Here is a 72,089-nt window from a genome sequence, read left to right on the forward strand (position 1 = left end):
GGATTTCAGCAAAGTAGTTTCATATGTTTTCAATTTATTCTTTTTCATTGTTTATATCCCCCTTTGTCACGTATTATGTGACTATTGGTGTTTTCTTCCATTTTTCTAAGTCTGTTAGTGGTTTATTTTGTTAATTTTTCTCAAAAGAAAAACAGATTTTGAGCCCTTAATTAGATCCATTGTTTTCAAATTCCTAGCTCATTTATTTTGTTTTTATATTTATTATTTCCATGTGTATGCTCCTTTATTTCATGTTCTTTTACTAGCTTTTTGATCTGGGGATTATATTAATATTCATTCTTTTATTTTTACTAATGCAGTAATGCATCACTTAATGGGGATATGTTCAGAGAAATGTGTCATCAGGTTATTTCAGCATTGTACAAACAATATAGAGTGTCCTTACACAAACCTAGATGGTATAGCCTACTACACACCTAGGCCATATGATATAACCTATTGCTCCTAAGCTATAAACCTGTGCAGCATGTATGTTACTTTAATTAATACTGTGAGCAACTGTAACACAATGATAAGTATTTGTGTATCTAAACATAGAAAAGGTAGAGTAAAAATACAGTATTATAATCTTACAGGACCATCATCGTATATGCAGTCTGTCATTGATTGAAACGTCATTATGCAGCTCATGACTGTATAAGCATTAAAGTTATAAATTTTCCACTGATCATTGCTTTAAATGTACTTCATAAATTCTGAGATATAATAATTTTTTAACTTTTTATTATGATATAATTTGATATAATTATAGATTCACATTCAGTTGTAAGAAATAATACAGAGATCCAGTATGTCCTTCATTTAGCTTCCCCCAATGCTAATAACTTGCACAACGATCTTACAATATCATAGCCAGGAAATTAACATTAACAAAATCTATCAATCTTGTTCAGATTTCACCAGTTTTGCATGCATTTCTTTGTGTGTGTGTGTGTGTGTGTGTGTGTGTGTGTGTGTGTATGTATTTGTGTGTGTGTTGGTTAATTTTATGTGTCAACTTGACTGGCCTGAGGGATGCCCAGGTAGCTGGTAAAACATTATTTCTGTATGTGTCTGTGAGGGTATTTCTGGTAGACATTATTAGAATTTGAATCAGTGGACTGAGTAAAGAAGATCCACCCTCACCATGGTGGGTGGGCATAATCCAACACATTAAGGGCCCAAACAGAACAAAAGGGTAGAGTAAGGGCAAATTCACTTTCTCTTCTTGACTGGTTCATCCATCTTCTCCTGCCCTCAGATGTCAGAACTCCAGGTTTACAAGCCTTCAGACTCCAGGACTTACACCTGCAACTCCCTTCCCCTGCTTCTCAGGCCCATAGCCTCAGACTGGAAGTCCAACTATCAGCTCCCTGGATCTCCATGCTTCAGACTCAGCCTGAATTACACCACCAGCTTTTCTAGTTTTCCAGTTTGCAAATGGCATATCATGAAAATACTCTATCCACATAAATCATGTGAGCCAATTCCCATAATAAATCTCCCCTTATATATGTATATATATCCCATTGGTTTTCCCTGGAGAACCCTGAGTCACGTGCGTGTACCTATGTAATTCTATGCAAGTTTATCACATGTATAGATTTGTGTGATTAACACCACAGTCAAGCAATTGAACAGTTCCGTGGTAAGGATCCCTTGTGTTATCGTTTTCTATTAATAGCCACAATGAACTAGCTTTCTCTCCCTTTCCATACTCGGGCAAGAAATAAATTTGTTCCCAATCTCTATAATTTTGTCATTTCAAGAACACCTACCCCTAACTCTCTGAAAAGGTTGGTGGGAGCTCAAGAAATAACTCCACTAAAAAAGGATGTTTATTTTTATACTTTAGTAATTTGAAGTGGTAGTGTTCTATTTTCTACTTATACTGAAGACTTGAGATTTGTGTGGTGTTCTTTGTTGTTCATGATTTGTATTATTTCGAAAATGTGTTGGGAGAATTGAATTTAACTGGCAACCATTACTTTGGCTACCCAGAGTCAATGTATGTATTGACACTTTAAAGAATGATAGTTGTGTTTTATCTATAAACTCAATTATGTGCAGAAAAGAATACAAACTTCTCAAGATTTCATTCAAAATCCTTCACAATATAGTTCCAATTTACTTCTGCAGAGTCATCAACCAACACTTAATCCCAGCCCCAAGTATATCTTCCATTTTAATAATCTATGCCACAATTTTTAATATTCCTTAATTTTATCTTGTATTTCTCATCTCTGTATGTTTACTGTGCTTTCTCCTCCCCACAAAAGGTCTTCCATTAACTTATTCACCAGCTAAAAATATTTGTCCATTGGGTTTCTGCCTTTCCTTTTAGTTTTAATTAAATTCTTACTCTATGATTATCTGGAGAAAAATCAAATCAGAAGTCATTTCCCACTCTTGAGATTGGTACCACTTAGTGGGATGACTAGAGGCAACATACAAGCAAGGGAATATTTTTCTCTCTTTCTTAAGATAATTTCTATGAAAGGAATAAATTCAACTAAATGAATCATCTGTGATTCATTAAAGTTGAACTCCCACTTAGCATTACGGTAAGGTATGGTAACCTTTTCCTTGGTAAACACTGTGATCATCAAGTTTCAATTCCTACAATGTTTCATAGTCTTCCAAAGAGGCATTTTAAAGTTGTAGGAAGTTTTAAATTTTAGAAGGCTTGTTTTTTGGGTTTTGTTCACAGCATGAATATTTTCTGTTGATTAACCACTACATGAGATATAATTAGGAGTTCAGGTGCCAAATTTAAATTTTAAAGAAACATATGCTTTTCTATTTATTTTTTTATTTCAGCATATTATGGGAGTACAAATGTTTAGGTTACATATATTGCCTTTGCCCCACCTGAGTCAGAGCTTCAAGCATGTCCATCCCCCAGACGGTGCGCACCACACCCATTAGGTGTGAATATATTCATCCCTTCCTCCCCGCTCCCATCTGCCTGACACCCAATGAATGTTACTACTATATATGCACTTAAGTGTTGATCAGTTAATATCAATTTGATGGTGAGTACATGTGGTGCTTGTTTTACATTCTTGTGATATTTCACTTAGTAGAATGGACTCCAGGTCTATCCAGGATAACACAAGAGGTGCTAGATCACCATTGATTTTTGTGGCTGAGTAGAACTCCATGGTATACATATACCACATTTTATTAATCCACTCACATATTGATGGGCACTTGGATTGTTTCCACATCTTTACAATTGTGAATTGTGCAGCTATAAACATTCAGGTGCAGATATCTTTTGTATAGAATGTCTTTTTTTCCTTTGGGTAGATACCCAGTAATGGGATTACTGGATCAAATGGTAGTTCTGCTTATAGCCCTTTGAGGTATCTCCATATTACTTTCCACAGAGGTTGTACTAGTTTTCAGTCCCACCAGGAGTGTATGAGTGTCCCTATCTCTCTGCATCCATGCCAACATTTATTGGTGTGGGACTTTTTGAAAAAGGCCATTCTCACTGGAGATAAGTGATATCTCATTGTGGTTTTGATTTACATTTCTCTGATGATTAAATATGTTGAGCATTTTTTCATATGTTTGTTGGCCTTTAGTCTATCTTCTTTTGAAAAGTTTCTGTTCATGTCCTTTGCCCACTTGTTGATGGAGTTGTTTGGTTTTTTTCTCAAAAATGTGAAGAAAATGGATAAATTCTTAGAAACACACAGCCTCCCTAGGCTCAGTCAGAAGAAATAGAATTCCTGAACAGACCAATATCAAGTACCAAAATTGAAGGAGCAATAAGAAACCTTCCTAAAAAGAAAAGTCTCAGACCAGGTGGTTTCACATCCAAATTTTATCAGACCTACAAAGAAGAACTAGTGCCATCCTGCAGAAATTATTCCGCAACATTGAGAAGGAAGGAATCCTCCCCAATGTATTTTATGAAGCCAACATCATCCTGATACCAAAACGAGGAAAGGATGCAACAACAACAACAAAAAAAAAAAACTACAGAGCAATATAGATGCAAAAATTCTCAACAAAATCCTAGCAAACCGAATTCAGGTGCTTATCAAAAAAAATAATCCATCACAACCAAGTGGGCTTCATCCAAGAGATGCAGGTATTGTTCAACATACACAAATCTATAAATGTAATTAACCACATAAATAGAAGCAAAAACAAAAACCATATGATCCTCTCAATAGATGCAGAAAAAGCATTCTACAAAATTCAGCACCTTTTTATGGTAAGAATGCTTAACAAAATAGGCATAGATGAAACTTACCTTAAAATGATAAAAGCCATATATGACAAACCCACAGCCAACATCATACGGAACATGGAAAAATTGAAAGCATTCTTGCTTAGAACTGTAACCAGACATGGTTGCCTCTATCACCACTTCTATTCAACTTAGCGCTGGAAGTCCTAGCCAGAGCAATCAGACAAGAGAAGAAAATCAAGGGCATCCAAATGGGGGCAGAAGAGGTCAAACTGTCACTCTTTACTGACACTATGATTTTATATCTCAAAAACCCCAAAGATTCTGCCATGAAGATATACTTTTTTTAATAAAGAATACACTTTAATATTTTCCAATTTATAATTGTAGGTGTTGACTTCCACCATCACTTATATTCATAAACTAGAGTGTTCTTTTGATTATATGTAAACATCTACAGCAGAATGAGAAGAAAATGAAACTTTGGGGAAGTCTAATTCACTGATAACCTATGAAGACTTTATTAAGAACTTCTGAAGCAACTACTACTAAATTTAGTTCCTAACCATTCTTACACTGTGGGGATTGGCCCAGTATAAGTAAACTAAATGTATGGATCTTTAAAGATCCAATTTGATAGTGAAACTTTGATGCTGATTTGGGCACATTTTGTTTACAGAGGAACTTCCTAAAATAATTCTTTTAAACTCCAAGGAATAGTAAAATGAAGTTAGAAATATTGAAACATTATTCTTAGACTTTATACAGGTAGATACCTCATTATTCACCATACTGCCCCTTAGAAAATTGACTTTTGGAGTCTTCCTCTTTATGTGCCCCTGACCTTCTAAGTGCTGCTCTCTCAAATGAATGATTTCACTGAAGGAGTGGAGGAAATATTTATAATCAATGGAATTTCCTTAATACATCTTAACAGGCCATTGCACAGATAGCTGGCCTTAATATCAAGATACCAAACACATCAAGTCATTTTTGAAATCAAATTTAATGCTCTTTAGCTGATGAAAATATAATGACTTGTTTTCTGGCTTCTTTTTCTTATATTTTTCTCTTGCTCTACTTTGCCCTCAGGCATGCACGACACAAATTACATTTTCATAGCCAAGTTGGAAGATATGTCTCTTTGGAAACAAAGCATATTTTTTTCTTCTTGGTAAAAAAAAAAAATCTGTACATTATTAAGAACATTTGGTAGCAATAATTAATAGGAAAAATTACAGGGATGCAGTCAAAACTCTAAGTAACTTTCCAAGATTATCTTTCCTGCTGCCTTTAGCTACCCTCAATAAAAATGCCTGCCTGCCTTCCTTCCTTCCTTCCTTCCTTCCTTCCTCTCTCTCTCTCTCTCTTTCTTTCTTTCTTTCTTTCTTTCTTTCTTTCTTTCTTTCTTTTTCCAACTGTAGTCTGACTTCTCGCTGGACAGATACTTGTATTAATTAGAAATTATGTTTAAAGTCTAATTCATCTGTCTGGCAAGAGAAAGATGGAAAAACGTTTTGTCAGGAGATTGTGCTCTTCAGTGGATAACATTGACTGCTAATATACCAAACATGTATTAATTTGTTCTGTCATAAATTTTCACCCAAGCTTTACATTTAATATACAGAATTTCCTTTCAATGAGATCTGATGAGCATCTAATTGGAGTAGGGATACCAAAAAAGATTTCTATATTTTTGATTGACTTTGTATTTTTTGAAGCAAATATTAAATGAATGATCAAGGAAATAAAACTTGGGTAGGTAACACTGATATTTGGATAATTCCAAGCTTAACCTTGTAACTTCAAATTTATTAAACAATTACTAAGATGACCTTAATAGAATTTAGATGAGTATCATAAACTTTTAGTTGGTCTCCCTGCTTCAGCTCTTGACTTTTCCATTCTTCACATGAAGTCAAAGGGATCATTAATCATAAGAATCAGTTTGTGTCATGCTGTGCTAAACATCATCCCATGGATTCTTATGTCAGACCCTACTGATTTTCCACCAATGCCTCCTTCTATTCTTCGCTGGGAATTAAACCACTACTCTGTTCACAAATGACTGGAATAAAAACTACATTTTCTACTTTCTCCTGCCCTAGGGGTAGCCATGCGACTAAGCTTTATTCAATGGAATGTAAGCAGAAATATCTTGGACACTTTCTGGGACACAACTTTATAGCTAGCAGCATTTTCTTTGCTTCTTTGTATTTTCTGGTGGTTAAAATGCAGAGTTGATGGCTGTAGCTCATTCAGCCAATTCAGTCCCTGAAGCAGAATTCACAGTCTGAGGATGATTGAACGACAAGAAAGAGGAGCACAGGTCCATATATACACACATACATATTTCATTAATTGCAGTTATGCCTAATTGTAACTTCACAAAATTGAGAATAAAATTCAAAGTCCTTTCCATGGCCTACGTGTTCCTGATTCAGTCCTTGGCTTTCTTTGTTGTTTTCTACTGTCTGTCCCCATTCACTTTATTCTAGCTGTATTCTTGCTGCTCCTTAGACATACCACACACATTATTACTTTAGGGTCTGTGTGCTTTCTGTCCCTCAGGCTGTAATGCTCTTTCCTCGGACATTTACATAACTTTAGTCTGATCTCTGCTTGGACCTTTTCCAGAAAAGCTGTCTAATCACTACTACATCTTAAATAAAATACCAGTTATTCTTTTTTGCCTGCGAAACTTTTAGTTTCAGTTAATATATTATATATTTCATTTGCCTTTTAATTTATCTGTCTTCTTTATTGGGAGGTAAGTTACATGAAGGTAGGCACTTCATTGTTACCACTGTATCTCCTAGACCAACACATATTTATTGACTGCATTAATATACAAATAACTGATTATACATGTTCTTACCCATACAATACTCTTACTCTATTTTTATAATATCATGAAGTATATATCCTATCTACTGTGTACAGGATAACAAGGATACAGTTAGGGTGGTATGTTGATATGACGCTGGTCATTTTTTTTTTTTTTTTTTTTGGATGGTCAATTTGTTAAAGGTCTCCTGCAGAATCTTCAAAGTGCCACTTGGTGAATTATGTTGTTGGTTTAATTTTTACATATAGGAAACAGGAAGAACCTTGCTGAGATTAGGCCCTAATTTAGGGAGGTTTTTTGTTTGGGTTTTTTTTTTTTTTTAATGGAAAGAGAATGAAAACGAAATGCAATGACTTTGTTGTACCATAGCCTGGACAATTTTTGACTGACCAAGGTATTATCTAAAATTATATAATTCAGAATTTTGAAAATATACTGAACTCACATTACTGTCAGATTGTTTGGATGTGAGTGTGTTATGGACAGGAGTAGAATTTTCCCTTAATTTATATTACCACTGTCAATTATACTAGACAGGTGTCAACCCTGGAGAAAAAAATGTGTCAAGAGCCTTAAGAGGTGCACCACAGACTGAGAAGTGTGAACAGCTTTCATTAGCTCTAAGAGTTTTGGATATTTGGCCTAGACTTTGGGGGAGACACTGGTAATTCTCCCTTGGAGGAGGCAACCTGGATGTAAACAGAAAGTGGACTTGGTAAAAACTTCATAGTATAGGGTTGTAATAGTGTAATAATTGTAAATTTTCTATGCTGTATTTTTCTTCCAATATAGTCAATCCTTCAGTAAAATCTTGATAATTCTTCTCTATGTCATGAAGAAGTAATGGAAAGAGACTATTCTACATCTTAAAATGATGCAGTCAGAAAGTAAAGGCCCCTTCCAAAATTCAAAGGGCTGGTCTCACACTGGGTATGGATGTGCCCAAAATAGTGGCAATTAACCCAGGCAATATAGCTGAGGTAGCATCATCATAGTATAAGAAGAAGGTTGGAGAGGCAAATCAGAGTGACCTGACACTTAAGAACCAGAACTCTGAAAAAATTTTAGAAATTGTTAAAGTTGAGAATTTGAGAAAGTGCTCATTATTGCACTAAAGCCTGTGGGAGGTCATTCCATTTTAAAGAAGCCTACCTAGATAAGATCTCTTTTATATATTCTTTTCTATTTCTAGACCAGAGATTATTCATGCAAAAATGAAGCATTTTTTACATTTTACTGAAAAATTGCTGCTTACCTTTTCCCCTACCACTACCCTGTAAATTCCTTAAAGGCAGGAACTGCTTCATTTAACCATGCATTCCCAGTGGCTAGCATACGACTGAGCAAAGTAAGCCCTCAAAATGTATTTGTAGAAGGCATAAGTCTTTTAAATAGCATTTACAATCATTCCCATGATTTAAATGAAATAACATAAAAAGCATGTGTATTAATAATAATTTAATCTTAAGTGGTGCTAAGGGCCTCATAAAAACAAAAACTAAAAATGAGCAAGGAAAATTTTATAGACCTTTATTGCAAAAACACTTGAGCATTGTCATAGAAGAGGAGGTTAAATGATGTGAAAAGAATGTTCTATGCAATTTAAATTCAACAATCTCTTACCCACATGTTGTAATTACGACTCTGTCTTTCAACATCATAAAACCAGGATTTGAGGTAGAGCCTGGTGAAGAAATATGAAGGAAAAAAAAATGGTCCTTTTCTCCTTCAACCGAACTGTGACCTAATTCCAAGAAATAAGCTAGCTCCAAATTATTCTCTCTCTAAATACCTTAACTTCCTTCCTCAAATGTAAGTTCTTGGGATTTCTAAGACTAAAACGGAGGAAAATGCTGGCTGATGCCCAACCCTCCCCTCACTAGACACTAGTTAGCAACAGTTCTGCCAAAAATAACTTACTAAACTCTACCACACTCTATTTTGTGTAGTGTAAAAGGAAAATTGTTAGAAAATAAGCATATAAGTTCTTATTTATGATCTTAGTGATTCAAAGTTTACAAAAGGAAAACATTCTGCCATAGCTCCCAGGAATTTACAGAAATTCAGCTGTATCATAGTTCATTTGTTTGGCATCATTTTTTCTTAAGTCAGGGCATCAGCTCCTGTCCTCTGGGCTGAGAAGTTTCCTGTCTAAGCTCAATCTTATGGATACTGGTCACTTTTTTGAAACATATTATTACATTTCTTGTAGTCCATTTCTTTTGTGTACACAATGGTAGTACATTACGTATTCATGGACTGGAAGAATTCATATTGTTAAAATGTCCATACCACCTAAAGTATTCTACAGATTCAATGCAATCCCTCTCAAATTTCTGATGACATTTTTACAAAAATGGAAAAAACAAACCTAAAATTCATATGGAACCACAAAAAACCCTTAAAACAGTGCAAGCAATCTCAAACAAGAATAAGAAAGCTGAGGCATCACAGTACCTGATTTCAAAATATACTACAAAACTACAGGAATCAAAACAGGATGCACTGGCATAAAAACCAGACATTTAGACCAATAGAACAGAATAGAGAACCCAGAAATAAAACCATGCATATACTATCAACTGATCTTCAACAAGAGTGCTAAGAATACAAAATGGGGAAAGAATAATCTCCTCCACAAATGACATTACGAAAACTGGACATCCACATAAAGAAGAATGAATTAGACCCTCATCTCACACCATAAACAAAAATCAGCTCTAAGTGGATTAAAAACTTAAAACGTAAGATCCAAAACTATAAACCTCCTAGAACACATAGGGGAAAAGCTTGACATTGTTCTTGTCAATGACACCCTGTATATGATACCAAAACCACAGATAATAACAATAAAAATAAAAAAAGTGAAATTACATTAAACAGCTTCTAAATAGCAAAGAAACCAATCAACAGAGTGAAAAGGCAACCTACAGAATGGGAGAAAAATTTGCAAATCATGTATCTAATAATGTGTTAATCTCCAAAAAAAAAAAAAAAACTAACAATAGGCAAAGGACTTGGATAGACCTTTCTCAAAAGAAGACATAGAAATAGTCAACAGGTATATGAAAAGGCATTCAATATTGATCATAAGGGAAACACAAATCACCTCATACCACATAGGATGGCTCTTATCAAAAATCAAAATGAAACAAATTGCTGAGAATTTGGAAAAAATGGAACTCTTAACAATGGAATATTATTCAGCTTTAAAAAAGCCAAATATCATACTGTATGTAAGAACATGGATAAGCCTGAAGGATATTATGCTAATTCAGATATCCAGTCGCAGAAAGATAAATACTGTATAATTATGATTCTATTTATATGAGGTATCTGACCTCACATAATAATCTCAGAAACAGAAATTGGAATGGTGGTTTCTAGGAGTCAGGGAGAGGGGGAAATGGGAGGCTGCTGTTCAAAAAGTATAAAGTTTCAGTTCTGTGAGATGAATTAGTCCTAGAGATCTGCTACACAATATTTTGTCTGTACTTAACAATCCTGTATTGTGCACTTAAAAATTTCTTAATAAGGTAGATCTCAAGTTAAGTGTTCCTACTACAATAAAAAATAAATATTAAAACTAAATAAATAAACCTTGGTTTCTCCTTAGATAAACATACTTATTTTTACAATGTTTTGAACTACCATTTTTATATTTAGGCTAAATGTTTTTGTTCGCCCCAATTCAGGAAGCTTTGGAGCACAACTAAAGTAGAATTAGAGTATAATTTAATCATTGAGGAATATCAGGAGGTTTTAAAATCATAAAAAAATTTTATTGCATGTAAGTTTAATGCTCTCTCCACTACCTGCCTTAGAAGGACAATCAGGCTGGCTCATGGTGTCATCAGGCAGGTGTCTGTCTCACTCATAAACATGTGCTGCTGAAGGCTATCTCTAGCCACAAACTGTCTCCTGTCACTGCAAATCATTGTGAACCCTGAATAATCACGCTTATCTCCTGCTCCACAGTGTAGCTAATATAATGGCGCCAGAACACCTATTCAAAGAAACAAATATAAGAGTAAATATAGTTATAATAGGGAGGTAACATGAATATAAATGTTTACTCCGGTGTTTTGTGTGTAGAGATATATTTGTTCAAGTGTGTAAGGTTTTAATTAAAATTTGATAATTTATTTCCAAAATAAAATAAACAGTTTTTCAGTATAAAATGGCTACTGTAACTATGGCTAGGTACAATGAGAGACTTACTATACTTAATATTCCCCTCCTATGTAGCTGCAATAACACAGAATAAAAATTCTTACCCTCAGAGGATTTTTATCAACTTTATACATAAATATTGTCAGTCATTCAATGAGGAGGAATTTTAAAACATGTATTATCACTTAAATAGAAATAAGAAAAATGGATTTTTTTTTCTTTTTTGGCAAGGACTATCTGCTAAAACATTATAATCTGAGCACATGGGCTTGTCATTGATCCTATACTTTTGTTTTTTTACCAACAGTTTTAGCTGATCTTTTAGGTTGATTTTCTATCTGAACTAACAATAAAAAAGTAAAAAATCACTACCATATTCTTTTATAATACTAATCATTTAATGCTTAGACTACTCAACTGATTCAAACTTTCTTAAACATTTTATTTTGAAAAAAACTACAGATTAATAGAATTTACAAAGATAGTACAGAAAGGTCCCATTTACCCTTAATTCAGTTTCTCCCAATGGTTACATCTTATGTATTAATAATTATAGCACAATATCAAAAGAAGGAAATTGACATTGGTGTAATGTGTGTAGTTCTTTTAACACACATGTAGAGTCACATAACCCAAGATACGAAACCAACTCATCATCACAACGATCTCCTCTCCAGTCACATCCATTCCTGCCTCCCCCCAGCATTCCTGACCCCTGACCCTTGACAACCATAAGTTTGTTCTCCATCTCGATAATGTTATCATTTCAATAATGTCATATAAATGGAGTCATATCTTTTTACACTTTGCATAAGGTCCTTGAAGTCCATCCAAATTGTTGCAAATTTCAATAGTTTTTTCCTTTTATTGCTGAGTTAATATTCCATGGTATGGATATATCACAGTTTGCTTAAACATTTTCAGACATTTTGTTTGCTTCCAGGTTTGAACTTTTATAACTAAAGATCCAATGAACAATCACACATACTTTTTTGTGTGGACATAAGCTTTCCTTCCTCTGAAATAAATGCCCAGGAGTAATGCTGTTTATATGGTAAGCATATGTTTATTATTTTAAGAAACTGCTAAACTTGTCACAGTTCTAGAGGCTGGAAAAAAACTGCTATATTACATTTCAAAGGGTCTGTACATTTCCACAAGCAATGTGACAAATATAAGTCCTGTGATTCCTTGCCAGTACTTAGTATTGTATTTTTCATTTTAGCTATTCTTATTTTTTATATCTCATTGAGATCTTAATTTGCATTTCTTAATGGCTAGTGATGCTGCTGAAAATCTTTGTGTGTATTTATTTGCTATTCATATATCCTCTTTGGGGAAATGTCTCTTCATGTCTTTTGCTTATTTTCTAATTGGATTCTTTATTTTGCTGTTACTGTTGACTTTCAGAGTTCTTCATATCTTCTAAATGAGTGCTTTGAGAGATATGTGGTTTGCAAATATTTTCTCCCAGTGCATGGTTTGTCTTTTCATCCTCTCAACAAGGTCCTTCACAAAGTAAAAGTTTTAAATATTGATGAAGTGCACTTTATCAATTTTATTTTTATGTGTTGTTCTTTTGATGTCATGCCTGTGCACTTTTTATCAAGCCTTATGTCTTACAGATTTTTCTTCTGAAAGATTTATAGGGTTTTTTAATTTTATCACTTTTTAAATTGTGACTTAAAAAACATAAAACTTACCATTTTAACTATTTTTAAGTGCACAGTTCAGAGTTTAAGTATACACACATTGTTGTGAAATGGATCCTCAGAACATTTTCATCTTGCAGAACTGAAATTCTATACTCATTAAACAATTCCTTTTGTCCCTCCCCCCAGTCCCTGGTAACTATCATTCTACTTTATATTTCCATGAATTTGACTACTTTAGATGCGTCATATAAGTGGAATCGTAATATTTTTTTTTGTGACTGACATTTCACTTAGCACAATGTCCTTCAGGTTCATCCACATTGTATCATGTGACAGGATTTCTTTCTTTTTAAAGGATGAATAATGTTCCATTGTATGAATATACCACATTTTGTTTATCTATTATTACTCTGAATACTTTTTTAGCCCTACCCTTGCCTTCTCCTTCTGGAACACCTATGACACAAATGTTACATCTTTTGTTGTAGTTCCACAGGCCCCTGAGAGTCTGACCATTTTTTTCAGTCTATATTATCTCCACTGTTCAAACTAGATAATCTTTGTTATTCTGTTTTTAATATCACTGATTTGTTCTTCCACCATTTCCATTCTGCTGTTATTCTTATTTATTCAGTTTTTCTAAAATTTCAGTTATTGTTTTTTTCAGTTTTAAAATTTCTACTTGGTACTTCCTTATACCTTCTAATTATTTTCTGATACTTTGTATTTATTTTCTGAGGCTTTCAATTTTTCATTTGTTGGTAACTATTCATTGAAGCACTTTGATGTAACATTTGTTTCACCTTGGGGTTGGCATCTGTTGGTTTTTCCCTCAAGTTGAGAATTCTATGATTCTTGGTATGATGTGATCTTTGTATTGAAACCTGATATTGTAGGTATTATGAGATTCTAGATCTTATATAAATCCTGTTTAGCAGACCTTCTCTGACACCACTTTGGTGCGAAACAAAAGGTACTTAACCTCATTAATGTCAGGTACGATTAGAAATCCAGGTTCCTCACTTTGCCTCCATTGACAGTCCGGGGAAGGAGAGGTACCCAGTTCCTCCAGAGCAAGAGTGGGAGTTTGGGCTTCCCACTGGGAATGGGAGGGCTCCTCATTAACCCCAGTTCAGGTAAGGGTCTTGGCTCCTGGCTCCCAGTTCCCCACTCAGTCTTTGATGCTGGAGGTGGAGGTACAGCCACAGTAGCAATATTTGGCTAAAGTCAGAATCTTTTACTGCTTGTTTTATAAGGCCTAATGCTGGTAGCTGTACTTACCATGAAGAAGAGAAGAAAATATATACATTCCATCTATCCAGATTTTGACCTCCCAACCATTGTTTTTTCATCCAGTCACGGCAAAATACAGTTACTTCCTTTCAATTGGCCTCACATTCTTTAGAACACAATGCCTCTTTATCAGCCATTAATAATTCTAACATATATTCATTTTGATTAAGATAAGAGGCAAATATAATACATAGTGAAATAATCCAGTTTCCTAATATTTTTTCTTTTTCCCTTGACTGCTAGAATCATTAAAATACCCTATTTGGAATATTGGTTCCTTTCTATATCATTAGACATTCTGACAGAATATAAACTTTGAAATATTTTGTAACCATTTTTGCTGAATCAATCTAAAATGATGCTGAAAAATTTTTTAAAAATTTACTCAGACAAAGCAAATATGTTCTCTGCATCAATTTCATTTTAAATGTCCATTTTTATCAAGGTCATAGTGGTCTTTTAAACTTTCCAAATATATTTTGGTACATTTTGAAAATTTCTTTCTGAATGACTTCTGATTTGATGTGTCAAAATAGAGTACCAGCTCTAGATATAATTTTTTGTTGGACATGAGAAGGATCAATTGTTTTATAAAATTTAAATTTCTTATGAGTATACACAAAGAAATGAATGATTTATACTACCAATTGCCTTTATATTCACTTTTAAAGCATATTAAAAATTAAAAATTTGAAAATGTTTTCCACTACTTAATCTTTTAATTCACAAGTACATTTTATTGAATTTACTTGCATATTAGATATATCCTTTGAGTTAAATGCAACAGAAAAAAATTTTAAAACATTCCTATACAGACATTTTCTGTGCTGCATACACATTATGGAAAGGCACTGGTGAGAATTTAGGCACATATACTAAAAAAGGAAAACATTACAATTATTGGGAAATATATCATAAAAAATTCATGATCCTTGATTTAAATTAAAAAGGTTATGGTCACATTTCTATCTTAAAGAGTACAAAAGCTGTTAATATATTTTGTGCTATTCTTTTTGCAGTATTAAATAGCATTACAGTTAATTACATATGTAATTACTCTACTATTTTCATTTATCAAATAAACTGTAGCAAAATAAGAATCCATCCTAAATTAGTTTCTGAAATAAATTAAAAATTAAATAGCAAAATCAATTTTTAGGAACAAAGTTTTTAAACATAATAGATAACACACAAAAATAAGATATAGATTTTAACCAATACCCTAAACAGGATTCCCTAGCACTTTCCTATCAGGGTAATGGTGGAGTAAGAAATATTGATGTTACAGCCTAAATATAGATTGAAAGTAATTTTGACAATGTTATTTATGAATGATATTCACTGATTTCCTAATCAAATTGTATTGCATAATCAAGCATGCCTGATTCATTGAGAATCACATAGACATTATTATGACACATTAATCAGAAGATATACAAGTCCAAAGAATTGTCCAGTTCATTCTATAGCCCATCAAAACCATAACTTTCTTTGCCATCTTCTCTTACAATCTGTGAATCATACTTTTGAATGCCAATGAATCTTAGTCGTATTAGATACTTTAGTTAATAATAAAACTTTAGGCTTACAAAGTTGTCTCATTATAGGTACTTGTCTATAGCGAGTGTCACCTGGCATTTACTATAAATGGCTATTTTCCTACATTTACTAATAATGGCTATTTCCCTGAAAGTTTACTTCTGTTTGTCATTCCAACTGGCTGCAGATGTCACTGCTGTGTCTGGGGTAGACCACCTATAAAGTACTTAGTTCTTCTCTGCAGGCTAAAAATATGACCATAGGGTCTATTTTTTCTGCCTTATGTCCTGGTGAAATCATAAACAGCACCCTCTCCCATTTTCAGTGTTTAGATAGTAGATTTTATCATCACCCTCACAATTGGTAAGTAAAATTAGGAGAAAAGAAAAAATGAAAGAACCCTAAAATAAATGTGTATTGATCCCTAGCACCACTGCAGGGACACAAGAATGCCAAAGCATGCGTCCAGTAAAGCTTGATAATAAGATTATGGAACTTATGATGTAACTGACCAGCTAAAGGAATAAATTTATATAAAATAGTTGATAGATAATAGCCTTACTTTTTAAGAAGTGTGTAACTAGCAGGCCAGAACTGTTCAACATGGTGGTTAGGCTTAGGCTCTGGAGGCAGACTCCTTGGATTTCAATCCCAACTCTGAACACTTACAGGCAGGGTGACTTTAGACAATTTACTTAATCTCTCTAAGTTCGAGTTTCCTCATCTATAAAAAAGTAGATTATAACTCTTTTTAGCATAGGATGATGTGGGGGTTAAATGAGATAAAATATTTCAAAGCATTTTGCACAGTGCTCCTCACATCTTATACCCTCAACATGTCAGTCATTACTACTTAACAACATGACATATACTTACTGAAGAACTCCACTGGTAAATAGGGTACGTAACTGACTTTTTAGATACAGTGCAAATATATTCCTAAATATCTTATGAAAGAAGAGCACTTAAGTTTCAGGTTTTTTTCTCAATACTAGAGTAGGATAAATTTATGGTTAATCAATCAAAGCAGATATTATATACATATATATATTACTTAAGATTCTAAAATAAGGAAGTCATTCTTCTACTTTTCATTCATTAAGTTTTTTTTTTTTTTTTCTGGAGCATGGAACAAGTAGGTCATTGTGCTTTTTAATTAATACTGGAATACATACTTGAACTTATTCCCACCTAAAGATGAAGAGTGCCAATGGGAAGTAAGTCCCTGATTCTCTGTATAGATTTGTTCATTTAGAGAAGATTCATTTTTCTATTAGTTGTTGATATTCAGTGAATCATTTTGCATGAACCTACTTAAATGCCTCCAGATGAAGATCTAGGGAACAAGTAAGCAGAAATGACAATTTTTTCTTTCGATGCATTTGACAAAAGATATGCTTCCAGTGATCAAAACTAATGAATGAAACTTCTTTAAAAAAATTGTTTCTTTTAAGATTAAATTTTGGATTAGATTCTGAGATACTCCAAAGTATCATAAGGTACAGCCAGGAGGAAGTGGAATGAGAAGGTTAGCAGAATGGGCACAAATATAAACTCTCCACAATACCATTCAAAGGAATACAATTACTAAAATTATTTATGTTTAAAGTCAGTGCATTATCTTGTTAAAATACAGGATAAAAATAGGATTTATACTTGTACATTTTCCATGAAACATAAAACATGAAGAACAAAAAGAATTTAAATAAGTTGAAAGCAAGATTCTCTATATAATAGTTTAGGAATTATAACTCTCCTTGTTCACAAGACATTAATACATTATTTAAGAAAATCTGATGGGAACTTTTATTCTATTATTATGTGTGTTTCAAAGTAATAGAAGCACACATTGAAATTATACAAAGCCTATTTTCCTCTGTTAAAATATTTTTCAATTCTGATTTTTCACAAGATAGTTTTTCTCAAAATAAGTCCACATTTATGAAATTTAATTTTTATTTGTACATTCATCCTTTCAACACACATTTCAAGACATCGCTAATGTACCCTTCTCTGCAGTAGGTACAGAGCATAGAAATAAAATGCAAAATCCAGAAGAGAGATCAACAAATGTATAATTTATAATACAGGGTAATAAACACAAAGAAATGTGGAGTTATTTGAGCACATAAGATGGTATATGACCCACTGAATATGAGGGCTCCTCCAAGAAATAACATCAGATTAAAGTCTTTAAAGCTAACCTTGAGTTAGTCAAGCAGGGAGAAGCATATGCAGACATTCTGAGTCAAGTCTCGATGTGCCAAGGCTAGTTCAAGACACTGGAGAGAGATGAGCAATTTAGAGAACTGCAATATTAAGAAATGGCAAAGGTGAGCCTGCAGATATGTGACGTGTCACATTAAGTTGCATAGTGAGATTTGTGTTTTAGAAAGAGGACTTGCAATGCCACACAAAAGATGGATTGATAGAAGAGGAGATCGAGGTAGGAAACTCAAGGCATTAGATGCTGCAGCTGGTGAGGGTAGGGAGGAGGAGGTAATGGAGTGCATTCATGAACTATTAACAAGGTCAAAGGAACAGGAATCCATAACCAGTAAGTATTAGTTAACAAAGGAGAAGGAAATATCACAATGAATTCTAGATTTGGGCCTGAGTAACTAGATGCTGGGGGAAAAGAAAAAGATTGCAAAGGAAGAAGATTTACACTTTAGGATAAACTGAATATGAAAGTATCTGGGAATTTTATAACATCATTAAATCTACTTCATGCTGAAAAACTCTGTTAGCTGGAAAGATTAAGAGAATTTCCCAAGGTGCCTGATATATAAACTTGGAGTAATTTTCCTACTTCAGCTTTTCTGCTTCTTAGTATTTGTAGTCAATTTATAATTGGTCATTATTCATTAATCCATTTATCATCTCCATGAGGTTAGTTAATGGAAACAGTCCATTTTAAATCTAACAGTGGTAATTTTCCAGAAATCCCCCAGAGAGTCTCTGAAAAGTCAAAAATCAACATTAATTTTTGAGTACTTTTTCTGCTTAAAGTTGCTGAAGTAAACTGTCTTTGCTAGAAAACAATATATAGCAACAAAGGCCACTTAAAAATTCAATTTACTACATGAATATTTCAGATTATTTTACCTTTGGGCAGCAATTTTTCCTACTTGAAAACTATTTTAGCCAAAATAGTTAGTGGTGGCAAATAATAAGGATGCATACTAGAATAAGCTGCATTTTTTTTTGGGGGGGGGGGGTGGGGGCAGAATTTTCTATATGCCCAGTTACAAATATACAACTTTGAATTAAACTTAGTCAAATAGCAGATCTGACTAATGTTTCATAGAATTCAACTTGTGTAGATTAATTAAGCTAACTGATTGGTTATTGCCACTATATAGCTAACACCCAAAGATAATGTTATCAAAGTTATAATGAATTCAGCAAAAATAAATGCACAGCTCTGAGACAGAATAAAATGAACTCTGGCATTACTTAAGGGATGTATTCTAGTTCAACAAACTCATATGTGTAGTTAACCAGCTTTACAACAAAATACTGCATTTTGTTACAGCAACAAAATAATGAGCAGCTTCCAAATCACTACCTTATGTGTATTACTCATACCAGTAATATTGGTAAACATTAGTTAAGATGTAATGTAATTTTCACTACCAAAATGTTATTAGAATTTTCTTAGCCAATATATGGTATAAATTTCTGTAATTTAGTAATTTAGTAAAATTCTGTAATTTAGTAAGAGAATTAAGTAATTCTCTTAAAATCATTGAATTCCTCTTCCCCACACTTTAATCCCCTAGTCACCAAGAATTGTGGGTTCCTCGTCACCATCTCAAGCTCTTCCCTCTTTGCTTCTGACTGTTTCAACTGCTGCCCCACAAGCAGGGGGGCACTGGGCCCACCAGCACCAACGACACCCAGCAGGTTTCACATCATGGTCTTTGACCTCATCCAGTACACTGTGGCATGAATTTAATTTCATTCAAAGCCACCGATAATTTTCCATGTCTATTCAGATTTCATTTGATTAGAGTGAATTTATAAGCTATTTCAGTTATATATGCAATAGAAATTAATTATCTCATTTTTGAAGATAAGTCTAAGGCAGTCAGAACAACATAAAGTTCTTTAATACTTCTGGATTTCAGTCAAAGCAATTATTATTGTAAAGCATTAAAAAATACATTTTTAGATAGTTAAACAGCCATGGATACCGGGAAATCAGGTATCAAATCAAAGATAGCGGAAAACCATGAACCACGAAAGCAACAATGTAGCAGTGATGCATTATGACTGTGGGCCTACGCCCTAAAGCATCAATATCAGAGTCCCTTGAGAAGTCCAAAACCCACCGCTAAAAAAAAAAACTGCTCTGCTTTAAGACTAAGAGGCACTTTAGCCTGGTGTGGGAAAGCAGTGGTTATGAGTGGAATAAACACTGGAAATTTTGCTTTTGTAGTGACAGAGCTTTGAGGCAAGCCTATGGTTTTATTTTCTTGCCTTATGCAAATATCAATATTTCTGAATAAACTGTTTTGCTGTGGAGACTTTACAGTAACCATCATAAGCAAAGGTAGAAAGTATTCATTCCCTAGTGAACTTATTTTTTTTTTCAGTATCACAGAAGAATAAACTTTACATGATTACGAATATTTCTATACATAGTAAGTATGACTGGAAAAAAACAAATTTTAAGACAGATGGCAAAAGCTTTCTCTTTAATGAATTCTTTGGTTATAAATGGTCTTGAGTGACTTTTGTTCCATGAACTATTAAGTGATTTTGCTGGTATCTGTTCCATGTGTTCTCTGAAGACCAGAATAAAATTAATTATCCTGGGTTATAGCTCATAGAATGTATTTACTACAATTTACCCTGCTTTAATATCAAACAATGACAGAATAAAAATATATCTTTAGATCTGAAATAGCATATATTATTTATGAAGCTACTGCTGAGCATGTTACACAAAGTTTTCATCCTTTTAAAAATAAAAACTCAGATGCTCTTAAAAGGAAGGATAAACAAAGTTGAAATACAAATTCTTCGTACATCTTCCCATGATCTTTGACATGATGCTTTGCATTCACTGGCCCGCAGGTTCCTGAGTTAAATAAAGCATAATGAAACATAATTAGATTTGTGGATATTCTATAATTATTATTTGAGCAAAGCAAAAAGTACTGGGAAGTAAGGGATCTAACCTACTGCCAAAACTAAGATCTCCTACTCTATTGTTGATGAACCAAGAAACTTTCTAATCAGTAAAGAAAATTAGTTAATGTGGATTAGTTTATAGTACCAAATAAAATAACAGAAAAATCCAGAAAATTTGAGAGGAAAACAAAATAAAGCTACATGAAAAATTATAAAAGAAACTAGCCCATGGTGATAAAAGAAAAAATACATAGTGCAATAGACTTACTTTTAGATTGGTTGCTACATGTTCTCTGGTAGAAAAGGATACTATTTACCTTTGTATAACTACACTGTATATTCTCTCCTATAAGAGTGTAAACAAGTATATTAAAGCACATAGTAAATGACTAGGTCTTTTATGAAACTAAAAAAAGAACTAGATTAACAACCTGTGCATACTGAACTTTACCTTTTATTTAGAATATCATTCAGAAATAACTTACAGTTTTTCTGAGCCTCGGGGCATTATTTTCTATACCATTGCTATCATCTGATTTCCTGTATAGAAAACAAAAAGGAAAACCACTAGATGTTTATGTTGCATAAAATTAAGTCAGTATTTATATCGCGGCTATTGGGTTAAAATGTAATATGTCAATACGGACAGAATTCATTCTTCCTAAAAATGTTTTACTCATAATATTCATTTTATTTTTATGCCACCGCTTGGAGAAGAGCTATTGCCACAGATATGATCATGACAAAGACTTGTTTATTTTAAGCACAGTGAGAATTACTTCTACCCAAGGATGAGTGGTGGCTTGAGCATTATGACCATAACTTACATGTTGTTTTGAAACATGCAAGGTAATAGCCACTTAGGAGCTTAGCCAATATGTGTGATTCGGGTGCAATAAATTGATATGTTTATTATATTGAATTAGAGGTTAAACATGGTTCCTTATCCAACCCATGTTCATTAGAGCAAGGTTACAAATGTAGACCTCAGATTCTTAATAATGACTAAAGCTAGTAATGACTATACATAATGAATGCCCTTCAAGATCTTATGGGCAGACTTAGGCTCATTAAGCCATTACCACAAGATAATAAATTCAGCCACCCTATCAACCATGTCAAAATTGGGTTAGGAGGGTGTGGGTGCTGGTAGGTGGGATTATGTGTTTTAAATAATTGAGTAGATCAGATGATGAATGAGCTCTTCATTGAACTACCTTGAAATGATCAGCTTTTTTGACATTATATGAGTAGTACTATTTTTTTAACTTATTTTCAACAAGAAACTTATATGAATCACGGTATCTAAATACCATGTACATAAACATTACATATAATATACTTTATATTTAATATGCTAAAATATTTTCTGCCAAAAAAAATTGGTCTCCTAACTAAAAATTCTAAACGGAGCATTCATAAAGGGTTAACCTGAATGAGTTCAAGTATGCCTGGTATTTGCATTAAATCTAAAGATATTGAAACAACCTAAAGATGGAAAAAAAAATGAAACACTTTCAGTAATCTCTGTGGCTCAATAAAGGATGGGGAAAATGATGTACATTATCCTAATTTTCAAAGAAAAGACAGAAAGTTCATTTTTCTACCATAGATTGAATCAGTTTGACATGGTTCCTAAGACAAAAAAAAAATATTAAAGAATAGGGCTCATAAATGAAAATTAAATTATTCAGAAGTGATAGCACAGTCCACACAGTTCTGACATCACCCTTTCAGAGTGTGTCTACAACAAAACAGGACGCCACCTCCAACTGTGACCTCAGAGGAATGGCTAGGGAAACTGGGGAGGTTGAACTGAGAGAATAGAAGAATTCCGCAAGGTTCTAACTGTCTTCAAATATGTGAATGGCTGTCATGTTGTTTATATGATTCTGAGAGTAATATAGGGACCACTACATGAGAATCAGAAAGATTAAAAGTTCAAATCAACATAAGTAAGATGGCCACTGTTCTCCAGGAAGAGAATGGACTGCCTTGGGAGACGTCTAATTCCCTTCCAACCCTAAAAGTCTATGATTCTAAGACTCGGTTATGGGACTCCTGATGTAATTACTTTGTGCCTTTAATTTGGAAGCTTATGTCTTGTTGGTTTGTTTTGCCTGTTATATGTGAACCCAGTAAACATGACTATTTGAATAATGTCCACAAATATGTGAATGACAACTGTCTGCCCCACTCCTGCCACCCATGGCTATAGTACTCACACCTCAGATCTCACATTGGCTGATAAACTCCAAGCGTGTTAGTAACAGTTGCTCAGGCCTTCATTTCTTCAGTTTCTTTCAGCAACTTTGATCTGGTCTCATTTGTCGGTCTCCAGCCCTTAGCTATGTTGCTCAGACTCTAATCTCAGTCTTAAGCACTTCCATCACTGGTCTCTAAACTAACTTGTGTGGTTTGGAAGAACTAGGAACTCCCACCTTCACCAAAACAAATGGTATCTCTTGTGGTTTTATTCCCAGCCCTCCTCAAGCTCAACTCTAAACAAAGGGGTCTGTAAGAGAACTTGTGGCACAATTTGTGTTCTCTCAAAAATAATGACTATTAGAATTCTAGGCCAGTGATTTTCAACACGATGGAGAATCAGTACCACTGGTAGATGTTTCCAAGAAATACAGATGCCCTGGCCCCAACCCCAGAGGTTCTGATCTAGGAGATGCAGCAAAGTTTGAGCACTGTATTGTTAAAGAGCTCTTAAGTTGAGAATCATTTCTTTAAACAAATAATACTTCCTTATGGTTACTGCACACCTTCTGTGCATCAAAGCCTATACTAAGCATTTACATACACTCAATATTCATTCACTCCAACAGCCTTATATGGTAAATACTATTATTAAATCTATTTCATACAGGAGAAAACAAAGGCACACAGCCGTGCAGGTAATAACCGATGGAAATGGATTCTAAGGTGGGCAGGCAGATGCAGGATACCACTCTTCACCACATGGACGTGTACAAAAAATAACAGACACATAATATACTCTTGTGATTCTCTTTCCTAACGGTAAACATTTCATTCAACTTCATATTTATTTGTATTGTGCTCAAGTGAAAATTAATCTGTAAAAAATAATACTTACAGCTGTTCAATTTGTTCAAGTTCTTTCTCATTGTCTGTGTAACAAAAGAAGAATATGACTATTAAGTTTGGTTTTATTTTTTTTGGAATATATATGTTCAATTAAACCTCCCTTGTAAGTAAGAAGGCACTGTGCTGTTCTTCCTGTTTAGAATGAAGGTGAGATGTGCTACCTTAGATGAGTGCACCTCCTCCTGCCTTCTTCTTTATCTGCACAGACCTTACCTGCATTTGTGATCAAGCATAGTTCAGTGTCCTTGTATTTTCAAAAGTATAATTGATTAGTTGGTTTGTCATTATTTAAGTTATTCAAAATTTAGTACAAAATCGAGAAAAAAAAATACAGGATGAAAAATCAATTTTCTCAAGGGACCATTGCTGTCTCAACCCGTAACCCCTCAAGCACAGGCTACAAAAATAGGAAACTAATAGGACAATGTTTCTTTTATAAGAACTCCAGAATGTTTGATAAAATATTTTTAAAAATGAATTATCTAAATGAAAGAACAATTGCCTTTGAGACCTTTGATATTAAGCTATCACAGATTTTTCTAATAGTCCAGTGCTAAAACACATATCACCTAACAGGTGCTTAAGTACCAGTAAGCACAAAAAGAAAAGGGGAAAAATGGTATTTTCTAATACCAAAATTTTTTGTAAGGAATTGAAACAGGAAGACCATTAATATAGGCTCCTAGCTCATTGTCACCATTGTTATTAACATAAATACTGCTCCAAATAAGAACAATTGGATTTTTCTCAAAAACCATAAGTCATTGAAATGGACTGAGTCACAATATTAACACTTATCATAATTAAGTAACATTTATCACACTTAAGTAATAATATTATCTAAAAAAAAAAAATCCTACCTGAGTCTGGCTGTTTCCTTTGGGTGTACTTTTCACAAAGCAGAATAATGGTCACTAGAAGAACCACCTCGGCGACTATTGCAAGAAATGGTTTGAGGGGCACCAAAAAGCTCAGCACAACAAGTTCAATGTGCTCTTCACTCTCCCCCAATTGGAATAATGCGCGGCACCAGTAAGATCCCCCATCTTCCTCCAAAAGCTCTGTTATCTTGAGACTTGTTTCATTAGCATATGTTCCATTCCTCACATACTTATTCTTTTGAATGCCAACAGGAACCTAATATAAGGAAACATTAAAATCCATTTCTATCATCGTGCATAAAAGATACATGTTCTATATGATCTAGTTTTGAGCAAAAGCTATAAGACAGTGCCAAGAAAATTGCTTCCTAGAAAATTACATATACAACTTGTGGGAAATCATATATAACAGAGCTTAAGTCTTACCAGGGTTTGCTCTCCCAGGTAGTAAAGAAAAAAAGTATACTTTGCTGTAAGGATTTAGCACCGAATGTTTAAAACTACCAACAAGTGAATAGGTCATCGTGGGTAAATATTACATGAGAATCACACCCAGAAAAATTCCAGCCATCTGGTTTTCACATTCTAATCCCTGACTAGCTCTTCAGTCAAAGTACTTCCTCCTCCACACGCACAGGCACAGACTGAAACAGCTACCAGCCCTGACGCTACTATTTCTGATCATTCCTATAAAGGAAGATCACTCACTCTGACCATGGAGTTCCCCAGGCTGGAACTGAACATGAAATTTTCAGGCCTTTGGAACGAATGTAGAAGGAACGGCAGGACCCCCTATGGGCCTGGGATCCGAGGTAGACTGCACCCCTCCTGTCCTTTCATATATGAATTTTTCTCTCTCAGGCAAGTGGGCATCTGTGATTTGCTGGATTTTCCCCAGGCTTCCAAGTGCCATTCTAAGCTATTCAGAGACTGTTTTATTTAATCTATTTAAATTAAATTTTAATCCCAGGCCATCTGATGCCTTCCCTGCTTTATCACTCAACTGTACTGTGCAATAAATGCTGATCTGCATACAAATATTCTCAGGGGTTATTTGAGGAAGAACCATTTGTGAGTTTATTATTTGTCAAAAATTATAGCAACCTGGCTCCGTGTGCATAGCGCTGCCTGGGATGCTTTTTGGAAATGCACCCTCTCTGAGTCAGAACTGATAAATCAAAGTGTTGCATTTTTCATAAGTACCCAGCTGATTCCGATGTACATGGTTGGTCTACATTTTGGGAAAAAAACACTTGATCTAAAGTTTTGACCTGTCCTCTGTCTCCTGAACTTTTCTTATACCCTAATATGACTTGGGCTTAGGGCCAAATTAAGAGGATAATGATTAGGACAGCAAATGGAAAGAAGCACAGGCACATGTAAAATAATATTCTCAAAGTGTAATATAATTAGATGTAGGCTACTGTTCTTCACATATTGTTGTATCACATGCATAAATAAATTAAGCTACATTTTGAATACCAGAGTTGGTATTTATTTTTAAAAATTTACATGCTTTTAAAAAATATTTATATTTTTTGATTATTTTTCCTAATCATCAGTGAGAAGCAGAAGTATTAATGGTTTAAGTATACAACCATGTGATTTGGTTAAAGCTATTTTGTTGAAAAATCAACCTATGTTACCACAGAATAAGTCACACTCATTTCTAAGTCCTTCATCTGTTGTCTTTCAATACTTTATGGTAGCACCAATTTTGTCTAAGAAGGAATTTAACATTTCATTATAAGATCTACACTGTCTCATATGTTCTTTCTAGAATTATAGCTTGCCTTTAACGAGACTTTAATTTCAATGCTCATTAGCACCGGGGCAAGAGAAAGGTGTCCCCTAAAGAACAGTGTCCTAAATTTTCCTGGCTATTTGGGAAAAAGAAAGGAAGCCAGAAATGTTTTTCTTACTATCAGCCCTTTAAATAGCCATTTCCCCTAGAAAAATAGGAATTAAAACTATTTGACTTCCATTAGGTATCTTGAGGGCCAAAAAAAGGCCAATGGCACTTGCTGATAGGACCCAGGATTTAAGTTACCAAATGTTCATTTTTTTTCTCAAATAATATTGTAATATTTCAGGAGAGAGAAGAAAAGGTGGCTGGCTTTTTGTTTTCTAGTTACCTTCATGGAATAAGAAAATAAAATATTTTTTGATGGGGTTATTTCTAAATTGGTCAACTAAAAGTGAATTTTAACTTCCTTTCAAAGAATTTTAAAATATTGTTAAATCTCTAAAACAAAGTACCAGCTAAAGAAACATTAATAGTATCTTCAGAAATATAATGTAATATGCCAAAACATCAAATGACAACTCCATTTATCGCTGTTCTTTATGAATATATACTAACAAACAAGATAACAGAAGTATAAATCATCCTAGGATTTTTTTGTTTCCTTCAAATCAAAGAAATATGCTCTTACCTGTACACTCCCATTACTACTGTACCAGGTCCAATTTAAAGGAAAACAATCGTCACAGCTACATGTCAAGACAGTAGAATCCCCCACATAAGAGATCAATGGCTTGTTTCTTCCATGAACTTTGGGGACTAAGAAAAGTTTAGGGAAATGTTACTGGAACAGTTTAAATAAAGGGGATGTATTAAATTTGAAGAAATTTTCTCCTTTAATTTTTTCATTAATACATGATTTTATGTAGTTTTAGTTATATACACAATGAAACTAATTTATAGTAGTTAGCGTGTAGTCAGTAGTAGTATTAATAGTAGTGGTTAGATAGCTCCAATATAATTGTCTCCAATGTAGAAATGGAAGAAAGATCTTCTATTATTGAGCCTAATAACAATTAAAAGTATTATAATAAATCATTGCATGTTTTAGATAGGAAAGAAGCTTCATGTTTTCCAGCCTATTTTTTCTTCTCACCTACTAACTTACCTTATAGCAATTTCTTCCTTCAAAGTTTTAGACTTAGATAGCCTTTGAGTGAGAAGACAAAATTTCCAGGGTAAGAAATCTTCAGTTGATACAGATTTATGAAAAGCCAGCAAAGAGTTAAGAAAAGGTGGGAACATGAGAAAGGAGCAAAGGAAAATTGACAAAAAGAGAAGTATCAGAAAGAAAATGAGATTAAAAAACACTTTTATGTGATTTTGTAAAAAAAAAAAAAAAAAACCTAATATTCATTATGATAAACTTCTTAGTCATGAAAGTTTGAAGCAAATGCCAATAGTAACAGAATACAAATGAGCACTGAATTTAGAGAAATGAAGTGTTAGGGATATAAATAACTTGGTAAAGAAAATTAAAACATAAGAACATAAGCAATGTAAGAAAATCCAATTAAAAGCCTACATGGTGAAATCAGTTCTTTCTGATTGATCTTGAAGCATATATTGTAAAAAGTACACTTACATTGGAGATGTAGAAAGATAAACAAAGATTACTTTTGTTGATTTTTTTTTACTAATTTTAACAGGCTTTTTTTTTATTTTAGTTTGCTAGTTGGTAAAAAATGGATGAAATTATAATGTCTAAATGTTTAATACTATATTGACAAATTTTATAGATTTATTTAATATGCACTTGTTATTCTATTTTTAGGTTTTATATTTGGGATGGTCAGGGTTAGGAATAAAAAGATCAATTTTAATTGCTAAAGTTGGGCTTCTGGATTAAATAACATTTCCCAAGTGCTTTTCTGAGTTTCTACTACCCAAAGATAAGTGAACATTTGCCGGATATATGGATTGTAAGAGAAGGAAGAGAAAAATAATTTGGTAATCACTAGAAATAAAGTCTGATTTGTACAACCACCAGACAAGGGGTAAAAACAGAGTTGGAGAACAGGGTTTCTTTAGGGCTCTGTCCTTAGTTGATTAATATTACAATGGTGAGTGAGGTAAGTTTTCCCTTTTTCCTTATTGTTTAAAACGGGCCTAAACTGTTGGATCCAATATAATTCATATATCTTTCTCCCCTTCACCTGGAGTGCTAACCAGCACAGTGATGAATGAGGCACTACTCATTCAATAAAGATATGTAAATAAAAGGAAGGTATGTCACCTATTAAGGCATAAACAGTGCAAGTAAATTACGTAAGAGATGACGGAGCAATCTGTAAGTCAGTGGTTTCCACACTTTTCATAACCAAGAAAGCATGCTTTGATGAAAATTGAACGGTCTACAATTTTACATTAACCAAAGATGTGAACTACCAATCAGAATTTGTAATCCCCCACTAGTTCATGAACACCTAGTAAGGAACTACTAGGATGCTCCTGAGGGAGGTGACAGGTGCGGTGAGTACGTGTGACTGATTTAGGCCGTACTGCTTTTGTTAATTAAACTTTCTTACAATTTGTAATGCCCATGGCCTTTCAGCACAGTGATCATTAGCCAGCTTAATAGGATGGATTATCTTCATGTGGAAGAATGATTTCTAGACCAGCTGGCCATGTGGCACAGAAGATAAATAAGACCTAGGAAAAAAGGGGAACTGGAAATTCATCTGAAAACTTCTCATAACCACGGGACTATGTGCAAGCCCCCAAGAATGAGGAAAGGGCTCTAAATTCACTCCTTTATGGACTGCCCAGTCCATCTGAAAAAAGATATTAAAAGAGGAAAAATGATGAAAACCAGGAGATGAATTCACAAGAGACAAGGTCCACGAGAAGAATGAAGAAGCAGTAGCTTTGAGATGCAGGTGATGGTACCAATCCACCCTTGAATACCATGTGGTAAACAACCTTTCAGTGGAGCTCTAAAACAAATTCTACTGTTTTAACCACATACTCAAATGCTTGGCTAAAGCTGTAAAATAAGAGTATGCTTATATAAGCATTATAATTTGAGTATAAATTAGAACAATTTAAATCAAGGTGCCTAATTACTGCTTCTTACCAATAACAAGAAGTGAAATTGGTTTAAAAAGTTAAGAAGAAAACCTTGTTCCCAGACCTATGTAGTATATGAAGTAGACAGAATACATGAAATAACTTTACATATTATTATAAAACCCAAGGATAAAAAGGAAATAGCCCATTCACAATATGGTGGTTTTATCAGAAAAGGCAGAATAAAGCAAATTATACTTTGATGCAACAACCATGAGCTAAATTTTTAAGTAAGAGGGTAATTGCAATCCCTCTTATTTATAAAAATCCTTCTTAGTAATAAAAAAATAAAAGTAAAGTCAAGAGAGTGTCTCTCACAGAGGTGTCCTGCCCTATTAGGTCAAGCTACTTTTGCTAGTTTTGTTCAATTTGCTTAGTCTACCACTACTCCTCCAGAGCTCGTCTGTAGACCCAGATAGCACTGTGACCAAGGAAAATAACCAATGTAAGAAATTGGCAGCAACTCTTGGATCCATGATACTAGGCCAACTATCTGTCCTAATATTAATTTAACAAGTATATTTTAAGTTCTTGAGAAATAAGAAACTTCTTAAATGACAAAATGTTGAAGGCTCAATTAGGTTGAACCACAAAACATTTTATTCTGTATTGTTTTTCTCATAGTAGAGCCAGTTTCTTCACTAGATACTGGAGGCTGTGGCAATAATGGATATTGGTCTGTGGAGTGAGGTCCCTGTTGACCTGTGTATAAATTCCTTCCTCTCATTCAACCTTCTCATTTTCTAGCTTTAGATAGGAAGATGTTCCTGGATTGGTCATATTCCATGATATTGACTGGAGCTTTTTTTGGAAAATTGGGAATTTGGAGGCATAAATAACTCAGCCCCATGCTCAGCACTTTTTTTTTTTTCTAGTTCAAGAGGGTGTGTCTTCTCTCTAGAGTAGTAAGTACCAAACTGAGTTTGGGTGGTGAAGGAATAGGTTGGTCTGCTTTGGTTTAAGGCAAGACCTAGCTGAGGAAAACGAAGCCAGCCATCCACGTGGTCAAGCCTTCCAAGGATTTCTACAGCAAGGTTTGCTCCAAGGCTGGCCAACAGTAAGTGTTTTGGTTTCCCATTTGTGTGCATATTTCCATATCTGAGATTTTGTTCTGAGAGGGAGTGAATGGACCAAGCGAGAATTCAATTATTCTTGGATATTCTGACAAAGCTCTACCCATCTATCAGCTCAATATACTTTCTAATCATACTTGTTTCCAAAATACCCAACAACTGGTGTGGTTTTACTAATTGGTAAAGTATGAGAACATAAAAGCATTTGAGGGATAAAATCCCACTTGGAAAGATCAACCTTGTTTTAGAAATGTCAACTAAAGACCTGCTGATCAAGCAGGGATTGGACCTTGGCTAAACTAGGGATCCTCCAAGTTTCCTTCCAAACCTCAGGTAGAGTCGAGCCACACTTCCTGAGTTCCTTGTGGGGAGGCAGAAGTCATCTTAGTGCAGCTCTGGAACTGTACAGTGACCTAAAGCCAGGCTAGGCTCACCTTAAAACAAACACTGCTTTGAAGTGCAGACTTTGTGTCAGGCACTAGTGAAGGGCATAGTTTCTGCTTTCCCAGGTTGTTTATCTCCCAGATATCCTATTTCTCAATCTCAGCATGCTTTTTTCTGGTGATTAGGTCATGCTTTAACAGGAAAATATGTGTTGAAATAGGATCAAAATATTGAAATTTACTCATAGGCTAAGTATAAAAAGTGGAAGAAAGGTAATGCTTGAGAGATGAATGCAGAAGATACGCTATTTTTCAGAAAGTCTCTATGAGATAAACACTTGGGAAGCATACTTACGGCAGCTGAAAGGGGCTTTTCAACAAAAATCTTAGGTATTCTATGAGATTTGAGTCAGAAACACATGGTTACACTATTAAATCAACACCATTACATATTAAGATCAGACTGTAAACTGCAGATAACTGACAATGACTAAGGGATAACATGGAGAAGTTGAGACCAAAATTCTTTCCATCTCTTCTGTTTTCTTGTCTGGCCCCTAAACTAATGCCCAAAGTAACATAATCCCTTCTTCTGCTCTGCTATATATGGCTGATAACCATATTGTCAAAGACTGCTAACTGGATTTCAAATATGGGATTCAGGACTGAAGTCCCAGCTGATTCTACTATGCTATTTTTACATACTTTTGACTTTTTGGAGCCTTCTAGGGGAAGACAGATAGCTAAGCCATGACAGGTTTCACAGCACTTGGTACTGTCAGATCTCACCATGACTTGCAAAAAGTTCTTGTTCTTCCGCCAATTAAACGTCTGCATACTTTCTACTAAGACAGTTTAACATTGATGAATATATGTAAATATTCTGAGTAGTTTTTGTAACTGCTCAGAATATTTGACCCACTACTGAGAAACATTCACTCATCTTTCTCGGATGAAAAGTTATGACCAACATATTAGCAGTTGCAAGCTTCCAGTGTACACTTGTGCCATGTCCCCTGTCCTGGTGTCAACAGCTAAACACACAAAGTCAGCAGGATTTTTAGCATCGTACTAATAAGTGATGTTGAGACCCTTTTACAATCTTGTAGTCATGCATCGACCAGCTCCCATAAAGACAGAAGCAGAGACTTTGCTGATGAATCGTTTTGAAGGTTCAGGCTCATGCGCTATAGTTGACTCATGTAGTCAATGGCAGGAAAAAAATTTGGGCTAAATTTAAAATAGAGAATAAAATAGGCTTTTTATCCACGTTCAATTGTAATACTGAGAAGAAAAAATAATTATTCTTCTTAGGAAAAACCATAAGCAAACCATGTGGGAAAAGAGGATAATCGGACATTTACAAGAATATTCACTATTCTATAAGCCTTACAGAACTAATTAAATAATTATAACATGAATTGTTCTGTAGATGCCTTTAAATTCCACTGAAATAAAATTATTTCTCCAAGCAATATTCAATTCAGATGAATTATAGAGAATTGTTTTATTAAGGAAGATCCAGAAGGACCCACCTTATGAATTTTATAAATATCTTTAGGATATAGTACATATTTAAAAACCACATTCATGTTAAATGAGCATTAAAAATGATTTGGTTAAACTAAACTGCTTCAAGCAAACTAGAAAAAAAAGTCAATATTCAATAACTCTTTGCCTTCTGTAAAGACTTGATTTAAAACCTAGGCCTTGTGTTCATGTTCCTGGCTCTAGCTAGCAACATCTAAGCTATCTCAAAGTTACTGAGGAATCAAGAGGCCTTCCCTAAGAAAACTTGGCATTAAATGTATTGGTATGTTGAAAAGTAAAACACTTCTGTTAATCTTCACAGTAGAGGAAAGAATGATCACTTCCATATAATAATTTAAGTAATTTATTACAAGAGACCTAATAGAAAAAATGTAATATATTTAATATTTAAACTTCAAGCAGGCATGACTAGTATATATTTCCAGAGAACAATGCTATTTCAAAGAAAAACAAAAACAAATCTGTGTTTAAAACTGAATCACCTGGGAGCACTTTAAGTCACAAGATTTGATAACCATTTCCTCAGGACCCATAGGCCTTCTTGACATATTTTTAAAAGACTCAATAAAATATGTTTATGGGGATTTTGAGTATGGGGGTGTTTAATATTCTTTCTTGGAAGGAAGAGAGAAAGAAAGAAAAAAAGAAAGAAAGAAAAGAGAGAAAGAGGACAGGAAAGAAGGATAGAGGGAGGGAAAGAAGGAAAAAAGGGAAAAAAGACAAGGAAAAGGAGAGAATAAGGGAATAGGAGGGAAAGGGAGGGCAGAGAGAAGAAGAAAAGGGAATGAAATGGGGAAGGAAAAGGAAACAGAGAGGAAATATATATAGTGTATCTATTCCTTTACTGAGTTAAATTAGGCCAATAGAGGAAGGAAAGTTAAGAAAAAATATACATGGTGAAAACAATCAAAGAATGATACTAGTTATCTGCCGTTGGAGAGACCAAAGTGTATAAATACAAGGATTTATTATATTTACCAAGTTGGAGCAACTACAAAATCAAGCAAAGGCAGAGGAGACTCAGTGAGGGATACAGGAGTGAGGCGCCTTAGCCCAGGCAGTGATGAAGCAGGCCATCCTGCTCTGGGTGGGGCCTTGGGGATCGCAGCCAGGCTTTGTCAGAGCAGCTAGTCAGACATCAGAACTTTTAGGAAAACAAAACTTTTAGAGAACAATTTTCATGTTCCCTGGGAAATTAATGCAAAGCAGAGCCCAAAGTAGTTTCCCGAATACCGGCATACTATAGTTCACTTATCTACCATAAACTATTGGGTTTTTCATGAAGATAATTATCCAACTCAAACAACTAGCCCTCATTTTGGGACTCAGATCTTCTAAAGTTTTGGTTTAATGATAATAATAGTAAAATACTTTGATAGGCTTGTTCCCATGGGAGAGAGAGAGCTGTGGATGATATGCTGAGATTTGTGTATATTTTTAAATGTCCTCACTTGGTGAGATGAAAAGTGGGCAACCCACTGTGCATCTCCATGTTATTTTTAAATTTTATGAATCCCTAAAATTCCACATCCTGGAGCCATGGATATAGAACATCAAATCATATTCTCACAGGCAGGGAACACAGTAACTTAGAAATCTGGAGGACTATTTTAAAAGCTTCAGATTTTAGAGAATAAATAAATTCAAGAGACTGATATGATTTACAAATAACCTGGTAGGGTGGCCTTCTGAACTAATACCTGTGCTTTAAATTGGGGAGTGGAAGAAAGCAGGAGGGAAGTGGATTGGGAGATTCAAAGTTGCCTCTTGTGATTCAGTGGAAAGTATTTTCTTTCAGCTATATTGTTTATTATAGTAATGATCATTTAAAAATAGGGGGAGAGTTAGAAATCTCAGAACATAAAGCTGAAGTTATTAATTAATCTTCAAGTTACCAATACTGACCTCTGAAATTAAATGTTCCTCTTTGTTCCTTTTCCTCTTGAAAGACACAAGAATAACTTCCCATGTCTTTGCTATTAGTGATGGTGAACCTAAAGATAATTCAAGATATTAATATGGGCTTAGTTCTCAAAAACCTTCTTAATGAAAATGAAAAGACTTAGCCATTAATCAAAATTTAAAAATAGAGATAATTCTGTAAATATGCAAATTAGAATATTAGCATAACATTCAAGTGACTGCAAAGGAAAGAATGTTCAGTCAACAAAAATCCTTAGAATTGAGCTAATTTTGCCTACCGATAGAGGATTTTATATACTCACGTGTGCTGGGTATATAGGATGTTTCCTGTTGCATTGATAAGATAACCATTCCCAAGTATTTCATCACCTTTTTTCCAAGTCACATTTACTGAATTCAAATCCCTAGATGTTGTTAACTGGCATGTGAGTTGTATATTAGAAGGTCTGTCTAAGGTGATATTTTTTTCTACTGGCATTCTGGAATGTTCTATTAGCACAAAAGAAGACAAAATGTGAAAGGTACATTTGAGGGAAATCCAACATAAGTTTTAAGTTATTAAGAACAGTGTTCTACCAACAATTTCTTAACGTAGTATTCATTTGTTTGAAGCATTATTCCTCTGTCAACATAGATTTGGTTCCCATTCTTATTCTCTTTCACCGGCACACCTGAAGACAAGTTTTCATCTAACATTAACAGAATCACAAAAGCCCAAGGCTGTAACATTTATCTCGTTAAAATCTCTGTAGCTGAAGGGAATATAGGCGGGAGAGCACTGTAAAACATGTGTGCCATATGCTCTGACAGTGTAGAAACAGCACAACTGTAAAAACAAACACACAGGTGGGGTGAGAATGGAGTGGCTGCTTTAACTCTTTTCAGTAATCAAATCAAGAATGATTTGTGTGCAATGTGGATTTGAGTGATAAACTATATTTTACCATTCCCAATCTTCTTAAGAAGCTGTAGGGGGCCTGGATATAGCTACAGTACAGATGTAAGACACAATTTAAATAAGCATCCTGTAGTTCTGAATTTTAACTGAATTTAAAATATCAGTATGAATTCATGAGGTGTTTACCTTAAAAGTGCACACACACACGTATACATATATATTGAAGGGGTCCAGAATATGCCACTGTAATGTAAATATTTTGAGCAGAAGACATTTGAGTTCCTGAAATCTCTTCTCTGACTAAAAGCAGAGCCTCCTGAAAGGACTCAAAACAATCTCAATTGTCATAAATCCCCTGCCTAGGAGCAACAGGGAAGATTGCCTCTGATCGCCAGACAGAAGTCTTCACACCACACCCAAATAGGGGCTGTCACAAAACTATCATATCTCCCATCTAGTCTCCCAAGGGCTCATTTATCTTTCCAAAAAGTCATTTGTTTTTCCATAAGTGGACTTTCCCCTCCTATTACTCTATTAAGATGGTATATAAGCCCCAAATTCTAACTGCTCCTTTGAGCCTCATTTTGTTCAGTGAACGCCAGGGCGCACAGGATTAAATCTGTCTTTTGTTTTGCTAATCTCTCTTTTGTCAGTTTAATTCTCTGAACCTAAAATGGTTAAGGGAAAGTTTTTCCTCCCTGACAGTTTGGCAAGGAGGATGGGATGGCTGGGACTCCCCACCAGATTTTGAGCCTGCAGCTGAGATCTAAGGACCAAGCCGGCAAGTGTAAACTGCACTTACCAGTCTCCCAGATTTCTGCTGAGGGTCCAGTCAAGTGAGGGCAGTAACAGCCTCAAGTCTTTTCTTCTTCATTTTAATCCTCAGATTCGCAACCACTAACTCTGCCAACACATACCCACACCCACACACAAATACACCCCAGTTATAAAGGATACATAAAGCCAACTTTAATTTTGAACAGTGGGAAATAGGCTGGGAGCAGTGGCTCACACTTGTAATCCTTTGGGAGGCTGAGGCAAAAGGATTGCTTGAGGGCAGGAGTTGAAGACCAGCCTAAGCAAGAATGAGATCCCATCTCTATAAAAAATAGAAGAATCAACTGGACATCCTGGCACATGCCTGAAGTCCCAGCTGCTTGGTAGACTGAGGCAAGAGGATCATTGGAGCCCAGGAGTCTGAAGTTGCAGTGAACTATCATAACACCACTGCACTCTAGCCCGGGTGACAGAAGGAGACCGTCTCAGGGAAAAAAAGAAAAAGAATGCTCATGGGAGCTTTATGCAGAACACTGGGAAATAAAAGAAAAATATCAAGCATGTACCTTGCTTGTCCTATACTAATTGTAGTACTGGCTAACAAAATAGTAAGAAAGAAAACTTTCTCTTTATAGAATTCCAACAAATAAATAAAAAAGGAAACATAGAACTATACTACAATGATGTTGCAACCCCTAGTAAATCATCATACTAGGCATTTTGCATCAACTGCTGCAATAATCTCAAAAACAGAACTATGTGCCTTTTGAGGATGAATACCCCACCACCTAGGAAGTAATCCTGTCAAAAAAGGGGGGTGTCTTGAAACTGATTAAGTCTCTAGATCCAATTCTCAGTTTATAGGAAGTACAGAGGATGGAAGAACACATTAAACTACATCTCATGAAAGTAATCAACAGAATCCAGATTGTGGGAAAACTCTATAAGATAAATGATCTGGTTTTTTCAACAGATAAGTTAAAAAAAAGAGAGAGAGAAATAGGTGTGTTAAGGAAACCTGCCGATTATAAGATACTTAAAAAATGGCTTTAAAAGAAAAGCAAAACTAAGCTCTAATACTTAGATGCAAAACTGGGTAATAAAACAATATAGAAAAGCAAGGAAGTGCGAATAAAAATCAGAATAGTGGGAGTTACTCTTAAGGGAAAAGGAAAGAGCTGTATTTGGGAGAGGGAACTGCATTACATAAGCAAATTTCCTAAGCTCTTCTAATACTCAATAATGGTATGGTATAATTAAAAGTAGAATGTAGAGCCAAAATGTGGAACGAAAAAATAAACAGAACTTAAATAAAATATTATATCACTTTTAATTACATTTAAAACTTTACAAAATGCTTTCTTAAGCAACGACCAGGTGCTAAGTTTGCAAACAGTAAAGTGCTTTGTGAGCACATGCTTGAAATAACTGCTTGTATAATTGCAAAATTGCTGAATTGAATTTTATGCTGAAAACAAAAAATAACATTTGATGTCTCTAGAATATTGCCAGATACTACCTATTCCTTGAAACTGCCCTTGCTTGGCTTCTATTTCATTACCCTACAAGACTCTATTTTGCTAGCCACACAAAAATTCTTCCAATTGCCCCTTAAATGTTGTTGCCACTTGGGATTTTGCTCTCTGGTCTTTATACTTCTCCATTTGAGATTCCTGCATTGGACACAACTTTTACCTCTCATATTCCTTATCTGCAAAACTCTAAGCTCCATTCAAGACTTCTTTCTTGATCTCCAGGCCTCATAACTCCAGGTGTCTACTGAGCATCTAAACCTGGCTATCCCATGGATACTTCAAACTGAATATATCCAAGGGAGATCCATTAGCATTTCCTTCTCCTGACCTCTAACACTGAATCACATACTGCAGTATTCACTTGATTCTACCTCTAAAATATCAATCAAATTTGCCCAATTTTCTTCAACCCTCCTTATTTTTTTCATTAGGACTAGCAAATGACCTCCTTACTTCTCTTGGCTACTTTTTCTTCCTCCATCTATTTTTTATAATGACACCAAAGTCGTCCTTCTAAAAGCAAAACTCAAATTACGTAACTGCCCTGATTAGATATTTTTCATTTGCAAAACAAAGTATCTTTATATTGGATACCACAGTTTCCTTATTTGTAAAATGGAACAATACGTATTTCGTGAGACTGTAAAAAGTGCTATCATAAGAAAAGCACTAGTAACATAATTTAGCAATTGTTAAATAGCCTCTTATTTCTCACCATTGTCTCACTGGGAAATATAATAAAAACTAACACGTATGGTGCTAAGAGTTATATGTTGATTTTATCATTTAATCTTCACGACAGTTTTATGAGGCTTATGAGGTAAGTATAACATCATCATCATCATCCCTACTTTACAAACAAAGCAAAGAGAGGGTGACTATCTTATCTAAGATCTCACATCAAGATGATGGCAGCACTGAATCTCAAATTTAGGTAAGGCTGAGTCCAGATTCTCATAACCAACAGTATATATACCAACACTCAAAGATACAAAATTCTCATGGCAATGAGATTATTATAACTTTATCACTTTCAAATTGTTGAACCAAGATTCTAAATGAAAGAAGATATTAATAGCAAATGAAACAAATTTATAACATAGCAATATACATTTTGAATGTAATGATAGATGAATGGTGTGATCAACACATTTAAAATATTCACATTTTCAGCTAACACTCTTTTACATAATTTAAAATGTAATGTAGCCTTTCTTAGTGGCAGGCAATCCTCTAAGCTCTAATTGTTATTATCCAAGCTCTTATTGATACCCTAATTGTTTCCTATAATACTTTGCAGGTGCTTCTAGCTTGTTTTCCTTCCTGTCAAGAAATGACAGCATCAAAAAAAAAAGTAAAAAAAATTCTACCTTTTTACATATTTTGTGGTTAGCCAACAAACTAATGTGAGCTCAATGGATGTTTCAACTTCCCTAATATTGCACAACAGCAATGCATTTTTGCTGTTTTGGAGTGTTACGAAAACCTGCATGACATCTACATTTCTAAGACTATAGAAACTTGTGCAGGTTCTAAAACACATTTTCAAAAGACTGTTCTTAAAACCGTATGGTAATTTATATGTCTAAATACATTCTTATTTTCATAATTAAAATTTTAAAAGTATATGGACCTTTCAGCAATTTGCAATCTTGAGAGAAATGATTTTTAGATCTTCTTGGGTCCCTTTAGAACCCGATCTCTTTATTCACTAGAAATAAAAGTCTACTTCATTTACTTTTGAAAAAGAGCAAAATGGAAAAAGTCAATTAAAACTTCTTGTATAGGATGGTATTTTCAAACATGCTTTACTAAAAGAGTTAAATGAACTGTAACACGTACAACTGTTAGATGGAACAACTCTGCTTAAAGCTGAGAAAGGAACTATACAGCCCCATCAGCCTGACTTTTCCTTCATTTCACCACTGAAGTCAAGGAGGTCCCTTGTTACATCCTAAAATTTGAATGAGACATGCAGAACGCTTAGAGAAACAGTGAGAAGGCCACACTAACATGAGGCCAACGCTTCAATATGAAAGTGAAGTGATCAAAAAAGTGAAACGCTCTCAATTTTAACATTATGTTATGCTTCTTACCATATGGACTTGAACTGACTTTATAAAATAACTACTCTGGATAACAATAAAATATCTTAAACCTCATATCCAAAATGTATAAAATAAGAACACTGTTCTTTGAGTCCCATAATTTTACCTCTCTCCCCAAATAAATCTCATATTGAAGTAAAGAATCTTTATCATTTTTTCACTGAGTCTGTCAACAAGTCATTTATATGCCCTCTGATCAGTGCAATACTGATGTGATATATTATAAAATACAGGTAGGTGGTTCCTGAATTTCATAAGCTTAAAATGTAAAATTGCCAGTGGGCACAGAGAAACCTGAAAGGATATAAACCCAATTTGAGTAAAAAGTATATATATGTTTTATACACTGTTTTATATGTATATAAAATCTCCAAGTTATTCCTTGGGAATCTCTCAAGACCTATGAACTATGCAGCTGACATTATGAGCACAGCCTATTCTCAGACTTTTAGGAAATTTTTTACACAGGCATCCTCAAAAGAAAGACTTCCTAGAAAATGTGGATGACTTCTACACAAATGAAGCCAGGTTTAACAAAATAATTCAAAGATTTAGCAATATTCTGAAACAATGTGCTAAAATTATTCATGGGGAGATGTTGGTTGAATTTTATTAAATAAAGCTCCTATTGGTCAGTGTTCTCCTCCAATTCAATTAGTACAAGGTATCTTAATTTAATGATTATTTCTCTACTTTCTAAACCGATTTAAGATCATTTCAAAGAAAAATGAAAAATAGTACACAATTCTATGTGAATTTCATAATTGCATAGTTCTTGTTTTCAACAATGTAAATTTAATTTGAGGAGGTAACATTGAGTAATAATCCAACAATGAAATATATTTTTCTACAGAACAGAGAATGTAATAATATTGCAACTATTATTCACATCAGTTACAGGAAAATTACAGTTAATGGTCACATTATTTTAGCAATCAAATAGCTTTGTTGCCATTATTTCCAAATAATGAACACAAAGTTAATTCAACACTGTAGCAGTGGACATTTACCATATTTTTGGACAACCAGAATCTAACGCCCTTCCCCTCCCTTAAGGTTTGGTGAGAGGCAAAACCCCTTCACTCACTATGGAGGCAAGATATCTCTTCCCTCTACCCCACTGAGGGCCAGAGCTTGGCCACTTGACTAATCATATTCTCTCACTCAAGACCTGAAAATTAGAGAGAAGGATTTAAGGACCGAGGCAGAACTGCAAAATTAATCACAATAGCAAGGGTGTCTTCGTTTGTTTGCATTGCTACATAGGAATACCATAGGCTGGGTAACTTTTAAAGAAAAGAGGTTTATTTGGCTCATGGTTCTGCAGGCTATACAAGAACCATGGCACCAAGTACCTGCTTCTGGTGAGGAACTCAGGAAGCTTTTACTCATGGAGGAAGGCAAGTGGGGAGCAGGTATGTCACCTGGCAAGAGAATGAGCAAGAGAGAGAGGAGGAGATGCCAAGATCTTTTAACAACCAGTTCTGACATGAATAGAGCAAGAACTCACTCACCTCCTCGGGGAGGGCATCAAGCCATTCATAAAGGATCCACCCCCATGAGCCAAACAAACCACACCAGGCCCCACCTCCAACAATAGAGATCAAATTTCAATGTGAGATTTGGAGGGGACAAATATTCAAACCATATCAAATGACAAGTGTCTACCAAGGATAATCCATCATTATTCATTTACCCATTCATTCAACATTTACTGAACACCAACTACTTGTATAACTGGCCTTGCAAAATGACCCCCTCCCTAAGTTATTTTTTTGTTCTCCCTCCACTACCTCAGATTTTTAGAACAGTCAAGCCAAAAGAGCAGAACATTGTAATCCTCTTGCTTAACTATTAATAACTTTTCCACAGAACTTTCTGAAGACTCACCATACCTCACCAATAGCTGACTCCTGAATCAGACCACCTGCAGACTCCGTGACTTCAAACCCCACTCAACCTGACCTGCGTTCCACAGCACACTATAGAAGCCCTTGCCCTTAGTTGCATGGGGAGGTGGATTTGAGAAATATTTCCCATCAATCACTTTCAATAAAGCCCTTTCTTCCCTGGCAAAATTTAAATTTTGAAATGGATTATTCTAATGGCATTCAAAATTATTTTAGTAGCACAACTATTTCAGAAATAAATCAGAGGAAATCTCAATGGAAACATACAGATGCGCGCGCGCACACACACACACACACACACACACACACACACACACACACTATATAAAACTGATAAATATGTTGCTACAATTAATGAAGACTGGAGAGGTGTAGAAAACATTCAAGATTGGCTTCTTCATGCCCTCATCTTCCTTCCCCAACATGGTTACATCACATAGAACAAAGGATTTAAAAAATAACTGGATTTTGTTAAAGACGAGTTAAGCACAGAGACCTCAGGTCCCACCAAGTCAAGAAGAGGGCTCATAAATACCTAATGTAAATTGAAAGCAGGACCCACTACTTTGATAATGAACTTCTCCAAACTACAGGTGCTTACGCTTTGATATCAGTCCTTGAGATTTTGTCTTATATCAGTGATTTATGTTTCATGGTATCAACTTCTGGGGTGCTACAAATACAGACTCTCAGGCCTCCTCCCAAAGATTTGGATTCTGCAGGCCTAGGTCTATGCATTTTAGTACACACCCAAGTGACTGTCTCAGGTCATGGGCCTCCTTCACAGAGTCTCTATCATACCACTTTTATTTATTGACTTTCCAGAACTTGGCACTGTCTGATATTACCTTTTTAATTAATTTGTTTAATTATTTATTCATTGCCTCTCCCCAGTGAAATATAAACTATATGACATTAGTGGAGAGGAGATAGAAAGATAAGTCCACAGTGTTCACCACGACAAAATAGGCTTTCAATAAATTTTTATTGAACCAATTTTAATAATGCAAGTGGCCCCTAGGATACAGTATTTACAATACTGAGTCATTTCTCTAGACAGATAAGGTACCCAGCCTTAGACTGAAGGTTCAGGCCTATTAAAACTCTGCCTCATGAAGTATATATATAAGGAATTCTAGGCAGAAAGTATTTAAGAAAATATGCAAGAAATGTTTAAGAAGTTCTTGTCTCACATAGTTGACTCATTCATTGGCCAAAACAAATTTGTTCAGTATTTTTATATGCTATACATGATACACAGGTGATTTAAAAATTGTTCATCTAGCTGGGGAGATAGGATTCAAACAAAAATAAGTACAATTAAGTTTAACTGCAATAGATACCCTAAATAAAATGAGATCTAAATCACAGGTGATAATATAGTATCATAAAAACATTAATTCTCTCCAAAATTAATCTGTCTAGTCGGTGAAGAATCAGTCAAAATCCAAAAGTACTTTTTATGGAACTTGACTTTTAAAAGTCTACATGAAAGAATAAAAGCCCAAGAAATAGAAAACCTATTTTTCAAAAAGAACAAAGATAGAATGTTTGAAAAATTAATATTAATGATGCTATAAAATGCCAAGAAATTAATGGAATAATATAGGCAGAATTTTTCAGACTGCAAGCCACAACCTTTTAGTGCATCAGGAAATCAACTTAGTAGTTATCATCAGATTTGTTCTTTAATGGTTTAAAAGAGAAGAGAACCCTCTTAGGTGTGGGTGTTGTTTAATGAACGTTTTTTTCACACGCATGTGAATGTGTGAGTGGTGCATCAGGTTACAAGGTAAAATTTATTTCTTTGGGTAGCACTTTAATAAATTTGATAAACACTGAAAGAATAGAAAACAAAATAGAATTTTTGGAATTGGAGATATGATTAGGGTGATATTTCAAAGCTATTAGAAAAAGGAGAACTATTCAGTTAAGAGTATTGAGACATTAACTATCTGTACAAAATAATAACAAAGTTAGTTCCCTGTCACATACAAAACATAAAACTATATTCTAGATGAGTTAAAAAGTAAAGGGTGAAAAATTATAAAAACAGTAGGAGAAAATACAATGAAATTTCTTCACAATCAAAAATACCATGTAAAAGTTTAAAGACAAATGGGAGAAAATATTTGCAACTTCTAGAAAAAGTACAGAAGAAGTATCCAAAATTTATAAGTAACTCAATTAAATAAATTAAAAAAATAAACTTAAAAGCAAAATGGATACAGGCTATTAACAGTTAAACACATAAATACATACACACACACACACACAAACACACAAATATGGCTAACTCCAAAATTCAAATTAAAACAAAAGTAATACAGCTTTTCACAGTCACTGACAAAGACAAAAGAGTGCAATAATATCAAGGACTGGTAAGGACGTAGGGAAAATTATCATCAAATATATGGGTGGGGATAAGGGAAAAATTTTCAAGATGCTTTGAAGGGCAACTTGAAAGTAACTATTAAAATAAAAACGTACATAATTTCTAACTGAACAATTCTATTATACTTAATCCTAGTGAAACATTCACAATTATGCTGACAGATATGTGTTCATTGCTATGTGGTTTATAACAGAAAAAAATATACTAGTGAACTAGGGTCCATTAAGAGAAAAATGTCTAAGTGGCTTATTTATACGGTGCATACAAGAAAGAAGCTAGATCTATATGTAATATGGCTACATCTCCAAGAACTAGTGTTGAATGACAGAAAGCAATTTTCAGAACAATACATATGGACTTATACCACTAATATGAAAAAATACAAAGCAATGGTTTCTACGGATGCACACACACAAACACACACAGAGCATGGGAAAGAAACACCCTGAACAGAGGTCACCACTGGAAAAGAGGAGACAGAACAGAGATAAAGTGGTAGATGGCTGGTTCAACAGGACTTAAAATAAGTCATAATTTACTTTTATTTTATCTTCAGAAGTTCTATTTTTTAAACCTTCTTTGTTTTTCTTTTAATAGCATAATGTGATTTCTCATGTATTTAATATTTCTTCTTTTACGTCCCTACCTAGTATTTCTATGACCTGTAGCTCTGGAATGTCTAATCCGATTGCTCCTTAGCTCTCAGTGTTAGGGGTTGCTTTATTGTTTTTCATATTTCTGTCTTGTGACATGTTGGGGCATGTGTCAGAAAGGATTTTATAGCCAGGGTAGACAATGCATCTTCCCACAGACATTTTTCAATTGCTTTCCTGTAGAAATATTACCTGCCGGGGGTCATTTTTGTGTTATTTCTCAACTTTAAGGCTGTACAAATATAATACAAGTAATGTAAATTTGTGATCTAAACCTTGTTGAGAGTAGGCCCATGTCTTTGAATAATCAGGGAAATCTTTGGGGGTTTGGGGTAATTGTTTTAAATTTTTAATATTATTTTTAATTGAGAGATGATAATGGGAGTGTTTTGTTTTTAATGCAGAACAAAGCTTTAAAAAAGTCAACTTGTCGTCTTATACTGCCTGTTGATTTTTTTTTCCCCCTAGGTCAAAGCTTTCACTGTCTTTGTAACCTAGGAAGCATCAGCTTTCTGGTGGTTTTCAATTCCAATTCCCCTCCTTGGATGAATTCAAGGCCTTGTTTTTATATTTCTGTGACTCTTAAAACTCAAGTGCCTAAGCAACAGACACAGGAAACCTAACACAACATCAATTCAGAGGTCTGAGGCACTGATCACCAGTTTTGGTCAGTGGAAACTGTGTCTTTACTTTTGTATACTTAGCTATGTATTTTAAAAAATGTTTTACTATATTTTAGATATTAGTAGTTGTGGCAGGAGAGTTTTCTAAATCTAATAAATTAGATACTCTAATTTATTATAATGCTGGAAATAATATTTTAATATTTTAAAAATTGAATTTATCTTTACTTATGTAGTTAAAAATTGATAAACAAGAATTAACACCTATCCGAGAAACAAAAACAGTGCTTCTCTAAATGTATTTTATTGAAGACGTGGCTTTTGACTCAATCTATTCTCAAACATAGGAAAGATGATAAGAACACCAGCAGGATGGAAGGAAGAGATGGGTCCCACTTACGATAGAGGGTCCTGTGCCTGTGATTCAACACTGTCATCCAACTTTGTGGTAAGATTGTTTATTAAATGTTAACCATGAAGACATATTAAACCGTATGTCTTCTCATGATGAGGGGGATGGGGAACATGTGCAGGGCTCTCCCTTTTTATGTATAGAACAGTGGGGGTAATTTTCAACTGGGGATCATCTTGCCCTCCAGGGGACACTATCTAGCGATGTTTCTGGTTGTCACAATTTAGCAGGTACTACTCACATCTCATGGGCAAAGGCCAAGAATGCTAATCATCCTACAGTACCCAAACAGCCCCCCACAACAAAGAATTACCCTGCCCAAAATGTCAGTATTTCCATTAATGGGAAACCCTGATGTAGAACAAAAGTAGCCGGCAGCCACTGCCACTTGTGTTGCTAGGGGATCACTCTTCCACTTTCTCTTTCTCTCACTCGCTGTGAATGTTAGGACTCACGATTTTTTCTCTGTACATCAACAGTCCATACATCAGATCTGATGAATGACTCTAAAAAAATATCATGCACAGTTGCACCTCATTGGAGTTATTCTGGAATCTCTGCAACAAAGTGTCTAAATGGCCACAGGCGAGGACTCTTGCTTCTTTTCTTCTTCTGGATCACGGCGGCCTGGCTGCAGGCAACATGGCTGTCCTTTCTCACCTTGGCTAATCTTTCCAAACCTTACATTGTGCCTTAATCTGTCTATCTGCATCTCCAGTGTTTGCATCTCCAACCTCCCCGCCTCACGAGGACTTTACCCAGACAGCTGCTCACATCTCAGCATGGTAAATAAAATGTGCCACTGGGTCAACATGGGAGAGCTGATGCCAATGCTACCTGGCTGGCCAAGAAAACTGTCAGCTATTTTGATTTTATTCTCTATGGCTAAACTACAATACACCAGTTGAGACACTCAACAGTAATATGAAGACGGGAGAAAAACTAAAAGTAACAATACAGAAACATGATACATATAAACCATTAACTTTAATTGTCATAACACAATGAATTCTGAAAACTACTGACATTGGGAAAGTTCATATAGTGATACACACATAGTCCATTATCAAAAGATAGGTTTTAAAAACCCAGTGGTAGCAGAGAGAAAAAAATACTTTTAGTTTTAGTCAAGTCAATTATGCTTTCACAAATTCATTATTAAACAAATGCAATTTCTAAGACTAACCTTTTTAGAAATAAAGTAATTAAAATAGCTTTATTTTCATAGTCAGCCTTCTTAAAATAGGTATAATTGTTTTTAATAATCCTGTTCAAAGAAATGAATAATTTGGTATTAAGAAAGGCTGCAAAGCTAACAATTAATAGTGTAAACTGCCTGGGTTGAAAACCACGAGCTCCAACTTAGGGCCTATGGTTCTGGTCAGTTCATTTCATTTCTTTGTGCCTCTCTTTCATTGTCTGCAAATTACAAATAATAATAATACTCACCTCATAGGATTGTTATAATGATTAAGTTATATTAAGAAATATGTGCATGGTACATAGATCACATTCTGATTTTGTAAAACAAAAAAGTGAATGTATGCAGACAGCATGATCAGGCTGTGGTCAGCCGATTATGTCCTAAGTTTTAATGTTTGCTCAGATTTACAGCAAACTCAAGTTCAAGAGTCTGTGAGGAACAGAAAAGCCTGACTGAAGTCTGATCAAGTCAAAGTAAAGGTAACTAATGGACATTTGTGAACAACTGGTCTCTTTATAGCAGTAGGAATACTGGTTTTAATGGTACTATTAGAATAAAAAAATAGTTACGAGTTAAACCCTTTAAACAAGTTAACTTAATAACCAACCTGGCATCATTTAAAATGTCCATTTCTTGCTCTTGCCCTGAGCATTGACCCTTTGTTTCCAGGCCCCAGCTGTACTGCATAAGCAAGAGGTGCCCTGCTGCCAACACTGCCAGGCTAGTTAAAGAATTTGCAAACTTAATGTCTCACAAAAGTCTCTCTCTTTCTCTGTCTCTCTCTCTTTTTTTTTTTTTGGCCTCCAGCTTTGCATGGACAATAACATGAAAAATATTTCATCCTAACAAAGGCAACCAACAACCAGAACATGCCAGAAGTAAAAGAACAAGTAACAACATAGAAGTGTTGCAATTATTTTTTACAAAGTAAGAATGAACTCCATATATTGGAAAAGAGACATTTGGAAACAAACAAGGGCTGCAAAAAGTCATAAAAATGCTCCACCAAGAAACACAGTGCAAACATTCCATTGGCATCAGATTGGGAAATACACAGGCACACACACACGCAAACACACACCTATTCATAGTAAACAGAAGTGAAGAAACAGTTCATAAGCCTAGAGGACAGTAGACACATATTTGGAGAAAAGGTAATCATTGATTTAATAAACAGGTTTATAATATTTTAAATTCTAATTATACAATTTTACTTTTGTTACTGTAACAGATTAATGACTCTTATGAATTGAAAAAGCTAAGATTACTTGTGAAACACTGAAATCCAAAACCGTGAAAGAAAAAGCAGAGCTCAGATTAATTTTGGAATTCTTTGCCTGTTTTTCCATAGCACCGTCACTGACTCATTTGATATCATCTTTAATTTCTCTGGCTAAAGGTTTTCCAGTAGGAAACACGAATTCTCCTCTTGACGTAGAGTGATGTTAATGGATGTACCAGCAGGAATTGATAAAAACGTAAGAGTATCTGCAAACCAAAATTAATCCTCTCTTTTCTCAGGTATCCCTCTTCTAGGGACCCTTTCTTAGCCCTAACAGGTCTGGAATGACTTCCTCCTCTCTTTGCACCCAGAGCACAATGTCCTGACCACATTAGATTCTCATCATAGTATAGTTATGTACAGTAAGGGTGTTTCTCCCACCAGACCATGAGCAGGGATTAGCACTTCACACGAAGCAAAAAGCAATGGCTTCATTAAAAATTTTTTAAAAACCTTATTTTGGCACTGTAATATTTGAAACATGATATACTTACCAGTCAATGATATGTTATAACTCTCCATGGAAAGGTTATTGTATTTTACCGTCATCTCTTCTTGGACAGGTAGACTTGTAAAAGGTGAATCTGTAAGAGAAAGAACATGGAATTACACATTCTTACCAAGACTAAATGACTATCGAAAAGCCCCTTTGCAACAGCTAAAATGTTATTGTATACTATGAACGAAAAACAGTATTTCCAGGGAGTTCTAAATCTTATATGCTCCAAAGATATTCAGAAATCTATGGGGCTATTACATATGACAAAATTTCTGATTTTCTATGTTTTTCTTTAACCTAAAAATCTCTGATTTATAGTAGATGGCTTTTTTAAATAAAAACTTCCATTTTCTTATTCTACAATTATAATTGCTTTTAAATGAACTGTAGACACTGAGGAATTAGACAAGAGTGCCAGAAAAGTGAAAGACACGAACAGGCAGAAAAGATAAGAGAACAAAGAGGAACGGGTACACTGCCACACAGGGCATGAAAAAATCAAAATAGAAAACATTGGACACTAGAGCGCACAGAGAAAATAGTTGCAGGGTGAGTTTAGGCTGCTATTTGTTTTCCAGCTATGGTTACAGTGAGACAAATCCTCTAGGCATCTGAGTTTCCTCTTTCACTTGTCTCTCCTTTTGAAAACTTTCATCAAAGAAACAAAGTTTTCCATTTCCACCTCTGTCCCTCTTCTTAAAGCTTCTTTTTGTACACTGCCTACTGTTCCTTTGACTTTTGGGCCCCAGACTTTACCTCCCAGGAACACTACCCCAACTCTATCACACAAGTCTGAGAGTGGGGGGGAAAAGCTTATTAATGTAAACTTGGCTGCATTCTTTAAATCTCCCATTCAACGTAAATTAAACCTGAGCCTTTTTTACGGCACTTTTTGTTTAAATACTTTGCTCAGAAAATTCTTCCTAGTCTAAGATTAGATTACCAGTTCTTTCTTTTCTTATACATATGAAAAATGTTATCAAAGTTGGTGAATGCTTTTGTTGCTTTAGCTTTATACACACCTTTTGTAATATTGCCTAATAAAAAAATGTATGTAGCGGAATGTAACACTCCAATGGCTGTGCTCCAAAGGTCTAATCACCTCTCACACAGCTTTGAAAGTTGGAATGCACTTATTCATAAAATAATCCTTTAATAATATACTTAAATCACACTACCCTCTGACACTGATTACATAGGGAAGTATGTTGTAAGTTTCTCCCTGGGCTATCTGGAATGCAAAAGCTTTCCTCCATCCACATCCAATATTCATTCATTCATTCGTATTCATATTCTCCCTCCCCTCCCACCTCTCTCTTTTTCTCACTCTCACTCTGAAACACACATACACACACACACACACACACACACACACACAGCCTAAAAAGGCTCCCATCAATCAACATTATTTTCCTAATGAAAATTCCTTTTTTCCATTCTTAGGGATAGCTCACTCAGAGGTTGTATTAAAGGGAACATATTTCAGAAAGATCAGGGCAGATGCTATTCACTCATAGATAAAAAGCCAGGAGGGGATGAATGGGAAAGAAAGGGTTGTTCTATATCATCTGTTCTGTGAAGCTTGCAAAACATAAGCTTTGATAGCTTTGCTTCTTTGCTAGGTAGTACTCCTTCCTTGGCCTAGCTCACTCAGAGCAGAATACAATCTTGAGGGTTCTTACCATACTACTTATCCCAGAAACAAGCCCATAATTCTTTTGAGATTATCCATCATCATTTTTTATTATTCACACAATCTGTAACAATAAGAGTGACATAAACTAAAAAAGAAAAAAATGCTTTCTATCATTCTTATTTCTATTTCACTTAACTAAGTGAATATATAGAACACCTGATACATACTTGATGCTGATGAGAGCATGAAGCTGAGGAAACTTGGACCCTAAAGGGCTATGTGGATTGTGACAATAGGAGTTTAGGCTCACAAACTTGTGATCAAGAGTCATTAAAATTTCAGAGTAATAAGCATTCATACATCGCATTGACTATAACTAGCCTGTATATTTTATACAAGTTGGCACATCAGCTACAGTGTGAAGCCTGATCCTGGAGGTGGAATGAAGGTAAAGATAATGCCACAGAGATGAGCTCTGAAGCTGGGGCTATGTTCCCACTGCTGGTCACTAGGACCTGCTATGGACTGGCCCACTTGTAACTTGTATTAGAACAAGAAGAGAAAGGGATTCTAAGCTTGGCTTGGGCAAAATCTAAGCTTACTGCAGTCGAAGGAATAGGAATGGAAGGAGAAAACAAGCTTCAGGAGGTAGGGAAGTCTGGGTAGTTCCAGAACATACTAGCTGTTGAGGCCATTTTCAATTGCCAGTTCACATATTAAAAATATAATCATTCATAAACCAGAGACCACCTGTACCCTACCTTCATATTCCCTTTGAAGTATCTTGATCAGGTTCCAGTTTCCTGACCAAGGAACAATCCCGAAATGCAAAAGAACATGTATAACTGTGTTGATTTTTGCCTTGGGAAAAGTCCCTTGAAGAGGCAATATACATAAATGCCTTTAGTGGGAAAGCAGGGCAGTGTACAGAAGGTGTAAGGATAGTAAGAGTGAGAATTCTTTGTTTAGGCAAGATATTTTTAACTAAAAAAGTGAGAATGTAAACCTTATTGCTTTCAGTTGGAGGATGGCTGGAAGGTGGCTGATTCAGCTAACGTTGGAGTTTAAAAGAAATTGGCAGGAGATTCAGGCAGATGTGGTCTGAATACTTCCCTGAAGGGATTAGACTGAGTTACAAAAAGAAGTATAAAATGGAGAGGCAGGAATTCTGGGTCCTAAACCAAGTTCTGTCACTGTCTTGTTACTTGGGGTTTCAAAATACGACACACCCAGCTCGGGCTTTGACAACACATCTCCATTGAAAACCTCAGTTCATAGAGGGAAAAAAAGGAGGATCAGAAAAGTTGCATAACTATGAGTGATGGTGCCCAGATTATAACATGCATTCATCAAGTTATCATACTCACCCCTGTCTTAATAACTGCTGAAAATTTTCCACCTGGCATTCTTTTACAGGTAGTGGCAAAAATGCTAACATGAAAGAGTAATGTCAAATACTTGCTCCAGAGAGTAATGCAATTTTTTTCTCCCTCTGCAGGGTAGATAAAGCATGAGAATTTTGCATCATAGAAGTGAATAACATCCTGATTTTCACCTATTATTGTTTCATGTGAAATAGCAAAATGATCTCTACTTAGATGTTTTTCACAAGTTACATTTTAAAATAGGCATTGCTAGAAGAGCTTATAATTTATGCTCAATTTATGTTCAAATAAAATAAACATGCTATAATTCCACTCAAAATATTAAGGCAATATTTTCACATATTTCATTTGGAGTCTTCATTTAATTGAAGTAAATTAAGAAGAAAAAAGAAGACAAGTAACACTAAAAAACTGCACTGGGTTTTAGGATTTGCTTTTATTTAAATCAAGAAATACATTTGACCATACCTCCAATTAAGAGTAAACATTCTATCTAAATCTTCCCTCTCCCCAAGTCTCTTCATTATATTTTAAAATCTTGGAAGGGTCTGGACTTCATTAAGAAAAAGGTGTAAGAAGCAGACATTAAAATAAATATCATTCTCTTTATTTCTCTCATCTATATATTGATTGCTATCAATATGCATACTTTATTTAATTTTTTAAAAAAATCTTAATTTTAACATGCTGATAATATAGAATTATAAATGTACAACAGAATTACAGAAACACTACAATTTAGAAATGAATAATATATACTATTTATAAAACGGAGGTTTGGAAATCAAAATATACTTCTTCATGAAAGCAGTATTATATACAACCATGAGATGCCATGCCAAATTGTAAAAGCCATTTAAACCATGATATGGCTAAGCTATAGCATTAAATTATCTAATAACCAAGTAAAATATTGCCTATAAACAATACATTTAGAATTCTATTTCTGGGTTCTAGGAATATAGCATTCCTATCCCCTGTCCTTAACTTCACCAAGAGAAAGAAAAGAAGGGGAATAAGGCTACTGTGAGTCCTGGAAATAATTCTTCAGAGAGAGTACATCACTAAAAGAAGAAAGATTTGTCAAGAAAATTCAAGTCATCCTGACGGGGCCAGACTTTCTAAGTCAGGGACAGATAACAGTACATAGGGAACTCTAGATATTATACAAAATGGGACTGTTGAATAAGAAGGTCATTTATAGACAAGTTATTATTTTTTAAAAAAAAGGTCTAATGATAAGCACTATATGTACTTTTTATTATTATTAATACTAGCCTTGTAAAACTATTTTTTAAAACCTGATCATAGAGGAATAGAACTAGATTGATTTTTTCATTAAAATATATTTTGCAATAAAGTACATTTCAAAGTTCAGTGTGGAAATTCTCATGTTTCAAATCACCTCTACATAGGTCATACAATACTTTAAGTAAATCTTATGCCAAATAAAACTCTAAAAAAAATAAAAACTCAAGTTTAAGATGTCTATTCTTTCTAAAGATGGTAGATTTTTTAAATGTTCCACTTGCTAGGTTAGTCTTTGATAACACTTGGATTTTGTTCAATGGTTCTCAACTAGGGGTGATTTTGCCCCACAGGAGACATTTGGCAATGTTTGAAGGCATTTTGTTTGTCACAACTGGGGGAAGGTCATTGCTTTTATTTAGTAGGTTGTATTAGTTTCCATAACAAATTACCACAAATTAAGAAATTACTACAAATTTGATGGCGAAAATAATAGAAGTTTATTTGTTCACATTTCTGGAGGCTGGAAGTCTGAAATCAAAGTCTCAGCAAGGCCATACTCCCTATGAAGGCTCTAGGGAAGAATTCCTCTTTGCCTCTGCCTAGCATTTAGTAATTGCTGGCAATCATTATAGTTTATAGCTGCATCACTACAATCCCTGTCTCTCTGTCTTCACATGGTCATCTTCCTTCTGTGTGTGTCTGTATCTCTATATCCAAATCTCCCTCACCTTTCTTTTATAAAAACCACAGTCATTGGGATTAAGGCTTACTTTAATCTACTATGACCTCATTTTAAGTTACTACATCTGCAAAGACCCTATTCCTAAATAAGGTCACTATCACAAGTACCAAAGGTCAGGACTTAAACATATTTTAGGGGGATAAACAATTGACTCACTACACATGTACAGGCCAGGGTTACTGCTAAATATTTTATAATAGCAGCCCCCACAACAAAGAATTACCCAGTCCAAAATGTCAATAATGCCAAGGTTGAAAACCCCTGATTTTGAATAGATATACATCCTCAACCCTGATTCTTCAACATGATAATTTTTAATAATCTTCAAATAGCCCTGTGGCCCTATGGTCATGTTATACATAATTTAGGTGCAGATATTTTAAAGCATGAACACTTCTTGCTACCCTTCACTACCAACCACACCCTCCTCCCAAGGACCTATTTTTGAGGACTGGAAAGAGTGCTAAAATGCAAACCAGGAAACCAGTTATAGCTATTAGCCAGCTCACTGCTCTTGGCTATGTTACGAAAGCACTTTGGGTTTCAAGATCAATTAAACGAGATCTCTAAATTCCCTTTTAGGTTCTTAGAACTGCATAACTGTAAGGCTATAAAAAGATTCTGGTTTGAAATTAGGAACACATTAGTTATGATAATCTTAATAACTTTAAAAATGCCAAAAAAAATGGTATTTTCAATGAAAAGAATAACACCTTTTTAAAGATAACATCTATTATTTCTATACCAACATCTGAGATATTTTGTTTTGCCTGAATAGTGACAGTGTTTTTTCAGGAGTAGAGAGTTTATTTTTAACAAAGTGTAGTAAGGTTTGTTCTTTTACATCATACTGATGTAAGTATGTTCTTTTACATCATACTGATGTTGTAAGTTGTTTATTTCTAAGATTCACCTTATATTGTGAAACATATAAGGTCAGCTATATAAAATTAACTTAAAAGATTACAATCTAGGACAAACAGCCTCAACACATATAACTTGTTTCTGTTCAAGGGAATACATTCCTTTGGAAAATGGTACCTAAGAACATAAACAGATGACCATTTCTCAACTATCCTTTTAGTTTAATGACTACCTTAACTCAAGCTTTCTCAGACAGAATGGAATTCTTTGTTTCTTTTCAAACAATCTCAAACTAACAGAAACGTTTCAAGATCATGACATTTTTTTCCCCTGAACCACTTGAGAGTAAGTTGCTGTCTTGATCACCCAAGCCTCTCTAGAACATTACTGTATATTTCCTACAAAGGACATTGCCCTACATCATCCCAATACTGCCATTAAAATCAGGAAATGAACATTTATGCAGCACCACTTCATCCTCAAACCCCATCGAAATTTCAACAAAACTCCCTATAACATATTTTGTAGCAAAAGGTTTTAGCTCAGAATGGCCTGTTGCCATTAGCTGCATGTTTCTCCAGTCTCTCCTGACTTTTATGACCTTGACACTTCTGAAAATCCCAGGAGAGTTCTGTTGTAATATGATTAGATTATAGGTACGCACATTTGGCATGAATATCACAGAGGCAATGCTCTGTTCTTATTGTATTCTATCAGATGGCACACCATTTTTTTTTTTTTTGGTCTCTTTACTGATGATTTTCACTTTGATCATTTGATTAAAGTGGTGTCTACCAAGCTTTTCCACTGTAAAGTTACTCTTTTTCCCTTTGTATTAATAAGAATTTTGTGGGTAATTACTGTTACTATGGAACTGTAATATTTTGTGCTTCATCAAAATTTTCCATTGATTCATTTAATTAATTTATATCAGCATGTACTCATGAATCCATTTCTCTAAGAAGTCCTAATTTACTATTAGTAAAGAATGGTGTCAGAATCCAAGATCTGGGTGCTAAGTATACTCACAGCTATTGGGAAATCACGGCTCCATCTCAGTGGACAGAATTAAGAACACATGCGTGCATACGCATACACACACACATTCAACATACATGTAATGTATATAATATGCATATGTGTATATGATATGCATGACATATTTTCTATACACATGCATGCTTATATCTATGTATGTATCTATATGATATAGATACATAGATATAGACACAGGTAAAGAGACAGTTAAAGTCACGGATGCATGAATGCACACTGATGCTGTTAATTGCAATCCAATACCACAGGGTTCATTCTACTTACTCCACGGTCTTTATTTCCCACTTGTCTAGTGAAAAACCTGGATTCTGGTATCCTTTTTAGATTACTCATTTCATCAATCCCCCTGTATATTACCAAGTTTCCATCACTGCTGCCACACTTGTCCCCACAGGAATGTCCTCCCTCACTGCTCAGGCTCCAACCTCCTGCGCTGGTCTGACTGTCCTGCATGCTTTACCTGCACACCTTGATTGGGATCAGACTGCATGTCTGGCTGTCCCTGCACAGATGCCCTTGTCACTTTGCTCAGCTCTGAGACCCTGTGCAAAGCTGCCCCTCTGCAGGAGCACCCACTTCACTGTGCTCAGGCTCCAACACTCCACCAACCTCACTGGGCTTGGCCTCTGACACTTTGATCTGGGGCCTTTCGGGTAAGGATGTCTCCCTGCTCTTCCCCGTTCAATAGCTATAGGACCCATTCAGGGGAAGATGGGAGGGAAAAGGGAGAAAGGAGGAAAGGGGGTGAGGGTGTCAGAAGACTAGGAAAAAGAGTCACCTGAACTAATTCTTAATAAATGTTTGAATAATGTAATTTTATTGTGATGATAAATTTAGGGTAAACATTTTGACACATCAGAAACATCCTTATTAAAGGTAGGCCTATAGTTAAGTTGTTCCTTTAAACAGTTTAAATGCTTTGAAAGATAAAAACTGATAGCATTTTCTTCTGAGATATGGACTAACAATGCCAGACACATGTGGGCGCTCAAATAACATTTGTTTCAAAAAATATTACTAGGCAGCTGCTATGTTGGGAAGAGGCATATACTAGGGAAGGGAGTCGATCAAGGAAGCACAAAAGCAGGTCCTCCAGAAGTTAAAATGATCATTTCCAATGACTCCAAGGCAGATATTTTTCTAAAGACAAATATGATCCATTCCCCCAATTTGTTCCATGTAACATTTATAATAATGATGCTTAAATATTCCAATTTATGTAATATTTCTCCTTTACAAAGATATTTTACATTTCTGAAAAACCCTAAAAGAGTCAAGGTGAGTCCCTGTGCCTAACTTTATTCCAGGATTCAAACTGTGTCAGCATGTCCTTCAGCTCAAATCAAATGTTTAGATTCAAACACTGTGCTCTCTGTCAGTGGTTCCAAATTTTCACAGGCATACCCAGTTAGCTCAGAGAGACAACTGAGCATTGTATGTAAGCATTGTGTTTAAGTAAACACCCGTTAGATTGACCAATGCCAAATTTCCTGCTCCACTGCTTAACTGAGTATGTAGACTTGGACAATTACTTAACTTAAGCCACAATTTCCTCATCTGAAAGCCAGGGATAATAAAAGCTAACTCAGTGGGCTATAAACTGCATAGTGCAGTGCCTGGCACACAGTTGTCATATAATAAATATGATAATTTATAGTCATTTTTATTATGAAAATTTGCTTCAAAGTCTTAGATTAACAGAACACCTATCTCCAAGTCTGTGGTTTAATGTATCTGGATAAAAAATATCCAGGAAACCTTACAATATCCTTTAGCAAAAAGGAAACTGCATTTCACAGAGAGCAATACAGTATCTAGAAAACAAGCTGAGTTGAGGTTGCCTGACAATTTTTAATTCTGGCTTCAAATTAGATGCTAACTTCATGGCTTTTATCTGACACACTATTCCATAATGTTAGCCTAAGTAGAGATAAAAGGACTGTTTTTACACCATATACAAACACAGACATTCCCTCCGCCTTTCATCCCATTTATTTACACCTTCATTTATTCCACTTTTATTTGTTTCCCACTTTTTTTCTCTTTAGAAATCTGCTCTGGATAGAAATTTAAACCAACAAAATAAGTATCTACTTACCAGCACATGCCTTAGTCATATATCAAAGCAATCGTTTTTAACCTGATTAGAATCACATGGGGAGCTGTGTAAACTCCTAATGTCCAGGCTGAATGCCAGGCCAAAATGAACCACAGACTCTGAGGACAGCATGCAGGTATCAGTATTTTTAAAGCTCTTTGGTAATTCTGACATCTAGCCAAGTGGAGAACCAAAGTTCTAGGACTAACCCAGAATGCACTGGTTCTCAGAATTGCAATCCTCTGAGGGGAATGACAGGTGAATCAGGGATAAAAGAATCGGGGATACCTAGAGGCGGGGAAAAGGTACTGCACAATTCTTTACACGTGGTATGAAGGAAAAGAAATGCGTGGCAAGGCAATTTAGAAATTGACGTTACCCAAGATGTTTTGTCCAAGTTGTTAACAACTAGGCCTTTTAAAAGGCATTTATAAAAAAATAAATAGTCTTACCTTTTGATTATCTTTCTTTCTTTATGGTATGTTTCAAAACATCTACATGCTATAAGCTCATGAAAATAAATTCTAAGGAAAGGTTGAAAACGCTGTGTAGAATAATGTCCGATTCTAGTTACTGACGGCAACTGTGTACAAACTTGAAAGGCTGGTGTGTTCTATTACCCTCCCTGGCTACTAACACTTAGGAAATTTACAACACAGAAACAAGTATTAGAAGGTGGGTTAGATGGAATACTCTCAACATAAAAAGCAATTACAAACAGGTGAAGCTAAAATGGCAAACTTGGTGTTGGCTCTGGTAATGTCTTGTACATAAATTCCTCAAAGTGTCTTAAGCAAACAACAAAAGAAAAACAAGAAACAACCACAAAAAAACTTTGTTTTCAAAGACCATGGTGTAAAAAGAAGACACACACACACACACACACACACACACACACACACACACACACACACGTTATCCTGTAAGATGTGAGGGCTCTGGTTACTTGATGGGTTACAGGTTTTTGTTTTTCCTCAAAGCCAACCCACCTGCTAGGAAGAAAAAGAGTTTATACTCGGGCCTTACTATCCATGCCATTCAAATGAAGGGAGTAGGCCTGAGGGGATGTGGCTTCCAGAAATCGTGGCACATTACCGCCCGCCGCAGTCCCGGGCTGGCCCCCGCACTCACCCACGCACCTGCCGCCCCGTTCCCAGGAGAAACCAGACCCTGCCCTGCTACCAACGCCCAGACTCGCGGGGCGCTGCTCGCTCCAGGTTCTCCCCGAAGAGCGGAGCAGCGCGAGCCGCCCCAGATCCCCGGTTCAGCTTAGGTAACCCGAGCGTAGCCAATGGGAAGCCGCCGCCGCCGCCCTCGCCAGCATCCCCGCGCCTCTCCCCTCCAGCGGCCCCGGCGGGGCCCTCCGCCCGCGGCGCCCCGGGCTCGCGCGCTCCTTCCCGCGCGCCCTCCGCCCTCCCCGCCCGGCCCTTGCGCCCGGCCCACCTGGATCCCCGCCGTCCGCCGGGCTCGGGCGCGCCGCGGCGAGGAGGCACAGGAAGGCGAGCAGCCCGGGCGCTGGCCCCCGGGGCCCCGGCAGGCCGGGGACGGCACGCATGGCGCTGCGGGGTCCGCCGCGGTTCGCCCGGAGGCTGCTCCCTCGGCCCGCTGCCGTCGGCGTCCCGAGTCCCTGTGAACGCTCGCCGGTGGCCCAGCGCCTGCTGCCAGTCCCGGGGGCAGGACGCGCGAGAAAAGGCGGAGTGGGAGGGGCCGGGCTGCCGGCCCTGCTCCCCGGAGAGGCTCTCACCGCGCCCGGCCCGCCATCAATTATGCAGCCCGCGGCCGGCTCGGGCGCGCCCGGATGTGCGGTGCAACCTCCGCCGCATCCTCTCGGGCCTCCGCCCCCCGGGCTCCAGCAGGTTGGACAGGGAGCTTGCCCAAGTGGCCGTGCAGGGGATGCCTAGCCCACCTCCTCAGGTAGAGGTGGTAGCCTTTGCAGTTCTTCTGGGGCGGGATCCACTTATTTACTTTGCTGGGACAGATGAGAAGATAAAGGACACTTTTCTGCTCCCCTACTCCTGCACATCTTTGGGCTTTCTTATTTAAAAAAGCTTATTTTTGCGCTGGAGTAAGATTCTATCTAGCTGCCCCGACACACTCTGGACTAATCTTTTTTTGCTCTATCTACCAATCACACATACCCTCTCTTCCAGTCACTGAAGGCTTAACCGATTCTCTCCAGATTAAGGTTTCAGAGTCCCAAGGACCCACAGTGTGTCTGATTTTATTCTACTTTTGTTTGCTTAGCCTAACAGCTTTCGAGGAGCCACCCAGAGCTCAAGAAACAAAACCTGACGAAAGTAGATACTGTGTAAACTGCACAAAGATGTGGACCTTTGTTAAACTCGAACATCAAACATCACTTAAGATAATGCTGTCCTCTTACCCACCAAGGCCTTTTCAATGCCCCGAACTAAATGAAATAAAACAACTAAAATCTAGTGCTTTATCTGGAAAGGGAGGAGGAATCTACATTGCAGCATAAAAACACATTGAGATCTGATGACTTTCCAGAATGTTATAAAACATTAAAAAGATATTTTTAAAGTCTTTCTCATGAGCTTTGTTCTGTCCCCTTTTATTTTTTGAAAGTCAGCTTTGACATAAATTCAAAGTATATCAATGTCAAAGAACAGGATTGAAAAAATGTTAGATACGAATTTTGAAATTTGAACTGTTTAACAAGAACTATGCTTACTCCAGACAGCAAAGGTTAATTTTTAATTGGTATGCATTACTAAAATATTCCTCTGTTTCTGTTTTAGTATTATATGCACAAACGTGGAAAAGAATGTAGATTATTCGAATTGGTAGTGAGAGAACATGAGTGCTACAATTCATTCAACAATACTATCTCCCAAGTCCAGACACCGTGTTCAAAATAGGCTGGATATACTACAAAGAACATGTGTACATGCCCCCCCACACACTAATTAATATAGAGAATTATTTATATGTGAACTACAAATCTAAAGAAAGCTTTTTCTCAGTCTGAAAATTATGGTTACGATGATTAAACGTTTTGAACAAAGCCTTATAAGAGGCCTTGAAGGACTAAAATTCATGTACTGTGTACCGCTCAGGGCTTGCTAAATCCAACTTGCCTAACTGATGGCTGCTTAAATCACACCCCTGTCTTGCTACACTGCATCCTGTCTCAGTACTAACTGCAAATATTTCCCTATACGTAGGTAGAGTTTTAACAGTAAGCACTTTTCAGACCAAACAGAACTCTGATTGACCTTTCCCAATTAGTCCTATAAAATCCTTAGGCACAAACGCACCCTTCTTTCAATGAGCTGACCTTATTTAAAGAACAATTTTCTTTTCAGTTGAATCAGCCTGTTTATGAACAGAAAAAAGTGACTTGTCCAAATTGATGCTAATTCCCACTGTTGCTTTTGTTGTTAGAGCAAAACAAGTTGAGAAAGAAATATAATTCTTCTTTTGCTAAGCATTTTAAAAGTCTTTTCACCATTGTTACTGTTCTATATTTAGATATTTGATTTTCTTTTTTTTTTTTTGTGGCCTTATTCACACTCCACTTTTTCAAATGCTCCATATCCTTTAAAACCAGCTTATCTATTAACTTCCCTGTGCAGGTGTTTCTGACCTTTCTGGTCCAAATTGGCCTTTCCCTTCATGATGAAATAAATATGGCCACAAACACTTTGACACTCTCCTTATCATAAGGTGTACTGAGGGGGAAGGAGGGTCTTACATCTTCTTCCCTTCAGTTCAGTGGGCTCTGTGACTCCTCTAACCTACTAAATATTGCTGAAGTAACACTGCCTGGGTTTCCAGCTCCAGACCACAAGAGTTTCCACTTCCTTTCTCTTGAAACCCTTGCTCTTAGAAGACAGCTGCTAGGTAAGAAGTACTACTATTCTACCCTGAAACCACCACGCTGTGAGAAGCCCAGCTACATGGAGGATCCTGTCAAAATAAAATCAGATCAAGTATTAATAAAAAAGAATATGAGAGTTTATTGTATATACATACAAAAGAACAGTTCACAAACCAGGAGACTTCAAATCAAAAGTGGTGAGGAAGATTGACTCATAAGAATTATAGCTTATAAAGCATCAATGAGGAAGTGCATTGATCTCTGTTGCACTTGAATATTAAACATTTACACTCCTTTTAGGGCAAATAGAGCTGTATAAGCATATTTGTCTGTAGCTTATTGGTTCAATTTTATCATACTGACAAGCTAGAAAAGCTTAAGTTTTATTTATGGTTAGAGCTCTCATTTCCGTAAAATCAAGATAGCTTAAGTTTCAGTTATGTAGCTATGGTGGTGGACGTAGGGTTATACCCAAACTGTGGCCTCAATTTTGACTTTACTTTAGTAATTCCCACCTTTTGGTTATTCTCTAAGTTGAACTGAGAATGAGACCAGAATTAGGTGTTATTTTCCGTCACTACATGTTGTTTCTTTCTTCGTGGTCATCTGAAGATGACAAACCAGGATTCCAGTAGGTTCTTCCACTGATTCATATGCATGTCGTTTTTGTTGTTCCATCCTTATGGAGATCATTTGACAAGTCAGTGACTACCAACTAGCATTTGGAGAACATAAGGTACAAAGGAGATTATCAATATGATAATAGGAAGATGATACCAAGAGCTTGTAAAATACCCTGAAGCCAAGTCCCTAAAAGCCAATATTTAACCAACTAACTAGATCAATTGATTGTGCCTCCCTGATCTGGTAGAATACTTGGATCTGATCTTTCAGATCTCTACAGTTTTGGACTACAATTCCTGACTTATTGACATAAAAACAGCATTTTTCTCTAATAAGAACACAGGCTCCTTGCCAAGCTTAAAGTATCAAGAACTCTCCTATTTGGAGTAGAACTGATGTTCAACTCACTGCAGATTGTATCTCTTGGACAGAATTTACATTTTCACTAAAATTCTTTTCAAGAGCTGTAGAAATACAGATGCATGGTCTTTACAATCCAGACACATCTAGTCAAGGGAACAGAGCTCTAAGGACAGAATGAAATCCAGAACTCTTCAGTATAACTGAGTTTGGAAGCTCACAAGAAATTCATTTTGAGGGGGAGGGGATTTCTTTATGTATGGAAAAATCCAGATTAAGAAATTGAATCGCATTTAGAAAGTTAATTTGCATCCTAGGAGTTTTTTCACTTTTTTGTGGCCCCAGGAACTGTCTCGTTTTCATATTTGAGTTCTAGGATATTTCTGGTGATAATCTCAGTACTGTATATTCGGTTTTAGTTTCCTGAGAGGAGCGGGGAAAGATAGAGTGAAGCCAGTTTACTTCTATGCTGCCAGTTTGGAGCCAGAAGTTCAAGGTGGATATTGAACAAAGTTCATCTTCAAGTGCTCAAATGGTTGTGATAGTGAGTGAGTTATTGTTAGGGACACTTCAATGGTCTTTCTGGGATTATGGGTTTGATAGGTCAAGCATTGATTTGAAACAAGCCTAGCCACTTTTGAAACATCTCCCCACCAATATTTTATAAGAGTTTAAATCATTTATTCAACTCCATGATGAGTAAAAGTACGAAAAGCTCAGAGGAGTGGCGACTTTAGGGGTTCAGGAAGCACCACACAGCTGTCTGGGCACTCCCAGAATTCCTCAACTATTTTACATTCCTTACTCGTGCAATCTTTTTTTTTTTTTTTTTTTCAGTTTCTAAGGCATATTTTTACCATTCTTGTAAGTGTTGAATTTCTTTTAGCCCCTTTGGATGGATTTTACTCAAAGGTATAGTTCATTAGTTGAGATAGATTTTTGGTGGCAGCTTTAGCATGGAAATCAGCCATGTCATCTCCCTGATACTCAGGGTATCTTTTGTGAATATGAGTTTCACTTTTTATGATAGCTACTCCCAAAGGCCACAATAATGCAGAGAGAAAATCAGCAATATGAGATGCATTTTTTATAGGCATTATTGGACATTAAGAATCCCCTCTGTTTCTCTAGCATACCAAAATCATGGGCTATTCCAAAAGCACAGCTGATGTCAGTACAGATATTTACAGTCTTTTTTGCTATTTTACAGGCTCAAGTAAGGGCAAATAATTCTGCAGTTTGGGCTGAATTAAATTGGCAAAGAATTCCTCTTTATAATAATTCATTTTGGTTTATAACTGCATACCCAGCTTGATATTTTCCTTCAGAATTTTTGGCATAGGAGCAATCAACATAGGGCACCAGTTCTGGATTGGCTAATGGGGTTTCTTTTAAATCCAATCTGGAAGTCAGGTTTTTGAGAAATCCATTTGACACAGCTATGAGTCTCTCCTTCATCAGGTAAAGTTAAGCGGGTAGCAGAGTTTAAAGAGTTGTAGCAAAGAATATGTAGATTTAAAGGTGACAGGAGCAGAATCTCATAAGACGTTCACCTGCTGGCTGAGAAATGCTGGGTACATTTAATATTTTGCAAGCTTTCTATAGCATGAGAAACCTGTAGGCATAAGCTATTGCCTTGAATAAGTTCTGAAGAAAATTCTACAATGTTGGCACTTGCAGCTACTGTCTTTAAGCAATTTGAATATGTCCTCGCTACCAGACCTACCTGTAGGCTATACTGGGCTGCAGGTCTATTTTGTCCACCATGTTTTGAGTGAGGACTCCCATGGCCTGATTGTTTCACTCATGAACAAACAAAGTGAAGGCTTAGCATAAGCCTAAACCAGAGGATTTGGCAAAGCCTGTTTTAGTTCAGTAAGGGCCTCCTCATATTTCGTCTTCCAAAGAAGAGGTTACTATGCACTATTTTTAGTTAGTTCGTAGAGTGGAGAGGCCAGGAATAGGATCTATAATATCCTGCAAATCCAAGGAATCCTTTGAAATGCATTTTATTCACAGGTTGAGGATAATTTTGGATAGTATTTATTTTTTCTGGAGACAGATTCCTTTTGCAGAGAAGTCACAACCTAGATAATGTATTTCTTGTGAAAGTCAAAGCTTATCTCAAGAGGCCTTATGGCCCTTATAAGCCAGTTGTTGTAACAGATATATTAAGTCAATTTCTGAGTCCTCTTTAGTTGAAGAATAAAGAAGCACATCATCTGCGTATTGAATCAAGGTAGAATTTCTAGGAAATTGCAGTGTTCAAATCTTGATGTAAACTTGTAAAAGGTATGAGTTAGCCTTGGTTAATGCTTGATTATTAATTATTAATTACTGTCTAAGTACATTGTTGATTTTTCCAAGTAAAAGCAAACAAATATTGGCAGTTTTTGTCTATAGGAATTCTTACACACACACACACACACACACACACACATACACATATACAGAATATAAGTCTACTTCTATGAATCACTTAGATTTGGTTGTTTCCTTTGCTAGCAAAGTGTTTGAATCTGGTACCACTAGGGATCTTGGTATTACAATTTTCTTTATAGCTCTAAGGTCTAAGGTTCTCTACAAATCTGCATTCCTGACCGTGGGATTTCTTGACAGGTAAGATAGGAGTATTATTTAATACAAGGACTAGTGCATGGAATAATTACTCCTGGATTTATTAGGCCCTCTACTATCCTAGTGAGTCCCTGTATTGCTTCAGAGTTCAGAGGGTATTGTTGAGATAACGTAGGAAGCAGTTTAATAAAAGGGTCAATCAGAATTTTAGTGGGCTCAATGTTTTTAATCTTTCCCACAGCTGTAGAAGGAGAAACCCACAGAGTGTTAGAAGTCTCAAAAAGGTGTATGTTTATACATTTATGAAATTTAAGTTTCCTTAAAACAGTCAGTTTGGGCCTGGAGAAGCCACAATGTTTTAGTGTCATAAATCTCAGCTTTCTAAGGTTATTTTTCCAGAGGAAAGTTTTATGGGGCCTTCCAATTAGGAAAACAGATCTCTATCCAGGACATTCACAAGAGAAATATCACATAGTAGGAAGGCATGATTCTAGAAAGAGGGCCAAGAGTGACAATTAGGAGTTCCAATAAAGGAACCCTTTGAACTTAATTTGAAAGCCTTACCACTGAGATATTTTTATTACCATGAGGAAGTTCTTGCTATACCATAGTGGAGTTTAAAGTAGAAAAAGTTGCTCTGGTATCTACCACCACAGTACAAATTACTCCATTTAATTTAAGTTTGGTTTCTCTTCATTGAGTTAAAGAAATTGTTGGAAGTAGCTCGCTAGGCAATTCCTTGGAGCCCCATCAACATTGAGAGCTGTTGAAAGGATGCGAGGGTTGTTCCAGTTTCCTCAACTTTAGTACGGGGTAGTGTTTTTGCCAGTGCTCCTTCTGCTTCTGGTGACCACAGGTGTCTCCATCAATAAGGGCAAAATTGCGATTAGGTTTTTAAAAGATATGTCAAGGTCTCTGCGACTATTATAATTGTAGTCATTGGTTTGTCTGCCTGGTGGTTTCTTTTTTGATCTAATGTCCTTTCTAATGTCTAATGTCCTTTCTAATCTAATGTCTTTTCTACCAGATGTTGCAGTTCTGCCAGGGGAGTTACCTCCCATTCTAATTTAGATTCCTTTAGTAAGTTGCTGTGTGCAGTCCACTAACAAAATGGGCTGATAAAGTCACTTCATCATCCTGGCCTTTAAAGCCAGAGTACTGTTTGAAATTTTCCTCTATGTGGATTTGATAATCTGCAGCAGATTCATTCTTTTTTGCTTGCAAAATTGAATTATGACCCAGTTTATTCTCATTGGAAATACCTGATGGATAGCTTCTAATAGTTGTTGGCCCATTTTTTCTGGCTCTTTGTATTCCCTATTTAAAGGCATGCTTAGTGAGATCCTCAAGATATCTAGTAGGATTATCCCAACAGGCTTTTTCTAGCCATTTTCAATTATCTCTGTGCCTACTATCATATGGACGAATTGATACAAATTGAAATCTTGGATCATAGAGTCCTAGGAGAATTTTTAATTCTTCTGTAAATCTGGTTTGATCCCTTTTGGATCACAAAAATCTTTTATAATGGCTCAGAGTTGTGCAAGACCAAGTTTAAATTCAGCTAGTACATGTATTCCTGGCTCATTTAAGGGGCTAATTTTTAAAGGAAGCTGGTGCTGGGGAGGTTAAAGTAGAAAAGGCAAGAGACCAAAGGGGTTAGTAGGTTCAGAATAATCAGGTAGTGGAGGATAAAAAAAGAAGCAGAGGGATCCACAGGAGGGTCTATAGAGTCAGCCTGAGTTTTAGCTTTTAAATTATTTTTGCATCGAGTAGATTCTTTGTAAAGGCTATTTTGAGTCATTATGTCATTTAAAAGCCTCTGCATAGCAATCAATGAGTGCATTCCATTGTCTCTGAGAGGTTTCAGTTCCTTTCTTTTCAATGGCACCCCCAAAATGAACTATTTTATCTAAGTTGAGGATTACCCAAGGTGGCGACTACAGTCCCAAATTATCCTTTGTAAAATTCACCCATTTTTCCAAAAAGGCCCAAGATCCTGATCCATAGTGGTATACATATAAGAAGCAGGGATTTCAGACAGAGGAAGGGAAGAGTTCATGGACCAGGTTGAACCTATCTTTGCCTCAGATTCCCTAAAATGAATGTATGTATAGGGAGCCTGGTAATTCTACTACTGTCCAGAAACACAAGTAATAACAGTTTTTCTCCCCTTACAGACAGAAGGATGACTTACCAACAAACTTCAACAAGGCACAAGTATGCTCAACAAAGCACAGGTACACACAACAAAGTTGAAGAGCTCGAAATGCAGAGAGCAGATCTTGGATCTGATAGCGACTTACCCTTGAATTTCATGGTGAGCAGGAAAGCAGTGAGAGCAATGGGCTCTGTGGGTACTGACACCTGGTTACTCACCCGCGTTGGAGCTTATCAAGGGTTTTCTTTGGATCTCACTTCTGACACCAGAAACTGTTAAAAATAAAATCAGATGAAGTAAAAAAGGAATATAAGATTTTATTGTACATACAAAAGAACAGTTCACAAACCAGGAGACCTCAAACCAAAAGTGATAAGAAGCTCACTCGCGAGAGTTACAGTACAGCCTATAAAACATCGATGAGGAAGTACAATGATCTCTATTGTGATTGGTTACTATAAACTCACATTCCTTTTAGGGCAAATAGAGCTATATAAGCTTATTTTTCTGTAGCTGACTGGTTTGTTTTTATCATATTGACAAGGAAGAAAACCTTAGGTTTTGTAATGGTTAGAGCTTGCATTTCTGGGAAATTAGGATAGCTTAAGTTTCAGTTATATGGCTATGTACGGTTGACCCAAGGATATATCAAAACTGTGGCCTCCATTTTGATTCTTTTAACAGCTCTGAACAATAAGATACCATATGGAAAGAGAGAGGCCAAGGAGCAGTGAGATGCCAGATTTGTGGACCCTTCTTGGAACCTGCAGACAAGGTAAGCCCCCAGCTGAGTACCACAGTGATCCAGTTGATGCCCCTTGAAGCAGAAGAATTGCCCAGATAAGCTTTGCCCAAACTCCTGGTGCACATAATTGTGAGGCATAATAAAATTCTTGTTGTTTTAAGCCATTAAGTTTTGGGTAGCTTGTGTCACCACAATAAATATACAAACATTGTCCTCTAAACTGATACTCTCTTTAGGATTAATTTGACAATTAATAATTTATAACCTTGTGGTTTGCTCTTCATTGTGGGTTTAAATTTCAATTTGAATATTTTATTGTTATTTAATTTATTGCATGGTTTTTATCTTCTTTCTCAATGAGATTACAATTCTTTTTAGTACCTGCAAATAGTTCTATAAATAATATTTTGGGTGTACTCTGATTTTATTTATTAAAAAATTTGAATAGGAAAAACTTTTCTTTTGCTAAAATTTGTGGGCCATAGTATCCAACACACAGCTGTCATTGCATAGCGATTTCTTGTACAGATGGATGAAAAAATGAAATGCAAAAGCTACAAACATGTATACTTTGAAAAGTATCCATCTCCTGGAGTATCTACCAGCCTCCCCCCAGAGATGATGATTATCATTGCTGCCTTCTTCCAGGAATATTCCAAATCTCTACAAACATTTCTGCTTACCCATCTCTTTTCTACAGATGGTGGCATTCTGTGCTCACTGTCCTACACCTAGCTTTATACTTTACACTTTAACCATGTGTCTACGGATTTCTGTAAAGAGCTTTTCCATTTAAAACAGCTAAATATTATTCCATTCTGTGGATGTCTAAACATGTGTTTACCAGTTCCCCACTGACTGCATTTACATTGATTTTGATGCTCTTCATTTACATACAACTACTGCAAAAATTATTATCATTGTACATTTCTTAGTAGTTCGTATGAATGCATAAGTAGAATATAATTGTAGAAATGATATTTTTCTGTCAAAAGATATTTTTATTTTAAATTTTGATCAATATTGTCACATAACATCACTTCAAAATTGTATTAGTTTGCATTCTCACCAAAAAGAGGGCCCATTTCCTGATACCAATGCCTGCAGATTAAATTTTTAATCTGTCAATCTGATAGGTGAAAAATGGCATGAATTTCCAGTCTACTTTGTATTTGTTTTAGTACTAGTTATGGTAAGTACTTTTTTATGCTAAAGTATGATGTGCAAATTTTGTTACAGACAACAAAATCCAGTCTGACTAGTTCAGCCAGAAATATAATCTCTTAAAGGTGATTAGATACTACTTGAGATTGTTGAAGAAACAAACTCAAGGATAAAATTTTGGGAACACCAAAAACCATGCAGTAAACTGGCCTGATATGGATACCACTGGTGCCTTCTCCATCAAACGTGAGATGCCAGGGACTCAATGCCCCACATCCACTACTGCCTCCATCACTGATGTCACCAGTGATCAGGGACTTGCAATTTGCAATTCTGCTGCCACCTACACCAGCAAAATGGGAGCACTGCTTTGCTCATCACTAGATCAGTCTCACTGAGGTGTGTCTTTTGGACGAAGTCTAGGTTACCTGTCTGAGTGTTAGCCACAAGAGAGGCTGGGCATTTGAGTTCTAATCTCAATGGGAGAAGGCAGGATTCATAGTATGAAAATTTCCCTCAATACAGGAAGGTTTTCAAAATATGACAAGAAGCCTTGGACATGTGAAATACTAACACCTGTACTCCCACTATTGACAGGCAACCATTCTTCATACTTAGTCTTTGAAACAAAAGCAGATACTTCCCTAACACAGTATACCTTCCACTCATTTCCAGTGCACACACCTCTAAATTGTACAGGTGTATTCTGAGATCCTGAGAAAGGAGCTGGTAATATGTTCATTTGCCATATGTTTCTGTAAAATTTACTAAAACTATTTTAACTGAAATTGTTCAACACTACCATTTATTTTTACTCCAATTTCCTTTTTATCCTACTTTATCACATGTCAAATGGCATGATAAGAGTAAGTTAAGAGTACATTTATTAGGGATTTATTATAACAATTTTTGTTTTTCAGTCACTTCTGTGTAGAGACAAGTTACTTCTAGCCACGCAAGTATAAAAATGGCTTCGAGATATACAGAACTTCTGCTGTGTGACTCAGCCAGCACTGGGACTGCACATTCCAACATGAAGTCCAGTGTCAAAGACCAGGTCCTGATACTCTGGTGTCACTTAGCACCAGCAGTCAGTATAGAGTGCGGAAGATACCAGGTTACAAATGTATGGAGCCAGGAGCTGGTCTGTGGAAAATTCTTCCAATTATCAGACTAGTTAAGTTTAAGGAAAGGTTTCAATTCTCATCAACATTTAGTCAGAACTGAAGTTTGTTCTGTCTGGGATATATTTTATAATACAACATCTATAATTACAAATGCATGATGACTTTTTTCTTTTATGATGGGAATTGTATGAATTAGAATGTATCATAAAAGGAAATTTACTGGGAAGAACTAGAGTAGCTGCCACACTGCAGTTTGTCTTGGCAGCACATTCAACGCACATGATCTTCCTTTTCTACTGTTGGGGCTCAGAAACTGATACCCCAAAATATGACATTTTGACATGCTGAACTGAAGAAGCCTCTCAAACCCTTTCTGTACTTCCCCCCACCCCCCACCGCCACCATCTCTCAAGGCTCTCTCTCCCAAAGCACACACAGGATAAAGTTATTCTCTGAAGATAACTTATCTGCCTAAAGTCCACACCTGACAAAAAAAAAAAAAAACAATTAATTCTGGTCCCTTCCCGGAGTTTTCATTAACTAAGCTCTATCATACAAAGGCTGAAGTCTGTCAACACACCTGGACAGGCTTTCGTCACAAACCATTGTCTGTTCTGCAGGCCCAACAGACTTTGTCCCAGGCCATTGTGTGTTCTTCAAACCCATTAAATTCCCCTTAAAATCATTTACTACTCCTTTTAAATCATCCACACTTCCCCATATCTCTTTCCCCTAAAAAAATAAGATATATAAACACCTATATCCCATTGAAATATTGGGCAATCACTCTATAGTTCTCCCCTGACCACACTAATAGATTGATATGCCATTTCCTCATTTGCCTTTTATTTATTAATTTTTCAACAAATTTTCAGAGAGCGTAGGTAAAATTTTCTGTTGCATAATCATAAAGTTTGCGTAACATAATCCCAGAAGGGTCTGAGCTCCTGATCACCACGCCCTTCTCAGTCCATCTACTGTGAACGTGAACTTGAGCACCAAACCTGCCAAGATGGTGACTTTCCGTCTTGCCTTTCAGTTCTTTGTGATAATGAGGGCAAAGTGTCCAGGAGACAGGCAGTTCTATTTTATACTTAATGAGACTCTTTCTCTATTCTCTGGTGGAATTGTGTCCTCTTTGGGAATCAGAAACTTTAAATCCACAAAACCCAGAGTTGGGATAGGAAACACAAATATCCTAATTTCCACTGCTTAGTTCCTGAGCTCATATAAATGTTGATTTAAAGAATACAGTGTCCTGAAAGATGGCCCTCTATCCTCTGAAAGTGTCATTTCTGAACTGTCACTTCAGCTGTGGCAGTTCTGTCCCTCTATCAAACTGACAATTTCTGGGTGATGTGGATGTGATATGACCAGTGGATCCCATGGTCAGGTGCCCACTGCTGCATCTCCTTTGTTAGAAAACAAATCCTTTAGCCTGTTACAATGTTGTGTATTTTATGTTGTGTGGAATTCTGGGTCAATGGATCAAACATTAGCCATG

The 72,089-nt window shown here is 35.8% G+C and overlaps 1 protein-coding gene across 2 annotated transcripts; it reads right to left on the reverse strand.

The window, feature by feature from the left end:
• Positions 1–19,811: 19,811 nt before the first annotated feature.
• EMB (embigin) lies at positions 19,812–59,701 on the reverse strand. Of its 2 annotated transcripts, none has more exons than XM_045565839.1 (9): positions 59,427–59,701; positions 48,947–49,036; positions 34,958–35,144; positions 34,638–34,726; positions 27,288–27,415; positions 24,832–25,108; positions 23,961–23,994; positions 21,343–21,397; positions 19,812–20,804 (listed from the first exon to the last, which is right to left on the reverse strand). In XM_045565839.1, the coding sequence occupies exons 1-9, from the start codon at positions 59,536–59,538 to the stop codon at positions 20,787–20,789; spliced, it is 990 nt and encodes a 329-aa protein (XP_045421795.1). In that variant the 5' UTR covers positions 59,539–59,701; the 3' UTR covers positions 19,812–20,786. The 2 variants fall into 2 exon arrangements, with proteins under 2 accessions (XP_045421795.1, XP_045421796.1); XM_045565840.1 differs by lacking the exon at positions 59,427–59,701 and adding an exon at positions 59,115–59,196.
• Positions 59,702–72,089: the final 12,388 nt, after the last annotated feature.

The sequence above is a fragment of the Lemur catta genome, chromosome 12 (genome assembly GCF_020740605.2).
Source record: "Lemur catta isolate mLemCat1 chromosome 12, mLemCat1.pri, whole genome shotgun sequence".
In the NCBI taxonomy this organism is placed as follows: Eukaryota; Metazoa; Chordata; class Mammalia; order Primates; family Lemuridae; genus Lemur; species Lemur catta.

Coding starts and splice junctions, on each gene's coding strand:
- EMB (XM_045565839.1), bottom strand. CDS start 59,538: ATGCGTGCCGTCCCCGGCCTGCCGGGGCCCCGGGGGCCAGCGCCCGGG. Junction 35,145..48,946: donor TTATAACATATCATTGACTG/GTAAGTATATCA, acceptor TTGTGCTAATAG/AACATTCCAGAATGCCAGTA. Junction 23,995..24,831: donor AAGGAAACAGCCAGACTCAG/GTAGGATTTTTT, acceptor TTTGTTACACAG/ACAATGAGAAAGAACTTGAA.